The sequence below is a fragment of the Muntiacus reevesi genome, chromosome 16 (genome assembly GCF_963930625.1).
Source record: "Muntiacus reevesi chromosome 16, mMunRee1.1, whole genome shotgun sequence".
Lineage (NCBI taxonomy): Eukaryota > Metazoa > Chordata > Mammalia > Artiodactyla > Cervidae > Muntiacus > Muntiacus reevesi.
In genome coordinates this window covers 57,254,997-57,327,085 of record NC_089264.1, presented here as the reverse complement: position 1 = coordinate 57,327,085, position 72,089 = coordinate 57,254,997, and the positions used below count along the sequence as shown (strand labels likewise).

The window sequence follows — 72,089 nt, the reverse complement described above, 5'->3', positions numbered from 1 at the left end:
TATCAGCAGTCAGGAAGGGTCAAGTCACACCTTCAACACTTTGCTTAGAAATCACTTCAGCTAAACGATTGGGAATCATTTACATGGCTCAGTGGTAAAGAATCTACCTGCAATGCCGGAGACGTGGGTTCAATCCCTGGATCAGGAAGACACCCTGGAGAAGGAAATGGCAACCCCGTCTAGTATTTCTGCCTGGGAGATCCCATGGACAGAAGAGCCTGGCAGGCTGCAGTCCATGGAGTTGCAGAAGAGTCGGACACAAGTTAGCAACTAAGCAACAACAACAGTCCATGCAGGGCAGGCTTGTATGGACATGGAACAGCCTTCAGGTTTTATTCGAAAAGCAACAGAAAGTCTCCCAATAGTCTTCATCAGAGAAATGGAAGGATGAAATCTACATTGTGTAATCCACCGTGGCGGCTGGGTGGAAAATGGCTTGGAGAGCTGCAAGAATATAATTAGAAAGACAGGTTAGGAACCAGTGGTCCAGGAGTGAAGTTACATTGGTTGCATTTTGTTGATGGCAGTAGAAATGGAGAGATGTAGTCTACCTGAAAAAATATTTTTGAAGTAAAGTCCAAATGTGATGTATTAGATATGGAAGATAAGGCAGAGAAAAAAATCAAGAAAAATCCTGAATTTCCCTGGTGGTCCAGGGGTTAAGGCAGGTTCCCTGCCTGCCAATGCAGGGAACACGGGTTCAGTCCCCGATCCAGGAAGATTCTATATGCTATAAGCCCACCCACATGCCACAGCTACTGAAGTCCACGTGCCCTGCAGCGCATGCTCTGCAACAAGAGAAGCCACTGCAATGAGAAGCCCATGCATTGCTAAGAGCCCCCACTCGCCACAACCAGAGAAAGCCAATGAGTAGCAACAAATACCCAGTGCAGTCAAAAATATTAAATAAATAAACTTAAAAAAAAAAAAAAAAGAATAACTCCCAGGTTTTTCGGCTGGTTTACTACATATTACCATTTCCTGACATGGTAAAGAGTTTGAGACAAATATTTTGAGAAGTGACTATAAAGAATTATAGACATTTCATGATTAAGATCTACGCAAAACATCCAAGTGGAGATGTCAGATCTTCATTAGTTCTGAAGTTCAGAAGAGAAAGTGAAACTGGAATCATCATTACTCTATAGATGGTATCTAAAAGCATGGGAACAGAGATGATGATGTGGAAAGATAGCATGGAGGAAAAAGAGGGCCTATGACCAATTCCTAAGAAAATGTGATACTCAGAGATAGAATGTATAAGAAAACAGATATAAAACTAGAAGGCAGTGGTACCTCAGTATTAAAGAGGAGTTTTTAACTTTGTTGACTTGCTGCTACTAAGCCAAACAAAATGAGGACCAAAGAGGGTCCACTATATTAGGCAATCTATGAAAACGATGAGTGTTTTTGGTGGAAATACAGAGACAAAAGACAGCCCCTTTGAGAAGTTTGATAGTGAGGAGAAGCAGAGAGGTGGAGCAATTACAGGCAGAAGATCGGGTCGAGGGAGGAGTCTGAGAAGGCTTCTGTGCTTCAGTAGAAAGAGGAGACAGTCAGGTAGGGAAAGAGGAAAAGTCGCAGAGACAGCAAGTACCAGAAGTACATGATAGAGGGAGAGCCAGGATGATGCAGACACAGGAAGGTCTGCAGATTCCATGAGGGAGAGATAAAGGAGATCTCATTTGATGACTTCTGTTTCTCCAAGAAGATAATTTCATCAGCTGACAACTACTTGGAAGAAATGGAGGAAGGGTTGGGAAGTCTGGGTATCAAGCAAGTCATAAAATGTCACTGGGAAAGTAGAAAGCAAGCTTATTTTAAGTTAAGGTAAGGCCATCGCAAGTACAAGGTAGCAATGCCCAAGTATTCAGGTGTAAGGCTAGAGAAGGCAAATGCTTGGGTTCATCCAAGGTCAGAGTTTTACCAGGTAAGAGTAACAAAAGATGAAAGGATCAAGGGAATTCAGGATATCTAAAGACAGTGATTACAATGATGTGTCGTGGAATCTAAGTTAGATAATGAGGGAAGGAAAGCGCAGGAGGGCTCTGCAAGATACAGAGAAAGGAATTTGATCAGCGGACCAGCCATCTCAATGACAGCAATGAAACGTTACAGCAGGGAATCAAGCAAGACGAGTGGAAGTACAGGTTTCAGCTGACAAGCAGGATGAGTGGAGCAGTCGTTTTGGAACGTTGCACTATTTGAAGATGACTCGTATGGCAGCTGCAGGGGGATGGAGATGAAAGCCACTGGCTTTGGTGTTTGACAGTCACTGGTGCTGGATGGATCAGCTCCTAGAAGGTGAAGTCATCAATGATGACAAGCACAGGGGTGACCAGAAAGATTATTGGACAAAAGCCTTCAAGCAGTGAGTAGGAATGGTGGAGCTGAGACGAAAGGGCAGACACAGCACCTGGTCCAGCGTCAGCTCCTCTTCACTGGTTCTTGTTCAGCTTCTGCTCCTAGAGCTCCCCGGCCTCTTACTGCTGAGGCGCTCCATCTGATTTCCTCCAGTTTCATGCTCACAGGTTGGCTTGAGGAGATGAGAAGACAGCGGGATAAAGAGAAACATACAGTGGAAGCATCAACTCTGACTCAATATATGTGGGGACCAGAAAAATCAAGCTATATTTGCTCCCCATGGAGAGTCCTCCTTAGGGGTCACGGCCACTCAAGTCAGAATGGAGACAACTCAGGTAAGGCTACCAGGTCTGCCAGTGGGAGTGCCCTGGCCTGGCAGAAAGAGAGGAAGGCCGACAGAAGACAGAGGGAAGAAGAGGAGACAAATTAAACCAGCACCTACAATGTGCCAGACTTGTGAATGGCTCTCCAAGCCACACTCTGCAGGGCAGCACCACACTCAAAGTGTAAACACCACAGATTGGCTGATTTAGTCTGACAGTTTTTTGGCAGACGGAAGTGTTACGGAGTGAACTGTGTCCCTTGTAAATGAGTATGTTGGAGTCCTAACCCACTGTAACTATATTTGGAGATAGGACCTTTATCAAGGTAATTGAAGTTAAATAAGATCAAAAGGATGGAGCCCTAAACCAACAGGACTGGTGTCCTTATAAGAAGAGGAAGAGACAGCAATGATGTGTGCACACGGTGAGTCCATGTGAGGACGGGGCGGGAAGGCGGCCGTCTGCAAGCCAAGAAGAGAGGCCTCGGGAGAAATCAACCCGTCAGCACCCTGATCATGACTTCACAGGCTGCAGAACTATGAGAAATAAATGCTTGCTCTTTAAAAGCCACCCAACATGTGATACCCTGCCATGGTTTCAGAAAATTAATGTAAGCAGTCAAGTGTTTTGTTCTAATTATCAGTAAATTAGGAAGATTCTCTAACAGGCAGAAGTCAAACCACTTGGAGAAGGGCTTGATTTTTGCAATTCACGTAAAGATGTCATACAGGCCAGCAGTAACTCTGAGAGTCACTATGCCAGATGCTTTCTTCTTTTATGCTATCTCATTTAATCAATACCTAACTTTCCAAAATAAGAGTGTGAAGTTGAAGACAACAAGACTCAAAGAAGTTCAGTAACTTAACTAGAGTTAACCAATCTCTGGTAAGAAGCTGAGCTAAAATTTGTATCTAGATCAGCCTATTCCAAAACTCACTTGTCTCCCACTCCACTATACCGTCACCCATTATAGATCCTCATTACTAAAGAGATGCTACCAACATCAATTACACTTTTACTATGCCTCAGACACCCCGCTAGATGCTTTCCCATACAATAGTGAAGTAACCCAGTTAACCCTGTGTGAGACATAAGGAAGGGCTTCTCTAGTGGCTCAGTGGTAGAGAATCCACCTGCCAATGCAGGAGATACAAGAAGCATGGTTTTGACCCCTGGGTTGGGATGATCCCCTGGAGAAGGAAATGGCAACCCACTCCTGTATGCTTACCTGGGAAATCCCATGGACAGAGGAGCCTGGCAGGTGACAGTCCGTGGGGTCGCAGAAGACTTGGACCTTACTGAGTAGCTAAGCAACAGAGATAAGGAATCTGAGACCCAGAGAAGTGAAGTGACGCCCTGGGCCACACAGTTTTGCAAGTTGTAACCTGTCTCTTTAGTGCTCCTTTTTCCCCCTCTTCACCTCATACTCCACCACTGAACACAACCGCTGCTCAGATGTAGGCTTTTCCAGGCTATCCATAAACACAAAATACCCCTTCTCCTGCTCATCATAGTATTCACACCCTTTTAGCAAAAACAACATCATCCAAAGTCATTTACAGGAACTTCCCTGGTGGTCCAGTGGTCAAGAATCTCTCTGCCAACACAGGGGACAGGCGTTCAGTCCCGGGTCCAAAAACAGATCCCACATGCCATGGGGGCAGACAAGCCTATCACCACAACTTCTGAAAGCCTGTGCTGTAGCTACTGAAGCCCGAGTGCCCAGAGGTCATGCGCTAAAAGAGAAGCCACTGCAAGAAGAAGCCTGCGCACCACAAAGAGAAGCCCCGGCTCACGGCAACCAAAGAAGGCCTGTGCGCCACAAAGAAGGCCCAGCGCAGCCAACTGAATAAATAAATAAAAATGAAAAGTCATGTGCGAAGTAAATACGGCAGCAATGGTCTGATAGTGCATTTGCTCCCCAAAAGTAAATAGATGAAGATCAAGTTAAGCAGCAGCTGCAATTCATTGAACAAATTTCTAGCTCTTTTGCTTGATGTATGTGGTTTTTATTTGGTTGAATTATGAATTTTATTTTAAAGATTAATTTGGCCCTCTATAAAGAGCATAAGAATTAATATTCAGCCAAGACATTAATCTTTTTTCATTTTAGTGGAAATCAATTTGTTAAAATATTGTTGAGTGCAATTTGTTACTTATTCACTCCCACTTTCCTGCTCAAGTTGAGGTATTTGGAAAAATCTACATAAACACTTTGTCAATACTACCAAGATTTATCTTGCCAAGTTCCTATAATTGTTATCTTTAAAAGCACTCTGAATTATGCTATGTGATGTTAGATTTTATTGAACTTACATAATAAAGAAATGATCAATTAGAAAAAAAAAAATCACAAGGATTTTTGTCTCCAGCAGGCAGCATGTAGAAATGACTTCTAGGTCATTTGATCAAAGAGATACAACCAAAACACCGGACGCAGGCCTCTACGAGTTGCCTAGTTGGTTCGGAAGCATTGCCACATCTCCTTTAACACACCTCCCGCCGCGGTCACTAAGCAGATGCTGCTCTGACATCACCACCTAGCCAGAGCCTTCGACTTAGGCTTTATTCAGGGCTCCTCTTCCCATCCCTCCCTTCTCCTCCCCTGTGGTCTCTTTTTTCCAGGGCTCCCACATCAAAGTACCGCTTAAACAATGGAAGTATTGTCTCACAGTTTTTGGGGACAGAAGTGGGAAATGAAACTGTTGCTGGGGTGATGGCCTCCCTGAAAGTGCTAGAGAAAGACCTGTTCCAAGCCTCCCACCTCAGTCTGGTGGTTTGCTGACAACCTTTGGTGGTCCTAGGCCTGTAGACCCGAAACCCTAAGCTCTGCCTTCCTGTTCATACGGCATTCTCTCTGTTTGCATATCTCCATATAACATTTCCTCCAAGGCTTGCCCAGTGGCTCAGCCATAAAGAACTCAGTGAAACCAGTCATACTGGATTAGGGCCCACCCTACACCAATATAACCTCACATGAATTAATTATATCTCCAAAATCCCTGTTTCCAAATAAGTCACATTCTGAGGTACTCAAGGTTAGAACTTCAGCATATGAATTCTGGACGACACAATTCACCCCACAACGTTCCCCTACTCCCTCAGTATATAAGCATGCTCTACTAATCCTTCCTCATAAATAAAACTAAAAAATAATAATGGCCCCTACCATAACCTAAATTCTTTCCACCCTTTCATAGCCAGCTTCTCAAAAGAGTCATCTCTCAATTTCTTCATCCATCTATTCCTAATCCCACTGTAATCTGGCCAGGCACCCAATGTTCTCAGGGAGGCTGCCAACAACTGTCTAACCTTTAAACATCTTTCTGTTTAACCCTGATCTTGCTAAACCTCTTTGTGGCTTTTCAACCTGTGAATCCCGCCCTCCTTCAGGAACTATATCCTTTCTCAGTGTCACCATCAGTAGCCAGAGCTTTTCCTGCCCCCGGGCGCTCTCCACCGAAACCTCTGGAAGCATTCTGGTAGTACCGTTTTTCCGTCACCTCTTCTCACCGCTGTCTCAGTCACTCACCCATCTTGTGTCATCACCCACCTCCTGTCCTTTGACGTCTTAAGCCCATGAATCTAGCACACCTCTCCCCTGAGTTCTAGGACATCCCAAGGATTTACTTTCCACCTCCTTCTTGGGTCGCAAGTCACCTAAAATTCAACATATCCAGATATAAATCTTCCCCCTCGCGGTGAAAAATGGCACCATCCCTGAGCCAGGTGCCCGGGTCAGAAGTCTGGGAGTCGCCCTGCCTCTCGGGACCCACTCTCTCCCTCAATCAGAAATTCAGAGGGGGGCTTCCCTGGCAGTCCAGTGGTTAGGACTCGTCCCACTGCAGGGAGCTCCAGTTTGACCCCTGACTGGAGAACTAAGGTCCCCCACCGAATAGAACAAAACCAGAAACTCACCTAGAATTCCAGCAGCCTCCCAATAAAGACTTTGAAAATGTAACGAGCAATTCGCAATGGGGCTTAGGAAGCATGCCCTGGGGCCCTGAAATTTGCATTGTTCTCACAAACAATAAGTTGAATTACTCAAGGCCACTGGGTGGAGTAGAATATTCCTTTTAGAATCCTGCACCAGCCCCTCCCCATTCCTGTGCCCCGGAGCCTCCCACCTGGGAGCCTCCTTCTTTAGGGCCAGTTAGCAGGACTAGGGCCATGATCCTTTCAGGAGCCCACAAAATTGTTTTCATTTCTTTTAAAATCAGAAAAAAAAATAATCTACACTGGTTTATATTCCTCTACATATCAACCCAATTCTAAAGTACAATTTTTTATTTTTTTATGGAAAAAAGGGTCCACAAAAGCAGAAGCACTTAGGGGATAAAGCAGCCTGCCTGCCTCCTCCCTGTGACTACCTTGTCAAGGGCCCTTCTCTCAGCTACCGAGGAAAAGATGCAGAGATTAATTCACTGCAGCAGCAAAGATTGGCGCCGGGTAGCCATCCGAGGAGGATCTGCTCCAAAGTTGTCTGAAGCCAAAGAGCAGGAATTTTTTTTTTTTAAATGCTTATTTGTTTCTCCTTTAAGTTTGGAGGAAATACACGAGCACTGTAGACATTTCAGAGAACTCACAAAAGTTTGAAGATAGAAACAAAAATCACCTAAAATGCCAGAGAAAAATCACTGTTAACAACTGGATATACTTTGTTCCAGTATTTCTGCGGAGAAAATTAATCAAATTGAGATCCTTACATATAATTTAGTCGTGAGCAATTTCCTATAGCGTTCACTATTTACGATCCTTCATGCCGCAATAAATGCCTTTTTTAAACATGTGTTTACTGTTGGCTGAGCTGGGTCTCTGTGGCTGCTCACGCTTTCCTCTGCTTGCAGCCCACAGGGGCTACAGTCTAGCTGGGGTGCGCCGGCTCCTCACGCAGCGCTTCCCTCCCGCAGAGCTCAGGCTCCAGACACGCAGGCCCGGCAGCCGCGGCTCCCGGCTCCGGACACGCGGGCCCGGCAGCCGCGGCCCCCGGCTCCGGACACGCGGGCCCGGCAGCCTCGGCCCCCGGCTCCGGACACGCGGGCCCGGCAGCCGCGGCCCCCGGCTCCGGACACGCGGGCCCGGCAGCCGCGGCCCCCGGCTCCGGACACGCGGGCCCGGCAGCCGCGGCCCCCGGCTCCGGACACGCGGGCCCGGCAGCCGCGGCCCCCGGCTCCGGACACGCGGGCCCGGCAGCCGCGGCCCCCGGCTCCGGACACGCGGGCCCGGCAGCCGCGGCCCCCGGCTCCGGACACGCGGGCCCGGCAGCCTCGGCTCACAGCTCCGGACACGCGGGCCCGGCAGCCGCGGCCCCCGGCTCCGGACACGCGGGCCCGGCAGCCGCGGCTCAAGGGCTTAATTGCTCCGGAACATGTGGGGTCTTCCCAGATCAGGGATCAGACCCGTGTCTCCTACAATGGCAGGCGGATTCTTTACCACTGAACCACCAGGGAAGCCCAATAAATACATTTGTATAAAGTTTTTGTCCACATTTTAAATTATTTTGTTAGGATAAATACTTTTGGGTGAAAATACTGGGTTGAGAGCTTAAACATTTTAAAAGTTTCTGATGCACACTGCCAAATTTTTTACCAGAAATATTACATAATCCTTTTCTTATCCATGGTGTCAATTTTCTTATACCCCATAGGACTAAATATTATGCTTTCTAACCTCTTGAGTCTGATGAGCAAAAAAAAAAAAAAATTCTTCATTTCAATATGTAACTATCTGATTGCTTGTGACATTAAAAGTATTTTCTTAAACACTTACTAAACAGTTTTTTTTTTCCAGCAAAATTGATGTTAAGTATGTTCATCATTCTATTAAACTATGAAATTGGAGGGATGATTTTTTTCTACTTAGAAGGGCTCCTTATATAATAAAGATAATAACTTTTATAAGATTGCATATGTCTTTCAATTGGGCATTATATTTTTAATCACACACAAGCTCTTAATTAAAATTTAATAAAATCAATCATCTGTTCCTGTTTCTACTTTAGAGTTTTGCTTTAAAAACCTTTTACCATTCTAAGACATTTATTTTCTTTCTAATATTTTATGGAGCTAAGTTTTTACATTAAAATCTCCAAATGGAATTTACTTTGATGTAAGCAATGAGAAAATCCTTTGTCATTTTTTCCTAAAGAATTAGAAAATAACAGAACAAATTAGTTTTTAAATATCCATCCAGTCACTTTCTCACTGATTCTGTTTTCCTTTACCCACCTCGAAGTAAATCTGATTCTTGATCTTCTAATCTGATCTCCTGCCTAATGAGACGAGCTGACTCAGTGAAAAGGACCCTGATGCTGCGAAAGATTGAAGGCGGAAGGAGAAGGGGACGGCAGAGGATGAGACGGTTGATAGCATCGCTGTAATGGACATGAGTGACAGCCACCTCTGGGGCGGACTGGAGGACCGCAGTCCACGGGGTCACAGAGTCAGACTCGGCACTGAACACCTGCCGCCTAATTCCTGGCCAAGCGCTGTTTCAGTGTTTGTAACCTTACAGTACGCTTTCCAACTACTAGGTTCGGTTCCACTTCCTAGTCTACTTTTTTGGTGATTTTGTCGGTTACCCTAGTACCTTTATTCTTTCACATCAAGGGAGGGCAACAGAGAGAGAGACAGACAGGGAAGGCAGAGAGGACGCTGAAGACAACTGACTGTTTTAGTTCCTCCTCAACCCGATTCCTCCAGCTGAAGAATTCAGATTCCATCAACATTTAATGAACACACTGTGACCCAAGGGCGCTCACACCATCATGTCTGTTCCTTCTCCTCTAGTGTCAATATCTAACTTTAATCCACTTCCCTTTTTTTACACATTAAAACCCAGATACTATAGACTAGGCTTCTATGTTTTCAGGATTAAGAAATAAATGTATTCAAGCAAATAATAAGCGTGGTTTGTTCACCACCTAAGGACTGATATTCCTAGATTTCTTGATTTCTTGAGGAGAAAGATATTGACAAACATATCTCAATATCAGGGGTTCGCATCTAGCAAGACACTATGCAGGCAAGCGCAATTAGTATTATTTTATGGCTATCAAGTTTTGAGGTTTCATTAGGTAATTTTTTAAAAGTTACTTCAGATGGTAAATATCTATCCCCAGAAGAACCCCAAGATGCTGATCTGCGAAGGTTCCACACCCCAGAGCACTAGGAACAACTTTCATGTGGTCAGAGGATGACGGGCTCACGTGAAGATAGTTTCACAAAGGCACAGAGGCTGTGAAATTTCTCTCTGCCACCAAGATCTGGACCGCATCTGGAGTATTCCAGACAAACCACCCTTCTCTTCCTGGGAGAACGGCTCCATGCAGCCATCAAAGGGCTGGCCTTGAGGCTGACAGATCCATTTCCCAAGCTCAGCTCTCCCAGGCGGGGTCAATCATTTTACTTTCTGTGACTCAGTTTATCTGTGGAGCATAAAACAATGCCAGATTCTGGGTGGCGGTGGAGATTAAAACATCTAATACATGTAAAATGTTCAACACAGAGGATAGCAGAAAGCAAGCTTCCTTTCAATAATGACACTTCTACTAAGGTTTTGAGTTTTAAAGATTTATGTCTTTTTAAATCAATCACATTAAAAACACACACCCTATCATATTGTTGTCACTTAGTAAATGTAACCAACAACTTAATAGTTAAAAGACCTTAAAAATACCTCTCGAGATAATGAACTTAAAAATTCATGACAATATTATAAAACATCAAATTTTTAAAATTCCGACCTTAGATTTTTTTTTCCCACTCAAAAAAGTAATGCAAAAGGCAAGAGGCAAAAACGACAAGTTCTATCTAAAATGTAAACTGACAGCTTATGTTTTCAAAGCTCAGCTTTGCACTGCAGAAGGAATCCCTGCCTTGACTCTATGAGTTCTTAAAGATGGATGTGAGCAGTTCACTCATTTCGAACAGCCTTCTCTTCCCACCCAACTGACAAGTATCATAAATTCCCTACATAATCGTCACCTGTAATTTCACCCTTTTACTTTGTAGTAACACAAAGGAACAGCCAACTGCTCTAAATGCAGATGGTCCAGCTGAGGCTCAGATCGACCGCCCCTGCCTTCAGAGTAGTTTCCCTTTTTGTCTTCTCAATGGAGTAAAATGTATGAGATACTCATTTCCTATTTAATTTTTCCACTTGCCACTCATTTTTATGAATATCAAAAGCAATATAAAACAATAATTTTCAAAAGTTTTTGAAATAATGAGAATCTTTCTTTTAAAAAATTCTATCCAGAAGTCAGACGTGTGACGTAGACCAAAGTGAGGTTGCCCTGGTTAGAGGGAGGTGGGAGTCCTGGAGCCCTTCCAGGGACAACCGCTCACAGTCTGACAACAAAGGTCTCTGCCATTCTGGGATCTCTTGGATAGAACCTAAGCTGGATCAAGTCAGACCTTGCTCAAGACCTTCCAGGTCCTGCCCATCACACAGAGTTTGTTAAAACCTGGCCCGACTTGTTCTGGCCTCTGACTACTTCTCAGACGTTTATGTCCTAACACATTTTCCTTTGCACCCACCATCATCTCAACGCCCCATCCCACACCCACACCTGTGCTTACTGCTCTTTGAACAAGTAAAACACACTCGTTCCTCAGTTCTTCGGCATTTGCTGTACCCTCCGTGCAAAACCCTGGAGGCTCAGTGATAAAGAATCTGCCTGCCAACATATATAACACTTATTACTGCCAATGCAGGAGACGCAGGTTCGATCCCTGGGTCGGGAAGATCCCCCGGAGAAGGAAGCGGCAACCCACTCCAGTATCCTTGCCCAGGAAAATCTCACGGACAAGAGGAGCTTGACAGGCTGCAGACAGTCCACGGGGTCGCAGAAGAGTTGCTCATGACTTAGCGACTAACCAAGTGTGCAAAATGCTCTTTACCCACAAAATCCATGGAGTTTCTCCCCTTATTTCTTTCAGAAATAAGAATAAGAAATAAGTTTCTTCCCTTATTTCTGCTAAAATGCTCTCTCCTCAGAGAGGTCTTCCTGGCTCCCCTGCGCCAAGTAGCATACCCTACCCCCATCACTCTCTCTCTTGTCATGTTTTGTTCTGGGCACTTGTATCATTGACACATTTCTCTCTTCATATACACATATACTAGTTCACTGCCTGTGCCTCTCAGCTAAATGTGAGCTCACGAGGATGGGAAACTTGTTTTGCTCACCACCAGCTCACAAACCAACACCTGATACACAGTGCTCATTGAGCTCAGTCGCTCAGTCCTGTCCGACTCTTTGCGATCCCATGGACTGTAGCCAGCCAGGCTCCTCTGTCCTGGGGATTCTCCAGGCAAGAACACTGGAGTGGGTTGCTGTTTCCTTCTCCAGGGGATCTTCCCGACCCAGGGATCAAACAGGGGTCTCCTGCATTGCAGACAGATTCTTTACCAGCTGAGCTACCAGGGAAGCCCCATATTCAATTAGTACAATAAATATGTGCTGATTGAATGAATGGATGGATGAGACACTTATGCCTGGCTCATGAGGCAGTTTTAAAGTGCTATGCATAAGTCAATACTATTCTATAGACAAATATGGGAACTTATGAAAATTGGCATAGAAAAGGGACACTTGGGTGTTATCATGTACATAACACCCAAGAGTATAAGTTGCTTGGATATCCAAATTCTGTGTCCTAGTCTTAGATACAGGAGACACAGAGATGGGTTTGTGGATGGTGGAAATAAATCTCATGAACGCAGGCTAGTTTTACTCACAAGCTTCAGAAACTATCAAAAAGGATATGAGGACTTCCCTGGTGATCCAGTGGCTAAGAATTGGCCTGTCAATGCAGAGGACATGAGTTCGATCCCTGGTCCAGGAAGATCCTGCATGCCTCGGAGCAACTAAGCTGGTCCGCCACAATGACTATAGCCCCCTTGCCCGGAGCCCATGCTCCACAGCAAGAAAAGTCACCACAACGAGAAGCTGGTGCATTGCAACTAGACAGGAGCTCCCATTCACCACAGCTTAAGAAAGCCCATGCACAGCCAATAAAGAAATAAATAAAACTCTAAAAATAAAAGAATATGAGAATGACAGACGCAAAGGCCACTGCTGGATGTTTCTTTCTGGCATCCACCAAGGTTGTGGTCCATGACTCCTGAAAAATCCAGTATGTCCAGAGGCTGCACAGAAAGGAGGATCCCTGGCTTCTTAATTTGACTTCACCCCCTCCCAGAAAGGTCATGTCAGTTCCCAGAAGCAGTTATACCGGTACGTGAGCATGCGTGCATGCTGAGTCGCTTCAGTCGTGTCTGACTCTTTGTGACCCTATGAACTGTAGCCTTCCAGGCTCCTCTGTCCATGAAATTCCCCAGGCAAGAATACTGGAGTGGTTTGCCATGCCCTCCTCCAGGGAATCTTCCGGACCCAGGGATCAAACCCATGTCCTGCACTGGCAGGGTAGTTCTTTACCACTAGCGCCACCGGGTAAGCCACAGAGCAACAAATGGGCTCATCATCCAGCTGCCTCACTGTGCCCTGATGTCCGAGGCCTCCAAACTAAAATTCTTGCTGCGCCTTTCTTACGCAATGTGCTTTTCCCCTTCATTTGTGCATTAAGACACAGAAATTCCCTTACATGTACACTTAGGGGCTTTTCAAGCACTGATCCAGCCCACCAAAGCATAAAGCTGATGACCACTTTAAAAAACATACCAAGAAATTCCATGGCTTAAGCAAAGGACTAGGTTTTGGACTTTGCTTATTTTTTGGCTGCATCATGCAGCTTGAGGGATTTTAGTTCCCTGACCAGGGATTGAACCCGGACTCTCAGCAGTGAGAGTGTAGTCCTAACCGCTGGACTTTCAGGGGATTCCCTGGAAATGGCTTAAATTATCAAAACGAAACAAACAAACAAAACACCCTGATCAACCAAAGGGTCCTGGCATTCTCATAAATATTCACTTGCCACATGTTTTGCAGAGCAGGAAGCAGGTGCAAAGAAAATGTGTTGAGTCACTGGGAATAAGATGGGTTATTTTGGATATTATTATTACTACAACCCATGTTTAAACTGAATATGCTGCAGTCAGCCATTTTACTAGTGATAAGTTAATGTTTTACCTATTTTATAGATTCCCTGATACCTTGATCTTTAAAAAATTTTTTCTCTGCCTAGAACATCATTCTCCTCTTTATTCCTATGTAACTCCTACCCATGCTTCAGGTCTCAGCTTCCCTCTGTCAGTCCTCAAGGGGGGAGCCCCTTTCCCACAACCCAGGAGGCTGTCCCACTACCCCCTCCCCATACAATCTCAGTAAACCTGGCTTTTCCTTTAATGGCTTAGCTCATCTGCACTCAATGTGCATTTACCTGTGTAACACCTGCCTCCCTCCTTAGACCACAGGTGAGCTCCACATGCTCAGGAGTGATGTTTGTGTGGTTCACTGCTGTCTCCTCAGTATGTCATCTCGCCTGGAGTAAATGCTCAGCGGATCTGGTGAATAACGGAATGAATGGAACACAGCGTGAACTACGCACGAACACCACCATGGATCCTTGCAACAGTCAGCTTCACTGGGGTAATGGGTTCCCCTACAAGAATAAAGCAGCTATTCTTAGAGCAAGAGGGGGATCATTTTCTCAAGGCTCTCATTCCCGGACCTCCCCTATGGGATAATTCAAATCCCTGCAAGCTCAGACAGCATCAAGAAGCTCATGTGGGGCTTCCCTGGTGCGGCCGGCCAGTGCAGAAGACATGGGTTCAATCCGTGATCTGGGAAGATCCTACATGCCATGGAGCTACTAATCCTGAGCATCACAACTATTGAGCCTGTTATCTAGAGCCGGGGGGCTGCAACTACTGAAGTCTGTGTGCCCTAGAGCCTGTGCTCAGCAACAGGAGAAGCCCGTGCACTGAAACTAGAGTAGCCCTGGAATGATGCAGCTAGAGAAAAACCCTAGCAGCAGTAAAGACGGCCAGCACAGCCCAAAATAAGTAAACAAAATTATTTTTAAAAAGAAGCTCATGTGGAATCTTGGATTTGAGTTCTGATTAAAACTTGACCTTAAGATTTTTGAAACATTGGTAGGAATGGTAGAGGTCAAGTCAATTCATTCAAGTGACTGAAGGTCAGTCACTTCAGAGCTTTAAGAAGACAATAAACAGCAACCAAAAAAAAAAAAAAAAAAAAATTAACCCAAGCAATGCTTTTCAATATCCAGAGGACCAAATGCAGCAATACCCTTGGCCCACATTCAATCCTCCCACTTCTCAGCAGTGAGAACTCAAGAGGACTGACAGCCTTGGAAGCATCCGAAACAGCAGCCCCCAGTGAACACCGCCTGCGCTGATAACGATGAGAATCTTTCAAGAGATGTCTTTGGCAGTGGACCTCAACTATGGACAGCCGAAGCAAGAGAGAAAGGATACGGCAGACACCAAATGGGGTCTACAGCTGACATTCAAGTTGTGGGGCTCACCTTTGAGGACTCTAAGAAATACCTGTTAGGAGAGGGGGTTTCAGGCAGGAGACTCTGCAGCGAGTGAGGGTAAGAACAGGAAATCTACGCTGAAGCTGTGCTTCATTTCTAACTGCAAACTGTAAGATGGTGTGCTTGATAAGCGTGGACAATATCATTATCCATTAGGCTCTCAGAGAAAGAAAGGAGAGGAAAGATCAGAACATTGTATAACATGGAGTGAGGGGATCCTAGCATCAAAAAAATACCCTCCTTGGAGAGAGAGGGGCAGCATTAGAATTGCCACTGTGGGCTGCAAGTGTTGTAAAGAAGCAAGAACTGATGGGTGAATGCCACGGCAGCAGGCAAACGCAGCATGACAGTGATGCCCAGAACGTCATAGATTTGGAAGCTTTCCTAATCTTTGTTTAATCTCCTGGGAGACTTTTTCCATAGAAATGCATCTTTAATTTCATAATGAAAATCAAGAGGCAAACAGATTTGATTTCATAGCCAACTTACAAAAAAATACCTATTCCATTAGTGAGTGGACATCTGTATTTATTTATTTTTAATGGGGAGGCAAGGGGGTTTCTAGGTAATGATCATTTAGCCTCTGAAGAAACTGCCATCAATTCATTAATTCAACAAATATTTATCAAGCCAGGCAGTGTTACAGATGCTAGGGATACCGCAGAGAACACCACCATCTCCAAGGAGCTTCCTTTTTGTGAGGGGAGGTGCACTGCAAACGCAGGAGGCGAGCAGGAAGAAGAGGTGATCAACTCTGGACAGGAAGTGGTCAGCAGGTCAGGGAGCAGAGGCGATCTCAGTGAGAACTGAGGGCTTGCTCTCTTACTCAGGGCCTGCTCTACTTACACGGAGAATCTGATCAAAGACTTAAAGAAGGAAGGACCTCCCTGGCAGTCCAATGGTTAAAACTCCTAGCCTCCACTGCAGGTGACATGGGTTCAATCCCTGGTTGGGGACCTAAGATCCACATGCTATGGTGTGACCAAAAAAAAAAGCAGCAGCAGCTGCTGAAGGAGCACGTGGTGTGGATGTGCGGGGAAGAGAATTCAGGCGGAGGGAACAGCCAGCACTGAAATGGCAGCCCCTCGAGTGACCCCCAGAAACAGCAGGGCTGGTGTGGATGGGGTGGGGGGAGCACAGAAGGGTGAGGACAGACACAGGGGACAAGCTAGGTGGATGGATAAGGAGGCTGTGGTGCATACACACAGTGGAATATTACTCAGCTAAAAAAGGAACACATTTGAGTCAGTTCTAACGAGGCAGATGAACGCAGAGCCTGTTTCTACAGACTGAAGTAAGTCAGAAAGAGAAAGACAAATATGGGATATTTATGCACATATACGGAATCTAGAAAGATGTTACCAACCATCTATGTGCAGGGCAGCAAAGGAGACACAGACGTAAAGAACAGATTTTTGGACTCAGTGGGAGGAGAGGGTGGGATGATTTGAGAGAAAAGCACTGAAGCATACACATTGCCGTATGTAAAATACAAAACCAGTGGGAGTTTGATGTATGATGCAGGCACCCGAGGCCAGTGCTCGTGGTAACCTGGAGGGATGGGGTCAGAGGGAAGTGGGAGAAGGGGACACATGTATGCCTACGGCCAATTCATACTGACGTAGAGCAAAAACCATCACAATATTGTAAAGTAATTATCTCCAATTAAAATAAATAGATACATTAAAAAAAAAAAGAGGGGTGGATAGTAAGGGCTTTGGCAGGCATTGTGTGGGCTTTGATTTGAGTGAGAGTGGAAACCACTGGGGATCTGAGCAAAGCAGTGATGACCCAACTTCCCCTTAAAAAGCATCCTCTGAGGCAGCAGTATAGGCGCCGGATACATTGACCTGAAGTTCCCCAAAAAGATGAAGATCAGCTCCCAGAGTTTGTACCCATCCACCAATTCAACTTCAATATTCCCACTGAGATTTAAAAAACTAGACTGAGAGGTCACTTGGCAAAGATGCAGAAAACAGCCATCTGGCATTTCACACCTAATGTGTAAGATTGCGGTGGGTACAGAGCTGCCCCTCCACAGGACGCCAGGCTCCATGTGCATCCAAGTCTACAGTCTCTGGACCACACTCAGAGCTCAGTTTTGGTCCAGGCAAAGATCTGCAAGAACCTGAGGGGAGAAGAAAGGAAAAAAACAGAAAGACTGCACCTGACCCAAATCCTAAAATTCCGTCTTGATGACAGAACCAAGGATTACTGCCCGAGATGGCAGCATGCCCTCTCTACCAGGAACTCGGCACTTACTCTGGTGCTGGATGGTGACCTCTAGTTCTAGAAATCCCAGGACAGTCATGGTTTCATAGCTTGTATCCCACTGGCCCCATGAATCATTTAAATGAGCCTAAAGAACTTCCCACAAAGGTGCAAACAGAAAGCATCAGGGCTGTCTGTCACGGAGAGAGGAAAGAGAATGGAAGGCTGGAGGAAGAGAGATTCTTTCAAGGGAAACTAACTCAGGATTGAGGAGGAAGTGGACAGAGGAGATTGAGCCAGGCACAGTGGTAAGCCCTAGGCTGGAACCACTATTTATTCCCGTGTTCCTAGGTTCACAGTCCTAATTAAACGAGATAATGTGCATACACCCAGGCGCTTAAAAAGACCAATTCTCTTCCCTCTCTCCTGAGTTATCCTATTGCCTTATAGAATGGCAGAAGGATTGAAAAGCAGGCTTTAAACAAGTTGTACGCTATGATTTCATTTTTGCTAAACATACACATCAACACACATGCACATACCAACAAAGAACATCCAGAAGAATGTAAGTCAAGTGTTTACAGTCACTTTCTGGATAGGGATGTTACGGGTAATATTTTTGTTGTTCATTTGTAGTTTTTCCTTTTTCACAATGAACATGGATTGCTCACATTTTTTTTAAGAGGCAGGAAAGTATGCATTATATTGTAGAAGGTTCCAATACAAATGGTTCAGATAAAAAAGCAAGTTCCTGAAAAGCTAATGTTTTGTTATCTAAATCCTGAATCACTGATCAGGAAGCTGGGTTTGGGTTTTGGAATATAGGACTGGCATGTAATCCAACCCATAAACAGACTGGTTTGAGGATGGCATGGATGTTGGGGATCAGAGTATGTCTTCCACATCTCCTAAAGTGAATGTGCCATACCCAGCCTATTGCTTAATTATAAGCTTGCCAGTAAAACTGCTTCAAGTCTCTGGATCTTTGGAAGGGTTTCACCGCTAGGGGAAGGACTGCTTCCTAACCCTGTCTATCTAGCAGCATATGGAAAAGGCTAAGGACCGGCCATTGATATAATTTGCTCTCCATTTTCCCTTTTTTCTAACTAGGAGTTTGTATGTATTTATCTTCTTTTGCCTCCAGTGATATTCATTGGGTATTTTGGAAATGGTTAGTCACAGGTTGCTGGATCATAAAGAGCCACGCTTTGGAGCTAGGTGTACTAACCAGATGTGACATTAGGTTGTTTCTCTCAGAGGGAGTATGTGAGTGTGTTTTGGTTGAACATGGCACAGTTATGATCAGTGAATGCATTCTAGTGATTGCTCGATGTGCTCATCAGACAGACAAGGGGTGGACTGTCCTGGACTCAAATAACTATTGGATTGCCTCTTCTCCTGGGAATCACTCTCTGCCCTGGCTATAGTAGGAAGCATCAGGCCCAGGTCCACCAATCATAATATCCACCCACAGAGATTGACTGGTCCAAGGAGTGGGCATATGTTCCAAAGTAGAGCAAACCTCCTTCCTCACCTAGGATCTACATACAAACATTGGAAGGGTTCCTGGGTGGCTCAGTGGCAAAGAATCCACCTGCCCATGTAGCAGACTCAGGTTTGATCCCTGAGTCTGGAAGATTCCCTAGAGTAGGAAATAGCAACCCACTCCAGTCTTCTTGCCTGGAGAGTTCCATAGACAGAGGAGCCTGGTGGGCTGCAGCCCACGGGGCTGCAAAGAGTCAGACACGACTTGAGTGACGGAGCACACACTGGCCAAAAGGATCTCTCTTCACCTGGGAACTAAGCTGAGGCTGAGGCTGCGTGCTCGGCCGTGCGGACAGGAGAGAGTGAGGATGACTCACACAGAGGCAAGACAAGCAGGGGGACTTCCCCGGTGGTACCGTGGCTGGGACCCTACATCCCCAGTGCAGGGGGCGCAGGTTCAAACCCTGGTCAGAGAACTAGGTTCCACATGCTACAACTAAGAGTTCGCATGCCACAACTAAAAGATTCTGCCCGTCGCAACTAAAATTCAGTACAGACAAATAAACAAATATATTTTTTTAAAAAAATAGGCAAGCGGGGATAAGGAGTGGATGGGGAGGGAGGAGTCCTGCCAGCACTGATCCCTTGATGCCAGTGTACAACCTTGACTGCTGTAGGAAATCTGTTACCCCACATCCTTCCCCGCTACATCAACGGACACAGCCCTGATGCAACTGGTCTGAGTTGGGTGTATTGATGACACTGCAACCCAAGGACTTGGCCAGAATAACTATTATCAAAGAGGCACCAGACCCAAACCCAAATTTTTGTCACAAAAGAAGCCAGACTAGTTAATTTTTCATTGAAATCCACACTGATGTTCCACGGTTTCCTATTCTTAGGCTACCTTCAACTGGGGTTAAAAGGCTTCACAGTTACAATGAGATATCAAATAAAGAACATAAACATTTTGTCACTTGGACACCCATTTCAACACTTCTCACAGCAACCACTGTGGGTAAGATAGACTTATGCTTCCTCTGTGGAGTTCCCTGGCAACTGAGCATAAATAAAGAAATCCGCCCCAGGAGGGGGCCCTGGATCACGGGGTGCCCGGAGCAAGGAGCGATGGGGTTCAAGGCTCAGAGAAGAGCCGTGCTTCCTCTGCTCCCTCAAAGACCCAGCGCCTCGCAGGAGTGCAACCTTGACAAATATGCAGAGTGTGGTCTCTCACCGCAGGAGTTACCAACGAAGCTAAAAACAGAAACACACACTGCATAATCTCTAACCTCCGGGGACAGCAGAGACAGAGTTGCTGGGTCAATCTCATTTCCTTGTTAGGCCTATTATCATAAGTACGGGCCTTGCGTTCTGAACGCCACACTTCACTAACGTTTACTGGGCTCCAGCTTCTGAAATATTGAATCCCATAGTAATTTTATTTTTTGCTTTTGATCTTTACTGTTTTGCTCATTTATCCATAAACATGAGCTACTGAACTGAGCTGAAATTAAATAGCTGAGGTTAGAACCTGAGGCCATCCAGATAGGACTAAGCCAGTAGCCCAAGAAGGACCTCACGCTGAAGTGAATAACAATAATAAATTTTAAATGTCTATCTTTGGATGATGATCCATGTCGTGATTTATCGTAGTTAGGGAAGGGAAGAGATTTCTACAACATGAATTTCCCTGGGTGTGGATGTTTCTAATAAAGTGAATTTTGTAAATCCTCCCCTTTTGTCAAAACATCCTCTTAGACGATGGTTCTGTGAAGGGAAATTGCTAGAACCGCTCCGCAAAGCAATACTTGGTATCACTTGACTAATTTTAAAAGTAGCTCATTCAACCAATTTTGGCAACTGAACTATTTTCTGAAATCCAGAATAGCAAAAACTTGAGAGCAAGACAGAGACAAAATGGGAGACTGTTAAAAACAAGAGCGCTGTAGGTGTCTTCGTCTACTGAAACATCACCAGTGTTGGAGGAGGGAGGAAGGAGGGTGTGGAGGGCATCTGAGCCGCCGGCCGCTCGCCACCGCTGGCCTCAGGCCTGGGGCAGCCGCCAAGGGCCGCCTCACTGACCTGCCCACCCAGTAAACCCATGAGTGTAGCAGGGCCATCCCGGCTACATGACCGAGGACAACGGGATCCACAGGCACGCCGAATCTGCCTGAAGTCACAAGACTTGCCCATATTTCAAAGGGTGGCGGAGCCTAAATTTGGGTCCAGGGCTGTTGGGACCAAGGTCTGTGCTCTTTACGGGGCTTGGGAAGAGGCCAGCAGAGAAGCATAAGCTTCACAGATCCCTCTCTGGGGCAGCTGGTCCTTTGGGATTAAGATACACCCAAAAGACTTCACTTGATTGTATCTAATGATACAGACAATGATAAGAACTAATCTTTACCAAATGTTTTCTATGCGCCAGGCTCTGCTTATAGGCCACATTCCTTTCATCTTCAGGACAAGGCTGCCAAGCTGACACTATTATTATCCCCATTTTAAAGATGGACGAACCAAGGCACTAAGGGTCAAGTAACTGGTGCAAGAACATATAGCTGGTAAGCAGAAGAGCCAACGTAAAACCCAAGGCACTGACTCCAGAGCTCATATCCCGAACTTCTATTCTGTTTTCTATTCTACTAAGACACAGGGATAATGAATGGTGAGCCCAGCCACAACTTTGTAATTGTCCATCGCACCACCCAGACTTCTACTCATGCTATCCTTCTACTAGCAAAAATGAGGCACCTGGGATATGGAGTGGCCTACAAGTGGCTTACAACAAGATGAGATCTCTTTCAGCTTTATCTCATAGAAAAACAAATCTATACACTTGAAACCATATCTGTGTTCTTGGAAATTGGAAACATCTACGATAGTTTCAATAGGCTGAAAACACATGCCCCAAGTTCAAGACTCCCCAGGGTGGGTGTCACATCCATGGGTCTGTTCTTATCTCCCAAATTCATGGATGACCTTTCCTGGGAAGTCTGGAGTTCCACTGGGAGAGAAAAGCAAAACAACACCAGGCTGTATCATTAAAGGGATTCATTCCACCCCACAGAAAGGCAATCCCAAAGGATGCTCAAACCACCGCACAACTGCACCCATCTCACACGCTACGAAAGTGATGCTCAAAATTCTCCAACCCAGGCTTCAGCAATACGTGAACTGTGAACTTCCAAATGTTCAAGCTGGTTTTAGGAAAGGCAGAGGAACCAGAAATCAAATTGCCAACATCTTCTGGATCATCAAAAAACCAAGAGAGTTCCAGAAAAACATCTATTTCTGCTTTATTGACTATGCCAAAGCCTTTGACTGTGTGGATCACAATAAACTGTGGAAAATTCTGAAAGAGATGGGAATACCAGACCACATGACCTGCCTCTTGAGAAACCTGTATGTAGGTCAGGAAGCAACACTTAGAACTGGACATAGAACAACAGACTGGTTCCAAATAGGAAAAGGAGTACATCACGGCTGTATATTGTCACCCTGCTTATTTAACTTATATACAGAGTACATCATGAGAAATGCTGGGCTGGAGGAAGCATAAGCTGGAATCAAGATTACTGGGAGAAATATGCAGTTGACAGATATGCAGATGACACCACCTTTATGGCAGAAAGTGAAGAGGAACTAAAGAGCATCTTGGTGAAAGTGAAAGAGGAGAGTGAAAAAGTTGGCTTAAAGCTCAATATTCAGAAAACTAACATCATGGCATCTGGTCCCATCACTTCATGGCAAATAGATGGGGAAACAGTGGATACAGTGACAGACTTTACTTTTTGGGGGCTTCAAAATCACTGCAGATGGTGATTGCAGCCATGAAATTAAGAGACGCTTACACCTTGGAAGAAAAGCTATGACCAACCTAGACAGCATATTCAAAAGCAGAGACATTACTTTGCCAACAAAGGTCCATCTTAGTCAAGGCTATGGCTTTTCCAGTGGTCATGTATGGATGTGAGAGTTGGACTGTGAAGAAAGCTGAGTGCCAAAAAATTGATGCTTTGAACTGTGTTGATTGAGAAGACTCTTGGGAGTCCCTTGGACTGCAAGGAGATCTAACCAGTCCATCCTCAAGGAGATCAGTCCTGGGTGTTCATTGGAAGGACTGATGCTGAAGCTGAAACTCCAATTCTTTGGCCACCTCATGCAAAGAGTTGACTCACTGGAAAAGACCCTGATGCTGGGAGGGATCGGGGTCAGGAGGAGAAGGGGACGACAGAGGATGAGATGGTTGGATGGCATCACCGACTCGATGGGCATGAGTTTGAGTAAACTCCGGGAGTTGTGATGGACAGGGAGGCCTGGCATGCTTCAATTCACGGGGTTGCAAAGAGTCGGACACGACTGAGCGACTGAGCTGAACTGACCTGACTGAACTGCTGTCACGCACGTTACAGAAAATGCTCTGCCTGGCTTACAGAGCAGAGTATGTCAAGAGTAAGCCAAGTCCTTGTTTGCACAGGTTTACCTGTCCTTGAACAAACAAGTCCAGAACAGTCCTAAATTTCACCAACTAGAAAAGAGAGACAGTTAAGCCTAAAACCATTTGATTCTCACTCTTGATATTCAAGCTTATCTTCTGTTGTCATTTCATTTTCCCCTTACATTTCCAAAGAAGGCTTTTTCCTTGATTTTGGTAGCATTCGAATTCCATAAAAATGGTTTTTATTAAAGGCTGAAAGAAGAGCTATTAATTTACTCTCAAGATGGGATAGAGAGCACTTGTTTTTGTCTACCTACATCCCTTCCTCAAGGAATCACTTTCCTATGTGCAGTACCCTGGCCGAGCCCATAACAGAACCCTCTCGCCAAAACAGTGAAGGCTGAACCAAGGATGGCATGAGACAGCCATCTTTCTGTTGTGGATTTTAAGCTGGTAAGACCACACTTTGTGTCTGCTGGAGGCCATCTCTCATGCAACATGGAGAGATGAGAGTTAGACGGAGAGAGAGAAAATTCTAACGCCAGGGAGTCCCTTTTTCTAATCTCAAAGACTAATTCTTGCAGTCCTTTCACCTTTCCTATGAGGTATCTTAGAAATCTTTCTGAGTTGAATGAGTCAATAAACTTCCCTTTTTGCTAATCTGGTTTGAGTTGGATTTCTGTCTCTTGCAACCAAAAGAGTTATAACATTAAAGACTCAAAGTTTTAAATCACTGTCTTGCCCTCTCATGAAGATGCCTGTTTGATCTGACTATATTTTCTCCTCTTGCAAAGGACTGAGTTTCTTTCATACCCAGTAAACCTGTTCCCTGACTCGTCTCAATCTCTTCTGCATTCAGTCCATTTCTTCCTATGTCTCAGCCCTGCTTAGCTCAGACTCCAGGCCAAGATGATTGTCTCTCACTGTAGTTGTTCAGTTTATCTTTGGGGCAACAGGGAGATATGTTGTTTGCTCATTAACGGCAAAATGCTCAAGCATCCCAATGTATACTGGGCTTCCACACGGCTACCTTGATACAGTGATGTCTATATTCTACTGACACTGCTGTTGCTTCAGTCGGTGAGTCTAAAGATAGCTGTATATTGACATCATCCAAAGAGATTCTTAAACCACCAATGCCGAGGCCCCACCCCAGGCATTCTGTTTTGACTGGTCTGAGGAAAGATCTAGGCAACAGTAGGTTTGAAAATCCTCTGAGCAAAGTTAAGTCAGCCAACATTAAGACTGGCTGACTAAATATATATTTATACATGCTTTTAATAAGTTTTATGTCTGACTCAACTTGTTCTCTGACCATTGCTTTGGGGGTGGGGTTGGAGAAGGCATGGAGGTATCAGCCCTGTGTACCTCTAGTTCAGCATTTTCAGGGATGTGCTTGAATTCATTAAATTCAAGGGGCATGATGGAAATAGTCAAAGGTCCCTGCTCATGACATCACTTCAATTGGCCCTGTGAGCGTAGCCTGGTGCGAAGCCACTGCTTACGCCCAGTTGTGCATATCTGTTGTGTGCAAATAAGCCTTCTATCAATGTATTTTAAATCATACAAATTCTGGTAGTCTTGCTTTTTTAAAAAAAAATCAAACATTTGACCTTTCTGCCATAATTCATCTCTGTTACTAGAGATTATCATATAATCTGCCTAAACAGTATGTGTATTAGTTTGCTAGGGGTGAGGTAAGAACGTACAGAAACAGAAATTTGAACACAGAGACAGGCACACAAGGAGAATGCCACAGGAACATGAAGGCAGAGTTGGGGTGATGCTTCTACAAGCCTAGGAACGCCAGAGACAGCCAGCAAGCCAACCACCAGAAGTCAGGCGAGAGTATGGGCCAGGTTCTTCTCATAGTCCTCAAAAGGAAACCAGCCCGGCTGACACCTTGATTTCATATTTCCAGCCTCCAAAACTGAGAGAATTTCTGTGATTAAAGCCACTTAATTTGTGCTACTTTATTACAACAGCTCTAGGAAACTAATATCATCTCTTATTGAAAAGCAAAGTCTATGATTCTATAATCAGTCATCTTTGAAGCTATTGGGGGTGGGGAACCTAGAAGTCTGACTAACCTGAAAACAAGGCCAAAGTGTTATCACTAATATTCATGCAACACATGACGTTTATTACCAGTTGCTTTTTGAAGACAAAAGCACAGGGGGGAAAAATATAACTTTCCTGTTTTATAGCCTAGAAAACAGATACAAAAAGTCCAACTGCCTGGACATTATAGAATTCAGCTAGAAAATTATCATAATTTTTGCAGGAAAACACATTTCTCTTGATTTTCAAAAATGAGTATTTAAAGAAGCCTCATTAAGGGCTTAATTTCCAAAATATACAAACACCTCATATGATTCAATAACAACAAAAAAATACCCAATCAAAAAATGGAGAGAATACCCAAATATACATTTCTCCAAAGAAGACAGATGGCCAAAAACACATTAAAAAATTCTCAATATCACTAATTATTAGAGAAATGCAAATCAAAATGACAATGAGGTATCTGTTCATACCAGTCAGAATGACCATCATTAAAAAGTCAGCAAATAACAAATCCTCAGAGGGTGTGGAGGAAAGGGAACCCTCCCACTGTTGGGAATGTAAGTTAATACAGCCACCATGGAAAACAGTACGGAGTTTCCTCAAAAAACTAAAATGTGAAGTACCACAGATCCAGCATTCTCACTCATGGGCATACACCCAGATGAAACTCTAATTCAAAATGACACATGCACCCCTATGTTCATAACACTGCTTACAACAGCTAAGACATGGAGGCAACTTAAACTGACCATCAATACATGGATGAATAAAAAAGATGTGGTATACAAATATATAATGGGATATTACTCAGTCATAAAAAGAATGAAATAATGTCACTCATAACAACATGGATGGACCTAAGATTATCATATTAAGTAAGACAGAAAGAGAAAGACAAATACTATATGGTATCACTTATGTGTGGAATATAAAGTATGATGCAAATGAACTTATTTGTGAAACAGAAACAGACTCACAGACATAGAGTATACAATTGTAGTTCCCAAGGGTGGGGGCAGGGGATTGACAGTTTAGGATTAGAAAATTCAAAACTTTATATATGTGTGTGTGTGTGTGTGTGTGTGTGTGTGTGTGTGTGTAACTGAACCACTTTGCTGTATGTCAGAAACTAACACAACAGTGTAAATCAACTATACTTTAATATAGTTTACTTAAAATTTAAAAAATTTAAAAAAAAAAAATTTTTTTAAAGTAAATAAATAAAACAAAGAAGCTCTATTAGCAAACCATGAAATACTCCAAGCAGCCAGGACAACAGAAAAATCACTTTCTTGACTAGGGACATATGGCATGCATTAATTTGTAAAAATTCTGGTAAAGCATACAATGTGTGATGTCACAAAACCTCAATATTTAACTGCCAAATACTTTAGATTGCATTTCACTGGCTCATCTCAGAAACTTCTGCATGGAAGTTGGTCCTCTGGTGGTACTATGTACTAAAATTCTGGTTTAAATACTAATTAACATTAGGAACTGATCATTTCCTGTTGTGATACAATACTCATATAAAAAAAAAATTAAGAGGGACTTCCCTGACTCTGTGCTTCCAATGCAAGGGGTGCAGGTTTGATCCCTGATCAAGGAACTAAGATCCCAGATGCCACATGGCTAAACAGTTTTAAAATTAATTAATTAAAGAAATAAAGAGAGGGCAAAATGGAAACTGACCTTGCTGGTGAAGACTGCAAATTTTTCTTAAAAACTGAATCTCTCACAGTTCAATTTACTATTACTACATCTCCTTGACTTTCTCTTAATAACTTGTTCCTCCTTTTGCTCTCCAGGCTTTAATATCCAACTTGATTTTCATATATTTCTCAAGCTCATACTTCTGTCCGGGGTGCTTTCAGCCCTTTGGGAGGAATGTTCATTCAGAAATTGGAGGGAAGTGAGGAATAGAGAGTAAAAGATTATATTTACTATGCTCAACAAGTTATATTTGCTACTCTGATTAAACATAAGAATCTTCACTTGAGTTAAACTCTTCAATTAATTCACTTCTTGACTTCGGGGAAATTCCTTCAATTCCTTGTTCTCCAGTTCTTTTCCTCTTAAGGGAAACAGCCCCAACATCACAACATTGGAAGGATCAAGGAACAAGTAAACTAATCAAGACACAACAAAACAATGAAAGTTAATCCTGGTATTTCCCTGGAGCTGACGGGGAAAAGGTACTCTCTTTTCACACAGGTGATAACTGCTGGTGGCCAGATGAACACCACAAAGGATGAGCCTGCCAGAAGATGAATCAACAGAAAGAAAATTGAAGGCAAGCAAAGGGGAGAGGCAGAGTCCTACTACTACTACATGAGCACATGTACCTGCTATCCACACGCCCTGCCTCTGGTCTTCAGGGTTACGACAGCCATAAGCATCTTTATGCATAACTCATTCGTGTTGGGTTTCTGCCACAGGCTACTGAAAGAGTCCTAATGAACACAGAATCTTATTAGTGAGAAAAATAGTAACTAGACCAAAGATGACTATCCTCATCTACTGTTTAAAAGGAAGGATTCATTTCAAAAAGGTCCTGGGAACCACCACAAGAAGGAAAGAAAAAATGTTGTAAGATTTCATTCTAAATTCAAGTTAGGGAGAGGATTAAACTTCTTCTGAATATCCCCAACAACCAACAGTTAAAAGAAGCAAATTTGAGCTTGACATAAGCATAAACTTTCCACTTTCCAAAGCTACATAAAAAGAAACAACTGCCTCTTGAATATATTCGGCATTTATTTATTTCCTTTCATTGAAACCACCACTGCACTGGTCCAAGCGGTCTAAGTTCTCATTTGGACTATTGCCAGAGCCTCCTAAAGTCACCCATTCAGCCAACAAACCTTTCCTGAGCCTCAACTCTGTGCTAGGTGCTAATCTAGATGCTTCAGACTCAAGGAATAGAACAAAAACAGAACTCCTGCCCTTAAGGAATGTGCATTCTACTCACTGGAAGCAAAAAATAATTCATTCATTCCTCAGTATTGGTCCCAGGATCCCCTGAAGATACCAAGATCCTCCAATGCTCAAGTAGGTTACATAAAACGGCTGCACAATTCCCTACATAAAATGGCCGATCATTTCTACGTAAAATTGCTGCTCAAGTCTCTACATAAAGTGGCTACACAAGGGACTTCCGTGGTGGTCCAGAGGCTAAGACTCGGCACTCCCAATACAAGGGGCTTGGGTTCCATCCCTGGTCAGGGAACTAGCTCCCACATGCTACAACTAAGACCTGGTGCAGCCAAATAAATAAAAATTACTAAAAAAAAAAAAGAAATGGCCACACAAATCCCATACATAAAATGGCTGCACAAGTCCCATTTACAAAATGGCTGTTCAAGACCCTACATAAAATGGCTGCTCAGACCCTTTGCATAAAATGGCTACTCAAGTCCCTCCATAAAATGGCTGCTCAAGTCCCCTCCATAAAATGGCTGCTCAAGTCCCCTCCATAAAATGGCAGTGGTACAGTCAGCTCTAGGTATCAGTATATCAAACTTTGAAATTCAGTCCTTGGTTGGTTGAAATCACAGATGGGGAAGGCAAGGATATGCAGGGCTGACCGTGTAACATACATGATGTTACACAGCAGATAGTCTGTATAGGATGACAGATGGAGATAGGTGCTGGATAGAAAAAGAGATGCGGAGTATGGGGGGAGGGAGGCGGGGCTTCAATTGTAAATAGAGTGATTAGGGCAGGGCTCATTGAAAAAGATACTAGTGCAAAGACTGGAATGAGATAAGGTAGGGAGTTATGCAGACACCTGGAAAAAGAAACATTTTAAGCAGAAGAAACATTAAAGGTAAGAATCTTGACACAGGATATTTGGAACCTGGTAAAGGCCATCTGGTTTTAGAAAAGGCAGAGGAACCAGAGATCAAATTGCCAATATCCACTGGATCATCGAAAAAGCAAGAGAGTTCCAGAAAAACATCTAGTTCTGCTTTATTGACCATGCCAAAGCCAAAGTCTTTGACTGTGTGAATCACAATAAACTGTGGAAGATTCTTCAAGAGATGGGAATACCAGACCACCTGACCTGCCTCTTGAGAAACCTGTATGCAGGTCAGGAAGCAACAGTTAGAACTGGACATGGAACAATAGACTAGTTCCAAATAGGTAAAGGAGTACGTCAAAGCTGTATATTGTCACCCTGCTTATTTAACTTATATGCAGAGTACTTCATGAGAAACGCTGGGCTGGAAGAAGCACAAGCTGGAATCAAGATTGCTGGGAGAAATATCAATAACCTCAGGTATGCAGATGACACCACCCTTATGGCAGAAAGTGAAGAACTAAAGAGCCTCTTGATGAAAGTGAAAGAGGAGAGTGAAAAAGTTGGCTTAAAGCTCAACATTCAGAAAACTAAGATCATGGCATCTGGTCCCATCACTTCATGGCAAATAGATGGGGAAACAGTGGAAGCAGTGTCAGACTTTATTTTGGGGGGCTCCAAAATCACTGCAGATGGTGATTGCAGCCATGAAATTAAAAAGACACTTTCTCCTTGGAAGGAAAGTTATGACCAACCTAGTTAGTATATTAAAAAGCAGAGACATTACTTTACCAACAAAGATCTGTCTGGTCAAGGCTATGGTTTTTCCAGTGGTCATGTATGGATGTGAGAGTTGGATTGTGAAGAAAGCTGAGCTGAGAAGAATTGATGCTTTTGAACTGTGGTGATGGAGAAGGCTCTTGACAGTCCCTTGGACTGCAAGGAGATCCAACCAGTCCATCCTCAAGGAGATCAGTCCTGGGTGTTCATTGGAAGGACTGATGCTGAAGCTGAAACTCCAATACTTTGACCACCTGATGCGAAGAGCTGAGTCATTGGAAAAGACCCTGATGCTGGGAGGGATTGGGGGCAGGAGGAGAAGGGGATGACAGAGGATGAGATGGTTGGATGGCATCACCGACTCGATGGACATGTGACTGGGTAAATTCCGGGAGTTGGTGATGGACAGGGAGGCCTGGCGTGCTGCGATTCGTGGGGTCGCAAAGAGTCGGACACGACTGAGCGACTGAGCTGAACTGAACTGAAAGACCATTAAGGCTGCAGTGGAGTGAGGCAGGGAGGGGACAGAAGGAATGAGGCCTGAGAGGCAAGGGGTGGTTGTAGCTCCTATGGAGACTTTAGCAGGCAATGACACACTCTGGATTTTACTCTATGGAGGGGGAAGACAATGGAGGGCAGTGCAAACACATGATTATATTTTGAAAGGGTTACTCAGTCACTGTTTAGAAAATAAATGTCTCCCTGCTGCCAGTCTGATCCTCTACAGTCCATTGTCCACAAAGCAGAAGGAACCTTTTTAAATACTGTAGAGAGACTCAGAGAAACAAAACTTGCATCTACACTAAAACCTGTACTGGGCTATTCAGAGCAGCTTTATTTGCAATAATCCCAAACTGAAAACAACCAAAATATCCTACAACAGGTGAAGGGTTTAACAAATTGTGGGATAGTCCCTGTGGAGTACTAGTCAGCGACGAAGATGATCAAACTATTGATACAACAACATGGATGGATCTCAAGGGCATTAAAATATGTGAAAAACCTCAAAAGATCACAGACTGCATGACTCCAGCCTTTGGAGGAAATGGATGAAGGGCACCTGGGACCTCACTGCACCATCTTTGCAACTTCCTGTGAACCTGTAATTATTTAAAAATAATAAGCTTATTAATAAGCTTATTTTAAAATGAAAAGTTTAGAATCTATAACTGTCAAAATTAAAAGATTTTTTTTAAAAAAGTGTTGCAGGAAGTAAACTCTATTTCATTGGAAAACTGCACTGTCTACGTACCTTCCCCAGTTATCTGTACTCTTTCATTGTCTTGGAACTATTTTTACAATTTTGAAAGTGTAGATAACTGATAGATATGCAAATCATCCTTCATGGTAGAGGTTCCCTTCAAGCTGTCAGCCACATTCCTCGTGGGAAAACCAACTAACATATACAAAATATTTATGCATTCAATTCAACATTCCTTTTTCCACATCAAATTGTCCTTTGAATACTGTGATGGCATTGAGCAAGTTAAATAAAAGCTTTAACATCTGTTCATTTTTATGTATGGGAGTCATGATTTTACCTTTTCTGAAAAGTATCTTTTAAAAACATAAATCTGGTCATGTTACTCCCCAAATTAACTGCCTCCAAGCTTCCCAACTGCTTTTAGAATGAATCCCAAACATTTCCTCAGATGGATAAGGCCCTGCCCGGTCAGGGCCCAGCCTGCCTCTTGGACCTCATCTCCTCACTCTGCCCTTTGCCAGGACTCCGGGACTACTGGCCCGTTTTTCAGCTCCCTGAGAACTTCAAGCCTGTTCCCGCCCTGTGGCTCCTACAGCTACTGTCCCTCAGCCTAAGCCACTCTCCTCATCAGTTCACTTCAGTTCAGTCGCTCAGTCGTGTCTGACTCTTTGCGACCCCATGAATCGCAGCACGCCAGGCCTCCCTGTCCATCACCAACTCTCGGAGTTTACTCAAACTCATGTCCACCGAGTCGGTGAAGCCATCCAACCATCTCCTGCTCTGTCGTCCCCTTCTCTTCCCACCTTCAATCTTTCCCAGCATCAGGGGCTGGGAGTCAGTTCTTCGCATCAGGTGACCAAAGTATTGGAGCTTCAGCTTCAGCATCAGTCCTTCCAAAGAATATTCAGGACTGATTTCCTTTAGACTCTTCTGATGGATGGCTGTTTCTTAGGAGTTACTCTCAACTGGATGGCTCCACCTCAAAAAACTCTTCTCAATCACCCTATCAAAAGTAACATCCCCATGCTGTTTTTTAATCATAATTATTTCTATCTGAAATAATAATAGTGTTATTATGCATTATATATTATTTAACATTTTAAATATAACATATAAGCATAACTTATTATACTTTTTATAAATATATATTTGTTATATAAATATATTAATATCATTCAGCTAGCTACTTGATTATTTATTACCTGCCCACCCCAATTCTATCATAATAGGATCTTTGGCTCCACTATATCCAGAGCTTCCCAGGTGGTGCTATTGGTAAAGAACCTGCCAGCAAACTCAGGAGACTTAAGACATGTGAGTTCGATCCCTGGGTCAGGAGGATCCCCTAGAGAAGGGAAAAGTAACCCACTTCAGTATTCTTGCCTGAGAAATCCCATGGACAGAGGAGCCTGGTGGGCTACAGTCCATGTGGTTTCAACCGAAGCCACTTAGCATGCGTATTGTCCACTGCCTAGGAAGATCCCAGGCACATCGTAGGCACTCAGTAAATATTTGTTGAATAAATCCCTGGGTGCATGATGCTCCTAGAAGTAGTGAAGTCCTCATCACTGGAGGTATTTAAGCATGGTTTATACAACCGCTTGACAGGGTCTTAGGAAAGCTATGGGCATAGGCGCAATCACAAGAATAAAAGACCATTTTGGTCCCTCTAGGACTGTGCGCTGATGATTCAGTGGCTACCGTGCCCTTTCTACTATGCAAATGGGAAAAGAAAAGGAGTATTCCTCAGTCATTTCCCACCGAGTGATAGTTCACACACCCCTGTTCCTGCTGCAATATCATCTCAGCATTAAAATGTTGAAGCTAATCAGACATTTAATTTCAAAGTGGAAGGTCATTATCTTGTCACAAAATTTTATTCCAATTACTTTTTTTTCCTATTATATGAAATGAATTAAAAGTAGCACAAAACATTGGGAGATCAAACAGTCAATCAGAAGCTCATTAAATATCATTGAAATTGGTGCAATAAAAAGCATTTCCCATGGCTGACTTATTATTTAAAAGCTATATTCTGGATGGCTCAAGGAATTGACATGCTGCCAGTCAAAAAATCACCCTATCCATAAATAGCCACTTGGGTTTTTAAAAGTTCAACTCTTTTTTTTTAAGTAAGAGTAAATACATAAAAAGATTTAAATTATAGGTGTAATTACCATCCTGTCAGCCCCTGAGACCCTAAAGAGAGGATATCAGCAAAATCACTGATAATTTGTACTAAAATTTACACCAAGATGCTTACAAAAGTGCTGCCGGTGATCTCATAAACACTTCAGTATATTACATTTATATACAAGACTCAGGTATGTACAACCCCAGACAGGGAACAGTGGTCACTTACAATTTTAAAATTGAGTTCAACTCCACATTTGGGAGTAAATGCCCATTTCATTTTCTAAAACATGATTATTAAGCACTTCATTTTTCTATGGATCCAGACATAGGTGACTGCTAGCATTAGGATCTAAAAGCTGGTCATTTAAAAAATTCTAATATTTTTCCTCTGGGGTTTCTTTTTATTTTTTTAGTTAAACCACTAATTTTACCATTCAGTTTTATAGAAACACCCACTTTTCAACATACAGAATGGCAGATCCTTTTCATTGGTAAACTATAACAACAGAAGTACTGCTCCCAGTCTCTTAAGGTGCTTAAGTGGTGAGGCTGATACAAATTAAAAATACATGAGAAGAAAAAGCTCCCAGGTATAGGAAATTATTTGTTCAGTAGTAGAACCGATGCATTTCCCCCCCACTACCCCCCCCCCACCTACTTACACTGGCACCACCCAATTTCTTTTCAAAAGCCAGGACTTATTGGCAAATTATCTGGGAGTAAAGTGGGAGGAAAACATTTCAATGCAAAATTCAGAACTGCTTTATAGAAAGAAAAGTGTGGGGAGGTTTGTTATCATTTATTTCCTGCAGTGTATCATTCAATTTCAGCTGTCTCACCTCTGAGAAGAAGCGCCCCCATTTTTCACTTATGTGCCTAAGAAACATCTCCCGGGCATCTCATTCTCTTTTCCTGTCTTTCACCAGCATTTCATTATTTCTTAACTGTCCCTCTCATGCTTGTCTTCCTTTTTCTTACCGATCCACGTGTCCTCATTTAGCAGTTTTCAGAAGCCAGGGAGAAACGTTGCAAATAATGTTAAATATGATTAATATCTTGAATTCCTTGAAATATGACATGCATGAGTTACAATGAAACCTCTTTTATTTCCCCATGAAATGCTTTTGCATAATGAGAAAGAAAATGTCCTCTATGCCCTAATCAGCCCTGACAGTTCCTGGACTCCCAAATACTTTTATTTATGGCATTATTTATTTCATCTCTAATAAATGGAGGGGAGAAAACCGCAGCAGGATCTGAGGAGGCCGCAGGAGAGGGGGAGCCTATGGAGGGTGGAGGAACGCGGAAGCTGATCCTGCTAAGAGAAAGGTTTCCAGAGGAAGGAAGTCTGGCGAATAAGAGACCAAGGTCCTCAGAGGAAGAAAATAGGTCACTTTCCCAAGACTAGGAGGAAAGCTCTGAAAAGGAAACTAACTTCACAGTGGAGAGATGACAGGCACACACCAAGGAGGAGACGGGCCCAGAATCCTAACCTGGAGAGTGAAGACTGAAGGCTGGAAAGCAAGCCTGGGAGGGAGCTGACCTAGGGGAGCGGTGATTTGTTCCCAGAGTGGCTGGGAGAAGCCAGGACAGTCCTCTAGGTGTGAAGGCATCTCTAGCCCATGGGATCCTCTGAACGACAGAGGCGCTTCCCTCACTCAACCAATGAAACTGTGTGTCGTCCAGAAACCCTGCCTGGTGGCCTCAGACGCAGTGAGGAGCTGCCTGCGCAACGCGGAGAGCCAGAGCTTCGGGGCAACCTTGGTCCAACACACACACACACACACACACACACACACACACACACACACACACCCCCTCAAATGACTTGTTGAGAGTCACACACACACACACACACACACACACACACACACATCCCTCAAATGACATTGTTGAGAGTATCTAACCACCATCCCCAAAGAGCCAGAACACACACACACACACACACACACACACACACACACCTCAAATGACTTGTTGAGAGTATCTAACCACCATCCCCAAAGAGGGTATCAGGTCATATTTTTTCCCCCTAAATTGCAGTCTACCTGCTACAAGAAGTGAGAATTTGCATATCTGGGTACATCTGTGCAACTCAGCCACACACTTGAGTGTCTGACTTTGGGCAATTTCCTCAAAGAGCCTCAGTTTTCTCATCTGTAGAATGGGGAAACAGGATTCTTTCATGCTGTCTCATAGGAATCTAATGAAATAATGTAAAGTCTGATGCTTTATGTGCTCTTATGACAGCATGAACTCGAAGGCCATGAGCTACAGACAAAAGCCCGTGGGCGCGCAAACAACTCGCAGCAACCTGGGTCAAGCCTTCAAGATGTTCTTTCCAGAAGGCTGGCGGAGCAGTTTCCCATAGGCAGAAAGGCGCGGAGTATCGTCTCCCCGAGGTGCACACGCGCTCCAGATGCCGCGCCCCGCCCCGCCCCAAGTCCTCCCCGCTGGGTGCCGCCCAGAGTTTGGGGTCGAGCAGGGGGCGCCGACAGCGCCGGCCTAAAACCGGGCCCCGCCCCAAACAGCCGGCGCCTCGAGTGCGCGGGGCTCCGAAGTCTCGTCCCGGCCGGAACCTCGCGCTGTTACCGGGACGCCCTCGGGGCCCGGCTCTTCCCTTCCCTGCCCCCGTCGGAGGCGCACGCGGGGCTCGGCCGCCACGCGGGCGGCAGCCGCGGCACCAGGCCCCGCCCCCGCCCCCGTTATCATTAGCAGATATTACCCTAAACACTTGCTCTTTACCTCCTTTCTCCCTCCAGGCATTGGCGAGGCAGCCTGTCAATCAGCGCTCGGGCGGCAGCCCCCCGCGCAGGGGTTCGGCGATGCCAGGCTTCGCGACAGGCGGCGGCGGTGACGGCGGCCGCGGCACAGACACCCACCCTCCCGCTCGCGCGCAGCCGGGCACAGCCGGCGGGCGGGCGGCAGAGGCATCCTCGGAGCCCGGCGCCGGGCGCCGAGGGGGCGTGCAGCCGGGAAGCGGCCCGGAGGCGCAGGATGGAGGAGGAAATGCAGCCGGCCGAGGAGGGGCCCAGCGTCCCCAAGATCTACAAGCAGCGCGGCCCCTACAGCGTCCTCAAGACGTTCCCGGGCAAGAGGCCCGCGCTGGCCAAGCGCTACGAGCGGCCCACCCTGGTGGAGCTGCCGCACGTGCGGCCGCCCCCGCCGCCCTTCGCCCCGCACGCCGCGGTCTCCATCAGCAGCAGCGAGCCGCCGCCGCCGCCGCAGTTCCAGGCGCAGGGACCGTTCCCCCCCGGGCCCGGCCGGGCCAGCGCCGCCGCGTCGTCGTCGTCTCCGTCCGGCACGCCCGCCGCGTCCCAGGGCCACCTGCGGGCCACGGCGCCGCCGCCCGCCGCCCCCGCCGCGTCGTCATCGTCCTCGTTCGCCGCCGTCGTCAGGTACGGGTCGAGCCCGGCGGCCGCCGCGGGCAGCAGCAGCAGCAGCACGGGCGGCGACGGCGCCAGCCTGGAGCTCAGCGCAGGTACCAACTCGGGCGCAACTTTCCGTCCCGCCACGGCCGGGGTGGGGAGGGCAGGGCGGGGCCGCGGGGAGGAGCAGCCCGGGCGCCGCGGAGAGCCGGCCGCGCGGGGAGAGCGCGGTGGGCAGGGGGCGCGCGCCGGCTGCGGGGGGCCCGGACGTCCGAGCGCAGCCCGGAGCCTCCACGCGCGGGCGGCAACTTCGGGCGCTTCCCCGCCGCCGCGGCCCGGGCTTCCGACGGCGCGCGCGCGCCTCTTAACAGGTGTCTCCGCCGCTCGGCGCCCGGGCGGCCTGGCCGGCGGGGGCTGCGGGGGCCGCGCGCGGGCTGGGAGTGGGGGCCGGACAGCCTCGGGGGGCAGCGGCGGCCGCCCCGGGAGAGGCTGGCGCTCCCCGGCGACACTCTCCCGTTCCTCTCTGCGGCTCCACTTTTCCCTTCCTCTCTCTCTCCCCCCTCCATTCCTTTCCCTCCTCCTTCGCATTTGCTCTCTGGCTCTCGCTCCGTCGCGGCCCCTCCGCGGGCCCCAGGGCGGTTTCTTGTTTTTTTCTGTGCGAGCGCGCGCTCTGCCTGCCCCTGTCCCCACCCGCGCCCCCGGGATCCCCGCGGGCGCTGTAAGGCGCGGGGCTCCCCCTGCCCCGGTCCCGCGGGCGGGGCGGGCGGCCGCGACTTCAGGGACGGACCCCCGGCGCTGCAGGCCCCGCTGCACGGCGGACCCCGCGCCCGAGCTCTCCTGCCCCGGCCCCGTTCCGGGAGCACGCCCCCCGGGTACGAGACTCCTGGTAGAAGGCGGCCGTCCCGCCCAGCTGCGGGCAGGGAGGCGGGCTGATGGACGGGACAGGCCGCAGGCCCCAGCGGTGCTCTCTGCTTCCCGGGGACGCGCAGCCCCGTTTACCCCGCTCCTCGGAGCCGAAAAAGTTCCTGCTCAGGCCTTTGACGGCACTTCGGAGCCCTCCGAATCCTGCATAGGAGTGGATCCAAAGCCTTTTTTCCCCTCCTAATGAAAATAGGAGCATTGTCTTGAAATGAGTTATAGAAGCCTAACCTCTTGTTCTGCTGTTTGTCAATATTTTGACACATGAAGGATTGGTTTTGAGAAAGAAAATCTAATTACAGGTTACAGTGAAGACTTGTCCTGTCACATCCCTTGCTGATTTGGAGGGGTTCTTGTGTGGATGTCCTCACTGTTTGCAAGAGGTGTTTTTTCCCCCTGTATTTATATATCCTGTTGGGCTTTGTATTCGTTGTTAGGCTATCCTTTCATTTTCCTCATTTTTCTAGTGTTTGCCCCCTTGCTTAGTGAGGTTGGTGTGCTTTCTGGGTTTGGGTTCTGATTTTCTCATGAACGAGTTCATGGTCATTGCTTGTTCATTTCCTGGCTCTGCTTTCTTGCTGTTCAGAAGTTTGGGTCTTTCCCCATATTCTGGACTTTGCTTTGCTGCTTTGCACAACCTCCAAGCCGCCACGTTCACTGGGGTTTCCCCCTCTTCATCTGCGCACTTGGGTCTTTAATCTCATCTTGCTCTCTCCTTTCAGACTTCGCCCACTGGCTTTCAGGCCTTTACCCTGCCCCCTTTCATTTCCACGTTCGTCCATAGTTTGAACCTTGCTTTTTCCTGCTGTTTTTCCTGTATTCTGTTTTCTGCACCAGTTACTTGCTCTCCTGCCCAGGGTCCCTTCTTCCCTGCAGTTTCCCCACTCTCATCCACGAAGAGTTTCTGTGGGTGGGTTTTTTCTTCTTATCTTGTTCTGAATGTCCTCTCTGTTGTCCTGTTTAGTATGTCTCTGTCCCCAGGTGGAAATCATGTCCCTGAATCTAAAAGAGTGAAAAGGAGCTTGCTGACGCTCCTCAGATTCCCTGTTTCTTATTTCCCTTAATTTTCAACATTTCTTCTTATTTTTTCTTTTTTTTTCTTCTCTTATTTTTTTTTAAGAGAGCTCATGGAGTGATAAGCTTGATAGCCCCAAGAATAGGATGCCATGTGCTTGTTGGAATGGTGGGAATTGGGTTGTAGGTTTCTTCCTAGCAGTAAGGAAAATCAGTTCAGTTCAGTGGCTCAGTCGTGTCTGACTCTTTGTGACCCCATGGACTGCAGCACACCAGGCCTCCCTGTCCATCACACCAGGCCTCTCTGTCCATCACCAACTCCCAGAGCTTGCTCAAACTCAGGTCCATCGAGTCAGTGACGACATCCAACCACCTCATCCTCTATCGTCCCCTTCTCCTGCCTTCTGTCTTGCCCAGTGTCAGGGTCTTTTCCAGTGAGCCAGTTCTTGGCAAATGGTCAGGGGCCAAAAAAAAAAAGACCTTATTGTTAGACATCATGAATTGTGGTCATAATATTAATCCCTGGGACAAAGCCATCTCTTAATGGGCACAGTGATGTGAGCAGCCCTCAGAAAGACAGGCAGCTGAAGAGATGATTGGCTCTTTGAGGAACTAGTGGTTCCACTTTGAACCAGTAAGCGTGTGTGCCCAGACAGCCATGTAAGCATACTTGGTGGGGTGGAAGTCGGGATGGGGTTCGCTAACCCTCACTCCAGTGTTATTGCAGTGTTATTACAGTGTCTCAGGCCACCTGGTAAACTGAAAATAATCAAAACATCAGTGAGATGAAATGAGTGAAGGATGGAAGAGAGATAACTGAGCGTCCAGAGTAAATGCTGTGAAAAGATGAAAGGGTTGAAGTGAACCTTATTTGCCATTAAGGGCCATAAACCATTGAGAGGAGACACATGATTTAAAATAGATTTTTCAGTGTTCTTATAAAATCTCCTGAAGAGAATAATTTTCCTTAAAAGGGGTAATATACCATGGTTCTAAAAGCATATTTTTCCTCTGTGGGAGGCTTAGAGTTAAAACCCACGTAGATCTTGATATGCAGCCTAAATTTGGCATCAGGAAATGGGAAATTGCATCTTTAAGCAGAGTACAATCAAAAATGAATTACAATAAATCCTATATAATTGCATAGGTCATTCTCTTTAATGAGATTTTATTAACCTGACTGTCAAGCTTTTGAGTCAGGCAGATATTTTATCTTCTTCAACTGATAAAAGTGTCAGCTATAAACCACCATATAAATATTCATAAATCTACACATCTGTGCCAGCCTATCAGCATCATTCTTTTGGACATTAAAAGCATTCTAATTACTTTCTGTCTAGCAGAGCTGAAATGCTGCCTGTTACAGTATGTGCTTGGCAGGCTTGATTGCTTTTGTTTGCCATCACAAATAGCAGCATCCTATTTTATATACCGATGGTCCAGAAAATATTCAGGGATTGACTGAGCAGGATGAATATTAGGAAGCACCATCTGGTTTTGATAGCACCGAGTATATTAACTCATCTGTTAATTTTTGACACATCATTGATTTATTTATTTAGAAAAATTGCATCCTGTTTTGCTGTGTTGATGTTTGTCATTAGGGAAAAAAAACTGATGGCATTTTTTTTTTAAGACATAGAGTAGTTCATTGATTTGAGAACAGGGTGATGCTTCCAGAGATGCTTTCATTTTGTAACTTCTATTTTCTCTGCCACAAAGTCCTCTCATAGAAAGAAGTTACGTTAATGTTTTAAGAAAATCATGTATTTTGAGCTAGTTGGAAATCCTTTTGGTAGATTATAATAAATATATGGATACGTGGTAGTATAGGTCACGGAAATTTTTTTCTGCTTCTGCATTTTTAATATTAATATATTTCACCCTTCACTGGGCTAAAATCAAAAGGTTACCGCTAATCTTGACTACTGTGATCTCCTTCATAGAAACAGAATACTCTTGGGGATCTGCTGTGATGGGCAAATTCCATTCAAGGCTTTACTTACAAAGCAGGATGTTAAAGTAGGGAGCCTGTGTTTCATTGCTGAGTTCCCATCCCTCTTCACTTACCAGATTTAGGATGGATTAAACCTCTTAAATTCTGAAGAATTTCTAGAAATGACTTTTTGAATTACAAAAACAATGATGCGTTCAGATTCTGAAATCAGACTAGGCACAATTTACAACATGATGTTACCTCCCGACAGGTTTCACAAAGCAAAATAAATTTGAGAAACGTGGTCATTTTAGAGTGCTTTATGATTGTGATTTTTAAATAATATTTTGTGATATTTCATTTTAGAGAAGTTGGAGATAAAGTAGGTTGTGTTAAAGCCTCTCTAATCTGTTGACTTCACTTGAGTGGAACATTCTATCCATAGAATGTTATTATAGCATAGTGGAAGAATGCTATCACTTGAGTGGAACATTCTGTGACTGGGGGTGGGGGGGGTTCAAAACTTTAAAATACACGTTCACACTTTGCTCAGTTAAGAATCATGGATCAGTGTGCCATACAACTGTGTTCATGTGAAAACAGAACTTTTCTCCATTTCTTAGCAGTAAGGGCATCGCACAGTGCTGCATTTCTAATTAGATTCTGTCTGGAAAGGTGAAGTATTGCTCGCTGCAACATGTAAGTGGAAAGATGTGCTGTTTTCCACCAAGTATGATAATAACATTTTTCATTGCACTCTTCAATATATTGACATAAAATACTATTCAAATATTGTAAGGTACTGAAAAGAAGAAAATTCAGCCTTTTAATGGCTTCAGTGGCTATTTTTACATATATCAGTTCTGAGAACAAATTCTGAATAAAACATTTGGAAAAACTGCAGGCAAGACCTGTTTTATGGCTACAACTATTCTCTGGTGTTCTGAATGCACTTTAATACGTTATCTTCATAATATAGCATAATACATAATGACTTTTTCTCAACATATTACGAGTTTATCCTTCACTTAAGAAAGCAAATCATGCTTGTCTATACATCAGATTTTTTCCCCCTTAAAATCTATACCGTAATGTGATTTATTAATATTCAGACAACTGAACTCCTTTTAGGACACTGGACAAATATATTCAAGCTGTTCTTTCTAAGCAATTCTGATTTAGTCTTTCATATTTTGTTTCTTTCATCAAGGTTATATTAAAGGTGTATAGGCTATGAATCAATTGGGACTATTCTGATTAAAATGCAAACAGCAAATACAACTTCAGGTCTGGAATGGGATTATAGGATTAAATGAATGAAAACTGCTAATGTGCCAGGATTGAGAATCCCCAATCAATATTGTCCTTTGATTTTACTAATAAAAGAACAAAAACCCGGGAGTAAGAAATGAAAATGCAACATGTTAAACCTCTCCACTTTTATGGTTCAGCTGTTTACTTTCTGATTTATTCGGTTTTGGCCATTGTAAAATAGAATATTTGAAGTCTTTCTCCATTACGTTTCAGTTCAGATCGTGAGCTCATTTCTTCCTTTCCACCTGGCTGGGGGCAGTCATCATGACTTGCAGTGTCTGGTGTAGGAAAGATAGTTCCCATATGCCCATCCCTTTTTCTCCAAAGTAGGAAGCCAGCTTTACCTCGGCTGCTACTTGGGTCAAGTTCCCGGCCCGCCAGTCAGCTCTGGCCTAACGCTATATCTGGCAACTAGTTCTTCCTTCAGCACTCACAGTAACTGTGGTTAAAAAAACAGGCCTGTGCCTCATATTTGTGGGGTTCAGGATAAGAATACAAATGCTGTAAACGAAGATCCTATTTTATCTGCAAGAGTGCCCGCGTGTATTCCGCAAGTGTTTCTTGAGATACCGTGCTGGCCCTCGAGCTGAGTCCACTCGTGGAGTGTGCAGTCCCTGAGGCCTCTGCTGAGCCGAAGGGTACTGGCCTCTGCGACTTGTCCTTTTTCCTGAGGGATTTAGGAATGGTAGCGTTTTATAGACTGGGAGATGTGAGGGGTGCTTCCTGGTGCTCTGGGCCTTAGATAAATATTAAATAATTAGAAAAGGAGCCTTGTACCCTCTCCCCCTGATTCTGAGTGACTTGAGGGAGACTAGTATGGGAAAACGACGAAGAGCGTGAAGCACTGTGTGGAGGTTTCTGAAGGTTGGTTTTGCTGGTCATTAACCTGGGTTTTCTAGAGAAACCAGTTTTCTTAAATCACAATTATTCTGGTTTGTTGTCCCCAAAGAAACCCTTGAGCATCTCACCGTTTTTCAGGTTTAAGGTTCCAGGGATGGCAAGTGACTAGTTGTCTGGACACTCAGTCGTGTCCGACTCTTTGGGACCCCGTGGACTGTGGCACGCCAGGCTTCCCTGTCCTTCGCCATCTCCCGAAGCTTGCTCAAGCTCGTGTCCGCTGAGTCAGTGATGCCATCCGACCATCTCATCCTGTTGTCCCCTTCTTGCCCTGCTTGCACTCTTGCCCAGCGTCAGGGTCTTTGCATCAGGTGGCCCGAGTATCGGAGCTTCAGCATCAGTCCTTCAGTGACTAGTTACGTTTCTATAATAAACAATAGATGTTGGCATCTAGAACCTACGGTATTTTGTTTGTTGCCAGTATTTTACATAGAGGGGAGAGGAAATAAGAGACACCCTCATTGCCAAACATAAACCCTAAAAAGCGCCTCTCTCTGGGTGTTTATAAATTGCCCGTTCTGGGTGGTGGTCTACAAAGAAGAGAATGTTCTTGTAGCATTTACGTTTAGGGTGAATTTTCAAAACCCTTAGACTGACAACCTTGAGTCACATTTTCACAATATCGACCAGGGCGGGGTGGGGGGATGGCTTTTCTGTATTTTTTCTTTTGGAGGTGAACTGATTGCTTTCTATGAGTTTTTGCTTTCCACTGATTTACAGTTCATACGCTTTGGAGTACGTTTGTGGAAACTAAGTGGCCCTCTGCCTATGTGCCAGCTAAGAGATCTGGTGGGAGGAGCCCTAAGAAGGGCCCTGTTGCTTTGCAGAGGCTGCTGCTGCAGGTCAGGCTGAGTTATCAGATAAAGGAAAAGAAAGAGTCGCGAACCCAGATGTCGGATGACACAGTCTTACTTTGGGCTCCTCCTCATCTGCCTCACGGGCCCACTCCTTTTATCTTGGATGTTTAGTGAGCACTTCGCATCTGGGAGCAGCGTCCTCTCGGTGGGGTTGTATCAGTTGATTGATAGCAAGGGCGTGAGGGCGCTCCAGAAATAGCAGTGATGATTGCTGTGAGCGCCCCTGTCAGTGCGGAGTTGAGTCTGCAGGGCTGGCTTGATTCATTAGAGGGAAGCCAGAGGTGTAAGTTCAGAGCTGTGCAGGCCAGTCCGTGCCATGGACAGGGGGTCTCTACTCGGCGCCCTGGTCCCATCCATCCGCTCCCCAGAGTCGAGTTGGGGCGGCTCGTCGGGAGCAGCAGGAAGCCGGGCATCCAGGTCCGTGTGGATTCACCGTGTCACACGGGTGCGGCAGAGAGCAGAGGTCCGTGTTCCTGACATTTCTGAATGTTGAGCTCCAAGTCGAGGACCCTGTTTGTCCCGTGTCTTGGCTGTCAGGCTCTGACGTGTCTTCTCCTCTGTTTCAGAGAGTCGTATGATCTTGGACGCTTTTGCTCAACAATGCAGCCGAGTCCTTAGCCTCTTAAATTGTGGAGGCAAACTTCTAGACACCAACCATTCTCAATCCATGATATCTTGTGTGAAGCAGGAAGGCTCAAGTTATACTGAAAGACAGGAACCATGTCCTGTTGGCAAAGGGGTCCACAGTCAGACCTCAGACAATTTAGACATTGAGATGCAATATATGCAAAGGAAACAACAAACTTCTGCATTTTTGAGAGTTTTCACTGACTCCCTGCAAAATTACCTGCTCTCAGGGAGCTTTCCAACTCCAAACACCTCCTCGGTCAGCGAGTATGGCCACCTGGCAGACGTGGATCCTCTGTCAACATCCCCCGTGCACACGCTAGGTGGCTGGACCTCCCCAGCAACATCTGAATCCCATGGTCACCCATCGTCTTCTACGCTGCCTGAGGAGGAAGAAGAGGAGGAAGAGGAAGGCTACTGTCCCCGATGCCAAGAGCTGGAGCAGGAGGTGATCTCACTGCAACAAGAAAATGAAGAGCTCAGAAGAAAGTTAGAGAGCATCCCAGGTACCCGGCCCTGTTACTTAAAAGCCACTTGCCGCTCATTTCTTTCCGTTGCCCCATTTGTGTGTGTGCGTGCATGTGTATATGAATGCGAGGTTTTTGTTGTCTGTTGGAACCAGTGATGTAGAAAAGTTGAAACAACAGGCATGCGCAGTTTTAGTCTGCCAGAGCCGAACAGATTTCAGACTGAGCTGCTAGTCTTGTCCTGTGTTTAAGTCACCGTCCTCGAGGGTATAGACCCGAAGGCTGTAGTCCAATTAAAGGATGTCTCCATTGATACAAACGTGATTCCAAGATGTAGTGCGATGAGACGGAAATAGGCCGTGTGCTGTGGGCTTGAGTTTTCTTCAAAAAGTGATCCTGTTCCTAAATAGCTTTTGTATCTGTAAAGATTTTGATATATGTGTTTTATCAGTCTGTGATAGAAACTGAAATGAAATGACACCTACAAAGGCAGCGCTCAGAGAACAAATTGTCTCTTCTGTTCCATTAGCCTCTCACCATTCTTGTTCAGTTGCAACAGGTGTGGTTTCTTTAGCATGCAAACTCCCCTTAAAGTTAACATGCAACTGTGAACTAAAAGGAATAGCTCAGAGATAGGCTAGTCCCAAACTAGTTGTGCTCCTGGCTAAACATGAGGCATTCGCTGCCTCTCAGAGACGCTAGATTTGCAGAGTAGTAAAGTCATCTTTATGGCAAGATCTTCTGTGGGTTGCAAAGCCATTTTTTCCTTATTTGGGAAGGTTCTGATTTTGTATGTAGCTTTGAGTTCATTGCTACATGTCTGTGGCTTTGCAGAGAGACTGGCACGATATTGTAAATCAATTGTACTTCAATTTTTTTTTAAAAAAATTGAAAAGAATATATAGCAATGGTAAATAAATAAAAGACAGTAAAACCTTTTTAGTAGGAATTCTCTGGCTGTCCAGTGGTTAGGACGCTGCACTTTCACTGCCAAGGATTTGGGTTCGATCCCTTGTCTAGGAGCTAAGATCCCGCATGCTGCAGGACATGGCCAAAGAAAGACATTAAAACCTTTTTAATCATGCAGCCCATTGATAAAAAATTTTGAGCATGTATCCACCAGTGTACACGTCCACTGATTATTTACATGCACGTACTACTGTACTAATATATTATGTTTGAAGTAAAGCGTACATAATACATTTAAAATTTTTAAGGCTGATCCATAAATAGAAATTATGTTCTTTTCCATATTTAGTGTCTTAGCATCACACAATTTGGTAGCTTATGTAGAAAGACGGAAATGTTGGTGAAAGTTACCCACTTGTTTATTAGAAGTGCCAAACCAAAAAGTTTCCTTTCTTCTGTCCTTTCATTTAAAACATTTCCCGGATCATGCTGCGGTTTGGCTCAGAATATCTTGGAGTTAGACTGCGTGCACTTTGTCCTGTGGGAGACGAGCGAGAGGTGAGGCAAATGCATTCTCGGCTGTTGCGCTTGAGCCCTGGGGTTAGACGCAAGGCCTTGGCGTTGTTCCTGCCAGGGAGACTGACCGCAGGGGAGAGTGGCGGGACCCGGAGAATGCGGTAGAACCAGAGCCCTGTGGGTTTCTCCCGGTCAGAGAGAGAGGGGTGCAGCTGACAGACTGGAATTTTACCACTTTCACAATTGTGTGAATTATGATCCATTAACTATGGGTTTTAATGCCAAAAGGGTATGTTGCATCTTACCCCCCATGCTGTTTCATTAGGGGAGAGCATGGTGTTCTGGGGGTCAGCCAACGGCAGATTCTTAAATGAGCCGTTCAGAACCGTGGGTAAGGGTGTCACAGTGCAAGGACGTGTGATACACATGCAGAGTATTGTTACTCATTTCCTCATCCTGAATGTTTGGCAAGCCAGCTGTCCTTGATAAACGTACTGAGCAAATTTGGGGTTCACGCCACCTGCTCTTTCCTGAATCTGTACAGGTGAAATGTCTGTGTCAGGAGTAAATCATTGTTGGCCTGCCGCTAATCATTGTCCTTTTCTACTGCCCAGAAAAACGCTGCAATTTCTTGAGTCCTCTTGATGGTCAGACGTTGAGTGACTCTTGTTGAAAGTAGGCTAGTGATCACCGCTGTTGGTGTAAACACCCACCACTGTTACTATAAACTGTCACCTCCATGAACTCAAATGAACAGCCATTCTACATAGAGAACCTTGATTGCTTTAATTAGTCCATTTGTTGTTCACTCACTCAGTTCTGTCTGACTCTCTGCGACCCCATAAACTGCAGGACCCCAGGCTTCCCTGTCCTTCACCGTCTCCTGGAGCTTGTTTAAACTCGTCCATTGAGTCAGTGATGACATGCAACCATCTCATCCTCTGTCGTCCCCTTCTCCTCCTGCCTTCAGAATTTTTCCCAGCATCAGAGTCTTTGTAATGAGTCGGCTCTTCCCATCAGGTGGCCTTCAGTTGCAGCATCAGTCCTTCCAATGAATATTCAGGTTTGATTTCTTTTAGCTTTGACTGGTTTGATCTCCTTGCAGTTCAAGGGATTCTTCAAGAGTCTTCTCCAACACCATAGTTCAAAAGCATCACTTTTTCGGTGCTCAGCCTTCTTTATAGTCCAACTCTCACATCCATACATGACTACTGGAAAAACCACAGCTTTGACTAGATGGACCTTTGTTGGCAACGTCTCTGCTTTTTAATATGCTGTCTAGGTTAGTCGTAGCTTTTCTTCCGAGGAGCAAGCGTCTTTTAATTTTGTGGCTGCAGTCACCATCTTGCAGTGATTTTGAAGCCCAAGAAAATAAAGTTCGTCACTATTTTCTATTGTTTCCCCATCTATTTGCTGTGAGGTGATGGGACTATATGCAATGATCTTTGTTTTTTGAATGTTGAATTTTAAGCCAACCTTTTCACTCTCCTCTTTGACCTTCATCAAGAGACTCTTTAGTTCCTCTTTGCTTTCTGCCATTAGGGTGGTGTCTTCTGCATATCTGAGGTTGTTGATATTACTGAAGCAGTCTTGATTCCAGCTTGTGCTTCATCCATCCCAGCATTTTGCATGATGTACTCTACTACTAGTTAAATAAGCAGGGTGACAATATACAGCCTTGACGTACTCCTTTCCCCATTTTGAACCAGTCCGTTGTTACAGGTCTGGTTCTAACTGTTGCTTCTTGACCTGCATACAGGTTACTCAGGAGACAGGTAAGGTGGTCTGGTATTCCCATCTCTTTCAGAATTTTCCACAGTTGTGATCCACACAGTCAAAGGCTTTAGCACAGTCAGTGAAGCAGAAGTCGATGTTTTTCTGGAATTCTCTGCAATTTGATCTCTGGTTCCTCTGCCTTTTCTAAAATCCATCTTGAACATCTGGAAGTTCTCAGTTCACATAATGGTGAAGTTGGGCTTGGAGAATTTCGAGCATTACTTTGCTAGCATGTGAAATGAGTACAATTGTATGGTAGTTTGAACATTCTTTAGCATTGCCCTTCTTTGGGTTTGGAATGAAAACTGACCTTTTCAAGTCCTGTGGTCACTGCTGAGTTTTCCATATTTGCTGGCATATTGAATGCAGCACTTTCACAACATTATGTTTTAGGACTTGAAATAACTCAGCAGGAATTCCATCACCTGCACTAACTTTGTTCATAATGATGCTACCTAAGGCCCACTTGATTTCACACTCCAGGATGTCTGGCTTTAGGTGAGTGATCATACCATCATGGTTATCTGGGTTATTAAGATCTTTTCCATATAGTTCTGTGTATTCTTGCCACCTCTTCTTAATATCTTCTGCTTCTGTTAGGTCCATACCATTTCTGTCCTTTATTGAGCCCATGTTTGCATGAAATGTTCCCTTGGTATCTCTAATTTTCTTGAAGAGATCTCTAGTCTTTCCCATTCTATTGTTTTCCTCTATTTCTTTGCATTGTTCACTGAGGAAGGCTTCCTTATCTCTCCTTGCTGTTCTTTGGAACTCTCCATTCAGTTGGGTATATGTTTCCTTTTTCCTTTGCCTTTCAGTTCTCTCCTTTTCTTAGCTATTTGTGTTTTTTTTTTTTTTCCTCAGCTATTTGTAAGGCCTCCTAAAGACAGCCATGTTTTTCTTGTTTTTTGCATTTCTTTTTCTTGGGGATGGTTTTGATCACCACCTCCTGTATAATGTCACAAATCACCATCCACAGTTCTTCAGGCACTCTGTCTATGAGATCTAGTCCCTTGAATCTATTTGTCACTTCCACTGTATAATCATAAGGGATTTGATTTAGGTCATACGAAAGGAAATAAGTCCTGAATATTCATTGGAAGGACTGATGCTGAAGCTGAAACTCCAGTACTTTGGCCACCTGATGTGAAGAACTGACTCAGTGGAAAAGACCCTATTGCTGGGAAAGATAGAAGGCAGAAGGAGAAGGGGATGACAGAGGATGAGATGGCTAGATGGCATCACCGAATCGATGGACATGAGTTTGAGTAAACTCTGGGAGTTGGTGATGGACAGGGAGGCCTGGCGTGCTGCGGTTCATAGGGTCACAAAGAGTCAGACAGAACCGAGTGACTGAACTGAATTGAACTGATACCTTTAATGGCCTCGTGGTTTTCCCTACTTTCTTCCATTTAAGTCTGAATTTTGCAATAAGGAGTTCATGATCTGAGCCACAGTCAGCTCCCTGTCTTGTTTTTGCTGACTGTATGGAGCTTCTCCATCTTTGGCTGCAAAATATATCATCAGTCTGATTTCAGTATTGACCATCTGGTGATGTCCATGTTTATAGTCATCTCTTGTGTTGTTGGAAGAGGGTGTTTGCTGTGACCAGTGCGTTCTCTTGGCAAAACTCTATTAGCCTTTGCCCTGATTCATTTTGTTCTCCAAGGCCAAATTTGCCTGTTATTCCTGGTATCTCTTGACTTCCTACTTTTGCATTCCAGTCCCCTATGATGTAAAGGACATCTTTTTTTTGGTGTTAGTTCTAGAACGTCTTGTAAGTCTTCATAGAAATGTTCAGCTTCTTCGGCGTTAGTGGTTGGGGCACAGACTTGGTTTACTGTGATATTGAATGGCTTGTCTTAAAAATGAACAGAGATCATTGTGTCATTCTTGAGATTGCACCCCAGTACTACTGCATTTCAGACTCTTGTTGACTGAGGGCTACTCCATTTCTTCTAAGGGATTCTTGCCCACGGTAGTAGGTATAAATGTCATCTGAATTAAATTTGCCCCTTAAGGTTCATTTTAGTTCACTGATTTCCTAAATGTTGATGAGTTTAGCTGAGTTTAGTCCAGACTGAAACTCAACTATATAGGTAAAAATCACTTTGTCAATTATGTATAGTAACAAACAGTGTGAAATGCAGGAAAGACAAGCTATTTTTGATTACTTGACTCATGATTCATTTCCCAGGGACATGAGTGTGGGCGTCAGGTTGAAAGTGCCACTTAATATGAAAACTTGAATCAAAAGGACATCATTGACCTCTTGCCCTCACCCCTCAAGCTCCATCTTTGGCTAAACACAAACCAGACTGTGGGTATCACCCAAGAAACCAGTTTGGCATTCTGTGCTAGCTGTCCCTTTGGTGTTGGGGGTCAGGGGAGTCTGTTATTTTTTACCCTTATGAAGAAAAGTGTGGCATGTAATGTCTGGTTTTGCACATAACAAGAGTATTTTGCAAGCAGCAGCTTTCCTGTGCGATTTGGGATCAGTTTTCCCTAAGCTGTGTCCATGCCGTCCAATGATCACAGTGGGCCTTTGTTATCCTAGAAGCCAGTATGTTTCCATGGAAGGACCTGGGGCTTCCTTCTCGTAGGATAGGGTCGCTCCTCTTACAGCCAAGCTGGATGGATGAGTACGAAGAGGAGGGGGGCATGCAGCAGTGAGCAGGGGGATCAGGTGCAGGAGATGATGGGGCGCCTGCCGTGGGCTGGAGTAGGGGTGGAGTTCCTGGGGTGCTTCCCTCTCTCCAGAGTCATGCTGTTGAGCTCTGAGATTCCAGTTTCTTTCTGTTTTTCCCTAAAATGAGGTGTTCATACCTGGGAGTAGTTCTTGAACTAAGAATTCGAAAGAAATGAGTCTATTTAGTCTAACGGGGAAAAGTACTTTGAGCTGTGAAAGGGGGACAGGAAGGCGATAGCCCTCACCTCAAGGAAGGAGACGGGGAAGAGGTGTTTCTTCCAGCACCACCTGAGACAGCCTTTGTTTATTGTATTATTTGTGAAACATCCAGCAGAGTTGTGTTGATTATCAGCTTCATGCAAGCGAGGGCCTTCTAGAAGGTACTCTGACTTACTTTCCAGAGTTATTTGCAGATGTAGGTAACTATTTTATCCCAGGAGGTAGCATGGCACATTTTCTTTTGCATTAGAAGTTACACTAGACATTACACTAGACACTACATCACACTAGAAATTACAAAGTCTTCAGAAGTTTAAATTTTTTAAAGGAAATAGGTTAAAAGAAAAAAGTCACAAAAGGAAGATACTGGGTCAGGGATACAAAGAGTTGAGAAGTTATTAAAAGAAGAAAAATGATGGGCAGACTTCTCAATGGAGAAGGTTACAGTAGTCACTTTTATTTAGAAAGCTTGCAGTCAGCACTGGTTAAAGGGAACTCATAAGGGAGATGGGTATAAAATACCATATTTCATCTAATTTCAACCCTCATTGAATGTAAGACACACCAATAGTTTATGTTCCATTAAGAAGAAAAAACACTTCAAATCTTAATTGCCCTTTATAATTGCCTTTGAACACCAAGTCTAGAGATTTTAAAATATGATAAAGTGTCGGTATGAAAACATAAAATATGGTAATTAAAAAACCACTTCTAGCAGTACTCTATACAAAATGGATAACCAACAAGGATCTGCTATGTAGAACCAGGAACTGTGCTCAATATTATGTAATAACCTATATGGGAAAAGAATCTGGGAGGAAAAAAAAAATCTATGTATATATATGTGTACACACACATATTTATATGTAACTGAGGGCTCCCCAGGTGGCGGTAGTGGTAAGGAACCTGCCTTGCCAGTGTAGGACATAAAATGCAGGTTTGATCCCTGGGTCAGGAAGATCTGCTAGAGGAGGGTGTGGCAACCCACTCCATATTCTTGTCTGGAGAATCCCATGGACAGAGGAGCCTGGCAGGCTACAGTCCATGGGACCGCAAGAGTTGGGCATGACTGAGTGACTTTCACTTTCATGCGTATATAACTGAATCACTGTGTTGTACACCTGAAACTAACATGATATTGTTAATTAACTTATATAAAAATGATAACTTCCAAAGTAAAATAACTGAGATTAAAAAAAACCTTGAAATTTTCTAAGTGCAGATATAGGGAAGGTACACTTAACTGTTGATATTATTAAAGAACATTCTGCTTTTTTAAACGTACACTTTTGATCATCTCAATTTATCTTTATAACTCCAGACAAAAATTAATGTTCACAAAAAAAAAAAAATTAATGTTCACATTTTACAGAGCTAGTTTGTTACCCTCTTCCACCCTCAAAATATAGTCGATTCTTTTTATTCACTGTAGTTCTGTGTAGCCTCAGGTCGCAATGTTTTTGTCAACCAGTCAATTCATAGCCTCATTTTAAGTGTGTTTTTGTTTAAAGAGGCCTTTTTTAATGTATAGTGCTGGCCGGTTGACGCTGAATTCACAGCCTGTGACTCACATCTGAACAAAAATCACCTAATACACATCTTCCCCTTGAAGTGCATCACAGCCTGTGCTCAGGAACACTAGACAGGGCTTCAGCTCTGCATTTGGGACCCCTTTGAAACCGCAAAATCACCACGCAGGAGAGGCACAAAAATGAGAAAAACAGGGCACCGAACAGACCATGGAGGGAACCCTCGCTACCACATGAGGGCTGAAACGAGCGGGCAGAGTGTGTCCTTGTCCAGCCTGAGCCGGGAGTGTGTGATTCCAGCCACTCGGGTTTCTCGGTGACCTGCCAGAGTCCACCAGTACCAGCAGGAGCTCCTCAGATTCGAATTTGCCCATTACAGATCCATGTCGGTGAGTCGCGTGTGTGCGCCGAGTCACTTCAGTCGTGTCCGGCTGTCTGCTACCCCGTGGGCTGTAGCCCACCAGGCTCCTCTGTCCGTGGGATTCTCCAGGCGAGAGTACTGGAGTGGGTTGCCAAGCCTTCCTCCAAGGGATCTTCCCGACCCAGGGATCGAACCTGAGTCTCTCAGGCCTCCTGCGTTGGCAGGTCGATTCTTTACCATTAGCACCACCTGGGAAGTCCATTAGTGAGTGGGCAAATGTACAGAGTCTGAAAATAATGAGGACCAGTTGCACTAACTCAGGCTACACGCTAAAGAACTAACCTTGAATTATGCAGTCTGATATTAAGTAAGGATATTCTAAGAAGATTTTTAAAAGATAAAGAATCAGTGTCCGTTTCTGGATAGCTAGTTTTGCGAGAACAGTAAGCCCTGGCGTAGCTGCAGTGTCGCTGCCGGTGCCTGCCATGCTGGCGCTGCGCTCCAGCTCACACGTGCCGGAAGTGCCTGTGGGAGAGGCTCAGGTCGACTTCCGGTCCTGTGGGAGAGGCTCGGGTCGACTTCCGGTCCTGTGGGGGAGGCTCGGGTCGACTTCCGGTCCTGTGGGAGAAGGCTCAGGTCGACTTCCGGTCCTGTGGGAGAAGGCTCGGGTCGACTTCCGGCCCTGTGGGAGAGGCTCGGGTCGACTTCCGGTCCTGAGAAACACAGCAATCATATGTAATGCGGGCGTTCTAGGAAGAGTGAAGAGGCACAGTATGTTCTGAGTAGGAAAGATTAGAGCAAGTGACAGGAACAGGGGAGTAAACAGTTGAGTTCTTTGACTTAGAATTTGGTAACGGTGACACGACTCTCGCTGTAAGCTGTGAGACTGGGACCCAAGAGAGCATGAACTGAGGAAAACGGCTTTAGAGTCAAGCCTGGGTCTGGATTCCTGCTCCTGCCACTTGCTAGCGGTGGTTTGGGCAAGTTACTTAGCCCTTCTGAGCCTCAGTTTCCGTTCTCTGTACAATGAGGTCAGTAACATGGAAGGCTGAAGTGTTGAGTTCATCAAGTAACAGCGAATGGCCTGCTAGATCTTCCGGGAGACACTCCCCGCAGAGCAGCCTTAGGAGACCTAGAGGGACCCTGCCCTGTGCCTGAGGATGCAGAAATCTTGGTGGTTCTCTTAGGTTGGTGGTGGTGGTCTTAACCTTGTGACGAGGTCAGCATTCGGTTAGCTACCCCGGTGGGGAACTTCAGCTCCATTCATAAGCGTCTCTGTTCCTGTTTCATGTCCGTCTTCTGTCCTTTGATTGCACCTTGTATGTGCCCGTCGGTGCGGAGTCCTCCTCTCTCCCCGCCGGCTTTCATCCATTCCTGACTCAAAACAGGGCGGCTTGCAGTATCTGTTCAATCCTGGCCTCTCCGGGCTGAAAACGCCCTCATCACCCTCTGCTGAGTGCTTCTTGGCTTCGCGTGGTGCATGAGTAAATCCCAGCACCCTTAGTGCGGCGCGACATGATGTCCTTCGCGCCCTAAGTCTTCCTGTTCTTCTTCGGAGGCTCGCCCCTCAGTTCCCACCATTCCCCGGTGCTCCACCCCCTCTGGACAATGTGTGATTCCTGAACCTCCATGCACTTGCTTCTGCATGCTCACTCAGTCGTGTCTGACTCTGCAATGCCGTGGACTGTAGCCTGCCAGGCTCCTCTGTCCGTGGAATTTTCCAGGCAAGAATGCTGAGGTGGGTTGCCATTTCCTACTCCCGGGAATCTTCATGAACCAGGGATCGAACCCACGTCTCCTGCACTGGCAGGCAGATCCACTGCCACTTGCTTCTGGTCTTCCCTTGACTCCTGCTGTCCCTCCAGTCTAAGGACATACCCTCCCTTTTCCCCACTCGAGGAACTCTTGCTCGTCCTTCAGTACCCCAGTTCCCAGGCAAAATTAACCGCTTTCTGTAGCACATCATGCTGGCTTCTGTTGCAGTAGCAGGGCAAGTTTTTACTCTCTCTCCTGGTGTTTTGGTACAAGGAGAGGCAGGCCATGTAAGGTTCTTGAGGGCAGAGACTTAAGTCAGAGTCTTCCTTGTATCCCTGATTTCCAGCCTAGTTTCAGGCATGTTCTGTTATAGCATCTATACATATCAGTTAAATTAATCAGAACATTTTCATTATCAAGAGAACAGCCATGTATCTGTAGGCTGAGTAATATTTAGAGTTCACTTTATTTCTAGATGTTCACAGTACAGGAGCTTATACTCTGCAGAGACTCTGTGACTAGGACAGACACTTCAAGGAGATACAGCCTGCAGATGGCACGCTTGTCAGAGGATGGGAAATAATTTCAGTCTCCCTATAAAATAGTATGTGCTGTATTTCGAGTAAATGTTTTGAGTCTTTAAAAGCAATTATATAGCAGAGTAGATTAAATAATGCTGAATGAACAAGAGAAGCTGATCAAGATGTTAATGCAATGATCTGCCAGGAAAATAGGTACTTGACACCCAAGCACCCTTAACAAGGGCAAAAACAGCAGTTTTCCGTGGAAGAACCTTACTTAACAAGTCTTTCAGACAATACAACAGCCAGCTCTGCAGAGTCGATTTAAGTAGCTAGACCTGAGCCTTGTCCTCTGTGTTCCTGGCTTCAGCCCTGTGCCCAGGTATCAGCCCACAGGACCCACCTGCCTTCAGTAGAGCCCCATGGCTGGTAAATGCAGGTGAAATTCCATTTTCTTCCAGAATGTTTGGGTCAGCTGCCATTGCTCAGAGGTTAGCACTGCTGCCTGAATATTGGGGGTGTAGAGATGGGAGGGTGTGCCTCCAAGCCTGTACAGGCAACACCGAAGGTCATAGATGGCATAGGAAATGGAGATAACAGCTATGTAGACATTCTTTAAACAACTTTGAAGTTATTATGGTTCATGCCCACTGTAGAAATTTTTTTAAATTGGTCTTTACAAGGATGGTAAAGGATAAAGTTTTTAATTATTTTGAATTAATTTTTAAAATCATTTTAAATTATTGACACTTTGGTTTATTTCTTTCCAGTCTCTTCTTTATTTATTTTTCCTCCCAGTTAGGTTGCCCTCCGAGATTGGAAAACGTCCCCCAGACCCGCCAGTGAGAGGGTTTCCTGGTGTCTGGAAACTTCCTCTATTACGACTCCCTCCCCGGGAGTCTCCGTCCCCAGCTCTTTTGTCTCTCTTTTTATCTTTTATATTTTGTCCTACCTCCTTTCGAAGACGATGGGCTGCTTTTCTGGGTGCCTGATGTCCTCTGCTAGCGATCAGAAGTTGTTTTGTGAAGTTTGCTCAGCGTTCAGATGTTTTCGATGAATTTGTAGGGGATAGAGTGGTCTCCCCATCCTATTCCTCCGCCATCTTAGCTCCTCTCCAGTCTCTTCTCTTTGCACATAATTATTTTTAGCAGGGTTGAGGTCACACTGAATATCCAGTTTTTATAAGCATTTTGTTCTTGAACATATTTTCTGTAAACATATGTAAAATGTGGACAAAGTAGTAAAAGGAACTTCATTCAAATCCTAGTCAGTCAGTGAGTACTTACAAATTTTACTAAAACTTCCAAACTAAATCCAGGATAATACCTCACACAGGTCGCTTGGCAGTGCAGTGACATAGATATAGTTGCATTGCTGCTACTGAAACCCTTAAACACAGAAGTTAAATGGAGTCCTGAAGGCCACACAGTTAGTGAAAAGCCAGAACTCTGTAGCAAGCTTGTTTCCTGTCTCCATTAGCTTCTCAAGTCTCCTACTCTTTTCCTGTCATCAGTTCCTATTGCCAGAAGATTCATTCTCACTCACCGTGGCATCAGCAAGTGGGTTGGACAGTTTGTTTATGGAACTCTAGTAATGTGGGAAATTGCTGTTTGTCATTCCGTTAACTTGCTCAGACTCTTCCATGAACTTTGCGTACCCGAGCAGAAGTGGTTTAGAAAGTGGATTTTCTAGCTCTCAGTGACTCAGACTCTCTACTCAGCCATGTCCAGGGTAAAAGTGTCTGTCAGAACATGGAACTATTATCCTGTAAGTGCACCCCTTAAGAAGGGTTTGGGTGGGATCTGGCAGAATTGTAAGTCACAGGATTTAGTTAGATCAGGATGGACTTTATAAAGTGAGTTAGGCTTTTTAATAGAGTGGTAAAATTAGAGATACTTGACCAGTTTTATTAAACTTTGGCTTAGTAAAAGTCCTGCTTCAAACTGAAACACATATGCCTTCTCTTTGTTGACTTTTGTGGTTGTCCCCAAAATGCTTTTTTAATTTAAAGAATATATTCAGATGACTACGCAAGAGTGATCTGTGACACCGATGTGTAAGACAAATCTGTAAGGATGTTATTTAAGAAAATATTCCTTGTCAAGAAGAAAAATTTCCTAACCTACTTCTACTTATCATTCAAATTCTCCCAAAGGATGTTGATACAGTATTTGATTTCTTTTTTCTTTTTTTCTATAAGTGTGTTTGATTTCTTACGTTGCAGTGTAATGTCGCCTTAAAAAACCCAGAGCTATTAGCAGGGGATAAAGATGATAACTTCGATTTGCTCTCTTTAAAAAAAATGTGAGAAAAAAAGTGAAGAAAGCTCAGTGATAATACTTTAAAATTAGGATTTAGGTTAAATATTTACTGTTTTCTCTAACGTGACAAAAACATCCTAAGAAAACACATAGCCAGGACAGAGAAAGCCAATGATCCACGTCAATCAGGTTATTAACTAAGCTACTGAGACCTTTAAAAGCAATTAGTTAATACTCCAGAAAGGGCTCTAATATAAATCTTAAGATGTAAGAATTACTTCTGCAGTGGTACAGAAATATGTCAGGCTCTATATTGGGCTCGTATGTTCAGTTTTATTGTAATTATTCAATAGTTCTATAAAACTATGCCTCAAAAACTATAGTACAACAGTTAATGATATACATACTAACTGAATCGGAACTGGACCAGATCAGGTGAGTGTCTGGAGGGGGGATGAGCTACATGGTAAGGCATGTCCGTGTCAGGAAGCAGGTCTGCAGTGCATGGCTTACTGCTTTCCTGAAGAACCAGGGGTGAATGGCACTGATAAGGAGCATTGTATCATCAATTTAAAATGAGTGAGGCATTATAGTCTTCAGTACCTTCGTTTTCAAAATCACCATTAGGTGCTCAGGTTACAACTTGAATCAAAGACCACATGTCTGTTCTGTGAGTTGTTCAGTGTGACATCATTATTATTGACCCAAATTCATCTTAGAGTCAGTTTGACTTAAATTGTGCTGAACCCAAAATTTCTCCCCAAACTGTAGCATCTGTTCCTTGTTTACAAACTGAAATAACTGCGGATGTCAAATGAAAGAAGATTTCTATTTCCTTTAGAAAATGAGTCGGTTTTTTTTTTTTTTAGATGTTTACATCAAAAATCTTTTTAAACCTTTGAAGCTTTCTATTTTCCCAGCACAGTTCGGCTCACGTGCAGTTGTTGCGATCTCTTCCATCCAGTGCCGTGCCAGGCCGTGTTAGATTACCTGAAGACGGTGCTGCAGCATCATAACCAGCTGGCGGCCCCGCAGCCCGCCGACCAGCCGGCCGAGGTAGGTCTCCACGGCAAGGGAGACGGTTCTCCGCGTGGAGTGTCCTTAAGGTGAAGCATCCGGTGCTTCAGCCATCTATACCCTAGGACAGATGGGCTAACAGAAGACACGGTAGACTCTGAGGTTTATGAATGGGTATATGTCCTGTGGAGAAAGGTCATGCATCATGAAGTCCATTCGCCTGTGTACTCTGAGGGGGAGAAACAGAAGTTTAATTCCGTGGGCAAGTCTCCCGCCATTCTTTTGGTTCAGAGGGACCCGAAATGGGAGAACCCGCCTGTCATTTGGAGAAGGAAATGGCAACCCACTCCAGTGTTCTTGCCTAGAGAATCCAGTGGACAGAGGAGCCTGGTGGGCTGCTGACCGTAGGGTCTCACAGAGTCAGACATGACTGAGCAACTTAGCGTGCATGCATGCACTGGAGAGGGAAATGGCAGCCCACTGCAGTGTTCTTGCCTGGAGAAGCCCAGGGACAGGGGAGCCTGGTGGGCTGCCGTCTGTGGGGTCGCACAGAGTGGGACGTGACTGCAGCGACTTGGCAGCAGCAGCACCTGTCACTCCCTCAGGCAGAGACGGTGTTTGTTCCAAGTCTTCCCACTGAAAATCCTCCCGTCTTTGATGCCCCCTTCCTCCATCAGCGGTCGTCTTTTCTTCCTCCCTCCATCCCGCACAGCACCCTGCGGCACCTTCATCCTAACACCACAGCCCGCTGCTCCCTGAAGGGTAGGTTCAGGGCTCAGTCCCATTGCCTGTTGCTGCAGGCACCTGCTGAATGGTGACCTCAGCGATCAAACCCTTGAGAGACGGGCCTGGTCTGTATTCACTTCTCCACTCTTCCGTCGGCTCTGTGCCCACCCTGCCCTGTCTGCGGCCTGGCCGCGCCTCCTCTCCTTATGAGACGGCCCCCCGGCCACCGCAGGCTCCTCTCCCAGTTGTCCCGTCTGGGGCCCGCTTTCCCAGCCCTCCGCATCCCCAGAGCCTCGCCTCCGCTCCCTCCTGCCCCTGCCCTCCGCTCTGGGCCTTTGTGTCAGGACTCCCCTGGTTCCCCATCCCTTCCTTCCTCTCTCTCTCTCTCTGTTACCTTTGACTGGGCTGGTCTTCACTGCTGTGCACGGGCTTTCTCCAGTCGAGGCGAGCAGGGGCGGCTCTTCGTTCTGGCGTGTGGGCTCATTGTGGCGCCTGCTCGTTGCAGCTCCCAGGCTCTAGAGTGTGGGGCTCACGGCTTTGGCTGCTCTGCAGTGTGTGGGGTCTCCCCGGGCCGGGGTCGAGCCCGTGTCCCCTGCACCGGGAGCGCAGTCTCCCCCCCTGGACCTTCAGGGGAGTCCCAGCAGGAGTCATTCAGCAGGCGGCCGTTGCACCACTGTGTGACAGATGCCGTCCTCGCTAGTGTCTGCCGCCTGCCTCCCCCAGCCCGACCCTCTGTGCCTTAGCTTTGTGGAGGACGCCTTGTTTCAGCTGGGATCAGCCGCGCCGCGGTCCCCGTAGCCCAGCTCACGGGGGTTGCCTGACCCCGCGGGTTTGTGTCTTTCACCCTCGCTGTTCTGTCTGCGCTGCCGCGCGTGCCAGCCAGCCCTCTGTCTCGCCGCGCCCGCCGTGAAGCAGCCGTCTGGGCCACGGGGCCCTTCGGAACCTCTGCGCTCCCGCCCATCTTTTCATCACATGTAGGACACGGCCAAGGGCTGGTTTATGCTCCCAAACACTCAGAGTTTAAACCTAGGATAGCTTAGTTCTTCCTCTCAGTTGAAGTAACTTGCTCAAGAAGCACCAAGTAAGACGCAGAACTAAGATTCAGTTCAAACCCAGACTGACTAAATTCAAACCTCGGACTGCGTCCCTCAGTTGCTTCCTGTAAAAAGGACACTCAGTCACACCCCTGCGTCACGGGAGTGAGGCCGCGGCGATGAGTTTCTGTGGCTGTGACTCAGTGACAGACTCACAGCTGTGTCTGCAGCCTCTTCCTTTCCTCTACTGTCTGCCTTTCTCAGGCCTTAAGTGAAAAGAGCACTTTTTAAAATAAAAACCCGTGAGACCCAAACAGTGCCAGTTTATAACCTACAGCAAACTTCCAAAGTTGTAAAACTGAATGAGTTTCCCTTCTTTATTTTGTACACCTTAATTACTGGGGAAGAAGTACATTAAAACTGAGATCATGGGTTAATTAATTTGTCCTGGACTGTAGAATTTTATGGACAACCAGAAGTAAAATAATGGTTGTGTAGGTGCAATTGACTAAACATGGCTTATAAATGTTACAGAAATTCCTATAATTAGTCCCATTGCAGCTATTTAGCCTGGGAATTTTATAGCAGACATAAATTATAAAGGTGAAAAGTAAGGAAAATTTTGAGTTGATAAAATAGTGGCATTTGCAGAAGCTATAATTTGAGGAAACTTGTTTTGCATTATTATTAGTGATTATTTTTTTTCTGTTTTCACAATTCCACTTTTTTAAAATTTTTTAATATTGTTTCACTGAAATGCAGCAGCTATCAGATATTAAGTACCTTAAACACACACAAAAAATACCTTATGGAAATAACCCACCAGCGTCATTTCTAAAAGTACTTAACCGCCAACCAGAGGATGAGGAGACCTGTTTGATCACACTCTTCAAAGTCATTTTTGCATATTTTAATAGATTGAAAAGGAAAGTTACAGGTTATATTTAAATAGTGTTTCCTGTCATTGGATCTTGACACGTTCTAACCTACCTGTTAAAATGCAAGTTATAAATAGCTCCTCTTTCAAAGGTGTTCATTAAACCTCATTGGCTCTTGTTACAGAAAATGCAAATGTAATTTGAAAAGTGCCCGTTTTGAGAGTGAGCAATTACTTGTGCTCGTCAGTGCCCGGTTCATTGTCAGCATAGCCACTTGGTTAAAAAGCATGTTTGCCTTTGAAATTGAGATCGCCCGGGCTGCCGGCTGGCCAGCTCAGTAGGTAATGAGAAAATGTTTCGCTTTTCCAGGGAAGCAAGCAGCTGTTGAACAACTATCCTGTCTACATAACGAGCAAACAGTGGGATGAGGCTGTAAATTCTTCCAAGAAAGATGGGAGGCGGCTCCTTCGATACCTCATCAGATTTGTTTTCACTACCGATGAGCTTAAGTACTCATGCGGCCTTGGAAAAAGGAAAAGGTCAGTGCAGTCAGGAGAGACAGGTCCTGAAAGACGCCCTCTGGATCCAGTTAAAGTAACATGCCTCCGAGGTACTGCATCCTTCCGCTCAGCGTCCATCTGTGATCTCATTTCACCGCATTGGCTGTGGCTCCCCGTGCAAGTGTTCAGCCTTGACTGTATTTTGGTTTTTTCTGCTGAGACTTTATAGGCTTCATGTAGCCCATCTCTTTGGTATCGAGAAGTTCTTTAAAAATTCCTTGTTTGCTTTGGCACTTGGTGGCACGTAAGCGCTGCATAGCACCTCATGTTTCACGCTTTAAGTTCAGATTTTCTTTGCTGCCTGGGAAGGCCACCTCCAGGAAAACTGGAACACTGGGCAAAGCACAGAGGGAAAGAAGGGATTCTAAAATTCACCCCGTTTTCGTGTGAAGCCTATGGCACCCTCGCCCAGTCTAGCTGCCCTTGTCGAGAGTACGTGCCCTTGCTCCTTAAATTTATTTAGTTAATTTTCCATAGGCCTAAAGTACTTCTTGCCCAGTCAGATTCTGTTCCAGTTTTTTTTAAGTTTCCATATTTAAAAAATACTGCTCAGATAACACCATTTCATCGGTATTAACAGCTGATTACTCTGAAGCTGATCCGCACAGCGGATAGGCCAGGCAGAGGGTGAGGAGGAGGAAGCCAGATGTGTATGATTGATTAGGTGGGTGCAAGTCAACACAGACCTGTGGACACATTACGGCTCAACATGCACTCCACTCGCACCTGAAAAGTCCATGTCAAAACATTAACGCGCATGTGGTTCAGGAGTAACTTTACTGGTTGGAAAGACTTAACCTGTATAGTTTGAGTGATTTAATTGGTTGGAAAGACTTAGTAATGATTTACTCCTGATAGGAATCAAAATATTTCCTGGTGAAGAAGTCACAGTGGAAAAACCTTGTCACTGATAAGGCCTTCATCATCAGAAAGACACTCACTCCCACACCCCCTCCTGATGCCCACAGTGACTGAAGTGCCATTTATTAGCAGCAGAGATTCCCAGACCCACCCTGAACTTCCGATTCGGCGGGTCTGGGCTGAGGACAGGGGAGGCATGCATTGTTGCACCTCGTGACCACCCCAGGTGATTGATTCGGGTGGCCCGTACTTGACGAAGCCCCCGGGAATGAAGATACCAGTATTATTAATGTAACTTGGCACCGGTGCGCTAGCGCCCCCTGTTGGCCAGTCTAAAAATTCCATTTAGAGTGTCTGGATGATGGAAATTTCCAGTGTCTGTCTTAGCAAACTAGCCATAGGTTCCTTTATTCCCCAATATCATCAGAGCAGACAGAGGTACCAGAGTGGTGGTAAGCTTGGGGGGGGCGGAATCTGCTGAGAGCGTGCTTAGTTTGTATTCAGGAATTTGCCCTGAGGCTTATGAAGAATCGGGATAAGGGGGCTCACTGTCCCCTTCCATAAATCCTTGTTAAACACTTTACATTTTAATGAGCACGTCTGTGAAACTGAGGGATTAACTTAGATCCCAAAACGCTAGTGTCGCTGCCCTGGGAATGCCGCCAGGCCCGCTGGGACAGCGATGCTGGCCAGGCTGCCCAATCAGCGTGTGCCCTCCAGCACGGGAGAGCTGGGCAGGACGCACAGGCCTCCCCTGCCCTTGGGTGGAGAAGGCACAGGCAGGAACTGCTGACGTGTCAGGGCCGCTGGTTAGAGCCCTTGTATCTGTCCCAAAGGCTGAAGTCTTGGGGCGGGCCTTTGACCTAAACGGGACTCCCTTCCTGAAGGGTGAGGTGTGATGACTCCCAGGGTGACGTCCTTGTAGTCAGCGAGCGTAGGAAGGCCGAGGAAGTTGCAGATACTTGGACACTTGAGAGAGCAGGGTGCTTCAGGAGGTGAAATCAAATTCTAGGCTGGCCTGTTCCCTGGGGTGGTTTGACCCCAGCAGGAAGAGGGGGTCAGTGACGTGACACTGCTTCCGATCTGTGTGAGCTTGTAACCGTCTGGCACAGTGTCGGGGCAAGTCCTGGCGCAGCAGTGGGTGCTGAGCAGGGGCAGTGCCGGCCTCCCAGAGCAGCACGTTCTCAGGGTGGCCCTCAGCACTTAGCCTTGATGTCTGCTCATGCGCCCCTTTCTTTCATTTCTTTATGTTCCTGTGAAAGTGGGGCATCTGGACAGAGGTCGGGAGCCTGCTTAGACAGTTAGGGAATACTTGTGAATACTTGAGGTGGGAAACCCAGGAGAGGCAGAGAGGAGCAGAAAACAGTCCCTGACTTCCGGAGCCCACAGCCTAGCTGGAGGTGATCTGAGGATGGTCACAGTTGTAAGTAAGTGTGAACACAAGGAAGGTAATAGGGAGGGATCCAGACACGTGAGGCCTAGTGGTCCCACTTGCTTTCTCTCTGTTCAGCATTGTAGTGACCGTGACCTGGGTTTGAGGATGTGGGCGTCCTTCGGTGTTGCCTAGGCTTGCACCCCACCATCAGCCATCTGGCTCCTGACAGTTTTGCAGGATAAGATGCTGAATAAACACAGTTCTCATCCCAGGGAAGGCCCCCGGAGCTGGGACTTGGACGAGATGAACGAGCCTCTCACCTCAGGCATGAAATTGAAGGGAATGCCCCTGTTTATCTGCTAAGATAGACACAGTTCAGTTCATGAGATTTTTCTGGTCCAGGTTCTTAAAGCATCAGCTTCTAAGGGTAAATAGGACCAGGGTTCCGTAAATAAATCTCAGACACATCCAATTCTATGACCAGAACCGTGGTCTTAGAGGGGGAACAGTGCTGGAGAAGAAATGGTGTGCAAACAGCAGTCACCCTGAACTTTCCATCAGCCGTGCAAAAAAAAAAAACCACACACACACAGTTTGACTTAGGACTTTTTCCAGAATGCTCACTTCAGTTTTCAGATGGCCATGTTGTTAATGAAATAGCTCTGTGGGAACTCTGCATGTCCCCTGACTCTCTGAGAAAACAGGAAAGATTGATTTGAACTCAGCTGGAGGAAGGCTGAGATTGTTTCATTGGAGTCTTAGCTACTCTTTATACACTATCTCTTCCTAATTGCTATCTGGTGAAGTTAAATATTTAGAGGAAAATTCATCTAAAAAATATTTGTCAGTAGATGTATAGATACCACAATTATAGAAATAAATACAGCCTGTAATAATGTGGAAATCTCTTCTGAACCAAAACTTATGCAGGTTCTTACTGAGATTTTATTTTCTTGGACTTAATCTACAGATTAGTAGCTGGTTAAAGAATACCATGCTAATGATACTTGCTGTGCTTCTGGAAAGAGTTAACATTATAAAATTGTGGGCATGTAACAACAGGGTTTTGAACCTAGCATGGTGCATACCATGCCTCACAAATCAGATTGACCTTTCATAGCAAACATGTCTTAGAGGGATCACCCACGTAATTTTTATTTTTCACATGAGTAGAAAATGTAGATGGTATAAGTTTTAAAGTCTAATAAGTGATGTCATCATGGCACTACATCCGATGTCCCGTAAAGCTTTCCTTATAGAGCTGCTGTTTAAAGTTTAAGCATCCTTTCTGCCATCCACTGCAAAAACCAGCTGTTTCTCTCTCTCTCTTTTTTTTTTTTTTTTTTACTGTTGTGTATATTCCCACAGAATTCATTAGGATGCACTGTACCTCCAACCCCGACTGGTGGATGCCCTCAGAGGAGCAGATAAACAAAGTGTTCAGCGATGCTGTGGGTCACGCCCGGCAGGGGCGAGCCGTGGGCACTTTCCTGCACAACGGAGGCTCCTTTTATGAAGGGATAGATCACCAGCCTTCCCAGGATGAAGTCTTCAATAAAAATTCCCAGGACGGATCTGGTGATTAGTGGACAAAATCTTTCCACACGAGCAGCTGGTCCTCTCAAGTTCCAATGGTGAATGTTCTGTTACCATCACTTCAGAATCCAAAGCATGTCACTCTGTCAGACTTCACACATCCTAAACCTTAACTCTCTTGACCTACTGCCAAACTGTTCCCAATACAAGCCCATTTTCGGGTTGTTTGGAAAGTGTATGAAGCCTGCAGAGATTTTCAGAGTACTATATTATACAAAGAGAAACCTACACTTGATTTCAAATGATGACTGGTTAGATGGTGAGGGAGGGAAAAAGATAGGTGGATTCTTGGTCACCTGTCTGATACCTTCCGGTGAGCTCTGCTTCATGAGCAGGGCTGGTCCCCGTGGAGATTAGTTTGGTGCTCGTGGGAGAAGGTAGACACACGGCATTGTCCTAAGGGACAAGGAACAGGCATTCCCATTTTAATTCAGATAAGTTGTCTTTCTGTTTTCCAAAGACTTGAATTTATACTTCTCAGCAAATACATAGGATAGGTGACGTTGTATGTTGTGTCTACATTGACAGAACCTGTTACTCGAACAGAAACCAGAGATCAGAGGTCACCTCTAGACAAGGACGAGTTGGAAGCTAGCTGTTTCTGTTACTTTTTACCAAAAAATAAAATTTCTACTGTGTTGATAAGGAAGGCACTATATGATCTCTGGAGTTGACAAACAGTAAAAGTTTTCACTGTGTCAATCAAGAAGCATCCAAAGATCCCAAACCATTTTCAAATGCTCGATTTTGTAGGTTCATAGATGCACAATTTCCACAGCCTTAAACCAGGCTCTGTTGACACAATGCCAAAGTGATGGGCTGAACAAGAGAACCTCAGCCAGCTAGTCGTTGGGTACACTGAGGACCAAGCAAGCGGTGAGGCTGATGGTGTTCCCGGAACTTGTTCCGGAATTGCATACACACAGCCTCAAGGCCATTCCAACAACTATGCAACGGGCTTGTCATTTCCCTGAAATCTGAGGGTCTTTTTGTGCTGAGTTGATCTTTAGAATTTGCATAAATCTTGTTTCTCGTTGTCACCAATGGAAATGTTTTCACCCCGGTTGTTGTACTTGCTTCCCCCATGTTCCCCTGAGTCTCTGGCCTCGGCTGAGTTAGCACTGGCCTTTCCCGCCTACTTTCCCCAGTTTAATTTGTTGAGCTCAAGTTTGTAGTCATGTCTTTGGAACCGTTTCGTGTCAGCAGATGCTCTAGAGATGATAGAATCTGTTTCTGCTTCAAGCGTGGGTAGGAGGGGCAGCCTCCTTTATCACCCTAATCCAGATAACTGTATTCTTTGTAAAGCTTAGGGCTAAGTGGGCAGCTTTTGTTAAAGGCTGCTGCTGTTTTAGGCTTCACTGGGAATGGAGAGGACAACATTAGAGCGCTTGTTAAAAAAAAAGTCATCTCTCTTGATAGGGAAATTGAGAGGTGTTACATATGTGGCTCCTTCACAGCTGTAGAGCAAGTGGGTGATTGTATATTCTGGATCTTTCTTAGCCCTTCATTTAGTCATAAACACTGAGTGTGTAGTCTCTTGTCAGTCATAAGCACATTGGCCTTCATCAGAATTATAAGGCGATACATTAATAGATTATTTGATCCAGCTTCTCCACGTGTCAGATAGCGATAGGATGGTTAAGTCCAGTAAATTCTTGTAACGGCAGATTTCTTCCCCAAAATGTCGACAGCAGTACAAACTTGGGAATCTGCAAGTTCACGATGTCTGCATTTTCCTGGCACTTGTAATGGCCTGACCTCCTGATGCGATCAGAAAACAGATGGAGTATTGAGTAGGAAAGGTGCAGTTTACAGAAAAAGGAATGAATCTTGCCCTCATTTGAATTCTGTCATTCAACACGTACTCCGGAACCTGACCCTAATGCCACAGACTACCTCCTTAGGTTTTCTTAGATTTCATTCATTTTAAGAAAGTCTCATTCTTGGATAGCTTCATTTAGAAAAGATTTAAACCTTGCTCAATCAGTGCTGTGTCATTTCACCATACAGATGCTTGTGATTTTTGACAGCTCTTCTATACCAGTTTTTAAAAATGTAATAGTGATTTTCAACATATGGTGCAAGTCTTGCTGGTGTGTGTTTAATGTGGTGACACTCGCCAGAACTGCTTGGCAAAACATGTCACATGGGATGCTTGAGTCAGAACGCTAGTGTAAACGCCTCTAAACAGCAGTATGTATCATGACGTATTTTTGTAAACATAGTGACGGCTTCTTTCAGTCATGTAAGTACTGGATAAAAATAACTACTTCACTTGAAATAATGTAGGAAAATGCCACCCAGTCGAGGGCCCTCTGCAGTTACTTGAATTATCAGCCAGTGGTTAGAGGACAGGGAAGAATTAATGCCGGACAACATGAAGTGCAAAAGTAACAACTCACCAGTACTTGCGTCCTTATTAAAATCCAAAACTGTAATGAGCATATTTACCTGTTAGGGACCACTTTTACCCTCCATGGTGTATTCAGTTGCAAAGAACGTTCCGAGGACTTCACTCATCTAATCACCAGCTTGGTCAGTATGGCTTACTGATAGCACTAAACTACCGTGTCTTTGTGGTAAAAGAACCAGATTAAATTTCCTCATGACTGTCCAGAACTGGCTAATACAAGCACTAGGCTTCCACTGAATCACAGTTCCCCAGATTACAGGAAAAAACACATCTGCTAAGATGACTACTCAGAAGCGTGCTCACGGTGAGAGTTGCCCCAGCACGAGTAGCCTGGCGGGTCTTGCCTGCGTTGGGGAGCCACTCAGGCCGTTCAGAGCCACTGGCAGTGGCTGTAGGTTACAGTTCCGAGGCCCTGTGTGCCAGGTGTTTTGCCAAGCACTTTACGCCTCCTCTCATCTTAATCCTCACAAGCACCCCCTAGGCTGTTACTGTTACCCATTTTATTGAGCTTATTACTCAGCTAGCGAGGGGGAGTCTGGGTTTAGAAAGTGGAATGACTCATTCCGTTTTCTCCAATAGTTCCAGTTTTCTCCAGTTCTCAAAACCCATCAACACTTTGGGATAGATTTGTTTAATAGAAGTAGTGACTAAAATGACTAATTTGTTCACATTTCCATCATAGGGTTCCTAGCCCAAAAATGCAGGGATATAAAAGCGAAACTTTGAACTCACTGAAGTGATATTCTTTGGGAACAGATAGATGTTAGACGTGGCACTGGACATCGGTCAGCCAGCATTCATTCACTTTTCATGTTTGTTGTATTCGTAGCCTTAGATCTGATGAGTCTGGTTTGGAAGAGAGGGTTTTAACCATGATGTCACTGTGAGAATTGTCGTGAAGATTTTGTAGGAAAATAACAGTAATCTGTTGATACTCTCCTGTAGTTGTGGCTGTTAACACCTCTGGCTGTGTTTTTAAGTTTCAAGAGCTTGCCTCGGCCATCAGAGCCTGGCTTTGTGTCTAGGGAACAGGGCATGCCAGGCCACGAGAGGGGTCCTGAAACCTTGGAGGTGGCTGCTCCGGCCCGACCCCGCCCCATTTAAGCATTGCCTTTGTGTGTGTCCTCTCTGAACTTCTGTAGCAGCCTGACACTGGGGCCAACTTGCCTTTACTCTCTTTTCTATGAAGAACACGTGTGCAGAAACTGTGACAGATCCATTGATCCTGATATTTTTATTGTTGAAGTCTCGTTGATTCTCTATGAATAATTTCTATTTGATTGTACTGTGTAGAGTTAATACCCACTAGAGATACGTTAATAAAACTATCAATGCATAGTGTAATACAGGATAGCAAGATTTTTTGTGAACAATTTATATAGAAGAGTAAGTTGTTTTTTAAGTGTTAGGCACATTTCTTTTAGGAACTTAAAATGTTACAAGAGTTTTTTAAACATTCAATATTTTTAATTATAAGAAGCATTTGTTACTAGAGCCAGTTATTTCAGGTGTTCTAATTGGAGTATTGATTTTATTACCTCATATACCTCTAGAATGCCACATGTTCTGTTGGAGATAAAATTGCACAATAAATGTTAAGTTTCTGTTAAGTGTTTTAACTTGCTTTTTGCATCTTTCTCCAGTTTATTCAAGACGCTTTTCTGGGTGTTTTTTTCTTTAACAAAACTTTTTTTTTTTTTTTTTTGCCTTGACACTAGGGCTTTTCTGCTTGACTCAGGATGCCAAGAAAATGGCAAGAAATTTTAAAACTTCTACTAAATAACTGGGAAGATAGATACTCCATGATAATGAAGTGGAGGAATCAATGTTGTTAAGATGGCAATACTTCCCAGATTGATCTACAAGTCCATTGCAATTCCTAACCAAATCTCAGGTGACCTCTGCAGAAATTTGACAGCCTTATCCTAAAGTTCTTACAGAAATGCAAATAATGCTTACATTTGTGGTCAGTTGATTTTTAACAAGGGTGCTTAGATAATAAGGAAAGAAGAGCCTTTTTGACAAATTAGTTTCTGAGTCACTAGGATATCCACATCCAAAAGAATGAAGTTGGACCCATACTTTTATACCATGTGCAAAAGGTAATTCACAATAAATGGAAGAGCTAAAACTGCAAAACTCTTGGAAGAAAACAGGAGTAAATCTTGGGTTAAACAATAGTTTTTTTAAATATGACACTGGAAAGTATAACTGATAAAGACAAATTGTACTTCTTCATCAGTTAAAAACTTATGTTTCCAGAAGCAACATAACAAAAAGCCCATAGAATGAGAGGAAATACTTGCAAATTATACATCTGATAAAAGATTTTTGGCCAGAATATATAGATCTTTTACAACTCAATAATAAAGGCAACCTAGTTAAAGTACAAATAACCTACTTAAAAGTGGGCAAGGGTTCTGAATATACATATCCCCAGTGAAGATACATACAGATGGCCAATAAGCACGTGAAGACGGTTAACACCACTTGTCACTAGGAAAATGCAAACTAAACCACAGTGAAATAGCAGTGGGAAAGGTAATGTGATAATGTATCAGATAGGGTATGGAAAGATGAAATATCCATACACTGCTGGCAGGAATGTAAAATGGTGTTAGTCACTTTGAAAAACAATTTGGCAGTTAAAAGTTAAACGTAGTGTGACCCATCAATTCCACTAGTAGGTATATACCCAAGAGAATTGAAAACATATGTCTACACAAAAGCTTGTACATAAATATTCATAACAGCTTTCTTTACGGTACCGAAAAGTGAAGTCAATTGACATCCATCAGGTGATAAATGGACAAAAAAAGGTGATATATCTACAAAATGGAGTGTTATCAAAAAGGAATGAAATACATACTACATGGATGAACCCTTTTAAGTTGATTATACTTCATGCAATATATTTACTGAGAGCCTGATCGCCTGGCACTGTATCAGGTACTGTGTCCCAAGAATGGAATAATACTTAGCTGATGGCTAAGTAACTTACTAGGAGAAAAAGGACCAACACCTATTACGAGAAAATTCCAAGTTCCACCGAGCAACTCGTTCTCCGAATATATTTTTTAAAAACTGCATCAGTCATAAAAAGAGAAAATACATGTCTGTCTCTGTCATACAAAGATAATTCAACCTAAGCATCTCAGCCAAAGTACATGCCAGCTCTGCCGGGGTCCAGCCTCGGCAGCATCCAGGGGATACCCTCAGGATGAACGGCGTTGGCGAGAGAGAGAAGACACGTGAGACCAGCCTTGATAGGGCCAAGTCTGTGTTTTATTTTTTGACAACAGGTTTTATACCCTTTCTCAGAACATTTTCAAGGTACAAGACGCTTACTCATGATTACACAGGATTAGTATTACATCATTTTGTTTTTTAGGAAAAGCAGGATGTTTTTTGCTTTCTAATTCTATAGTAATTCTTAGCACATGATCTTCTGGCCTTGGGGCTATTAACATTTTATGCAGGTCAGGTGAATGTAAACCTATTTTCCGTTTTTATGGTGACCTTAACTGAAAGGTAGCAGTCTCACAGGGCAACAGTACAGAGTAAAGTATAACCTTGTTAACATAAAAACTAATCCTTCTGCAGAAGTTGTCAGTTGCCTTTATCTAAGAAGTTTACCCCACACTGACTCTGCCACTTTGGTGAGGCAGCTTCTGCCTAACACTCCTGGCTGACAATTAACAACCATCTCATTGTTACCACACCAGGGCTAAGTTCTTATTTCTCTAGATCTTTAACTATATTAACAAAGGTTTCTATAACACAACCTTAGCACATTAAGAGCAAAAACACAGCAAGCAAATGTTAACCCAATCACCACCTTTAGAATAAATTTTCTTATGTTTTCTAATAGGACTCCACCCCCCAAAAAGGCTCTATGTCTATTAGGGCCTTTATATGATCAGGTTCTTTATGCTGTTTTATGATTAGGGTATTATGAGCAGTCATGCATATTAGTACCAAGGGCATAAATGCATTTGGCTAACAAACTACCAGCAAAGGAGTTTAAAACACTCCTTTCACCCTGGATAATCTCATAAAATATCACCACCTGGGAAACTTATTGATTAAAGTTCTAAGTTGATTCTTATTTGGGAAGAGATCGGGGAAGGCCTTCTGCCTGTGTCACAGAAATTAGGGAGTAGTCTATTGAGGCAGGCATCAGAAAGACAGATACCATCTTTATGGTGAGCACCAGGGGCAGCTTTTCAAAATCCCTGAAAACCTGATCTGCCTTGCCTGTCAGGCTTTCTCCTCGTGACCTTGTCATGGGTGGGATCTCATGAGCTGGCCTTTTCGAAACCCCTGAAAACCTGATCCGTCTTGCCCGTCAGGTTTTCTCCCTCATGGCCTTGTCATGGGTAGGGTCTCGTGTGTTGGCTCCCGGCACAGTTCAGGGAATTATT

At 44.7% G+C, this 72,089-nt stretch overlaps 1 protein-coding gene across 1 annotated transcript; it reads left to right on the top strand.

The window, feature by feature from the left end:
• The first annotated feature begins 36,268 nt into the window (after nucleotides 1–36,268).
• BEND4 (BEN domain containing 4) lies at nucleotides 36,269–69,166 on the top strand. The gene is made up of 5 exons (XM_065907350.1): nucleotides 36,269–36,752; nucleotides 44,142–44,708; nucleotides 58,170–58,261; nucleotides 61,230–61,470; nucleotides 65,025–69,166. Exons 1-5 carry the CDS (start codon nucleotides 36,269–36,271, stop codon nucleotides 65,240–65,242), a joined length of 1,602 nt encoding a protein of 533 aa, XP_065763422.1. The 3' UTR covers nucleotides 65,243–69,166.
• Nucleotides 69,167–72,089: the final 2,923 nt, after the last annotated feature.

Coding starts and splice junctions, on each gene's coding strand:
- BEND4 (XM_065907350.1), top strand. CDS start 36,269: ATGGAGGAGGAAATGCAGCCGGCCGAGGAGGGGCCCAGCGTCCCCAAG. Junction 36,753..44,141: donor CAGCCTGGAGCTCAGCGCAG/GTACCAACTCGG, acceptor CCTCTGTTTCAG/AGAGTCGTATGATCTTGGAC. Junction 44,709..58,169: donor AAAGTTAGAGAGCATCCCAG/GTACCCGGCCCT, acceptor TCTTCCATCCAG/TGCCGTGCCAGGCCGTGTTA.